The 72,089-nt window shown below is 45.3% G+C and overlaps 1 protein-coding gene across 1 annotated transcript; it reads left to right on the top strand.

The window, feature by feature from the left end:
- Positions 1 to 13,086: 13,086 nt before the first annotated feature.
- On the top strand, positions 13,087 to 70,562 carry IntS1 (integrator complex subunit 1). The gene is made up of 8 exons (XM_080272780.1): positions 13,087 to 13,283; positions 18,737 to 18,918; positions 36,987 to 40,256; positions 46,591 to 46,761; positions 49,951 to 50,073; positions 64,989 to 65,090; positions 67,023 to 67,142; positions 67,777 to 70,562. Exons 1-8 carry the CDS (start codon positions 13,136 to 13,138, stop codon positions 69,949 to 69,951), a joined length of 6,291 nt encoding a protein of 2,096 aa, XP_080128906.1. The 5' UTR covers positions 13,087 to 13,135; the 3' UTR covers positions 69,952 to 70,562.
- Positions 70,563 to 72,089: the final 1,527 nt, after the last annotated feature.

The raw sequence follows: 72,089 nt of genomic DNA, 5'->3' as shown, positions 1-72,089 counted from the left end.
TTGATCAAATCTAAATAATAAAGTCAAGCTGTGTATATGTTTGTTTGTGCATTTGTTTGTTTCTTACACAAGAATGGTAATAGATTCCCTAATTCTTTTTGCATTAGGTCAGGGTAAGTCCAGAGAGTGTCAGAAAAATCGGTCTCTCTACAGCCAGATGCCATCTGACTTTGAGTTGTTTTATGGGGAGGGGCACTAACCCTTAGCCAACCTCCTTGTGGACATGTACAGTAGGGAACACGTATGGGTTAGTTATATGGTCACCACCCAGCATTGTTACTGGTTTCCTGGCTTACATGAAACCATTAGCCTTGTCACTCAATATAAAGACACCTGAGAAGGAAAGAAGAGTAATAAAATTAAATACCCACCTGGCGGAGCAATCCCGACACCACCACCCTAGGAGGAGGACATAGGGAGGTGACTCCCACCCCAAGAGGAGGCAACGGGGAGATGCATAGGCGTCCTGCACCACAACGACTCATCTCCCCCATGACCCTATGCCCCTCTTCCATGCAGCTGGACCCCCAAGAAGTGCACTGACTAGGTGCATTGCCCTCTGACGGGGAGAGCGCTCACCAGAATAGGGGTGGGACTTGCCTTTTGACAGTCCCAAGTAGGCCCTTGGTAGCGGTGTCCACCGGACCTGCCTCCACAAGAGGAAGAGCAACCACCAGAGCTCACAGACCTACTTTATCCCAGGGGAGCAGTGCCACAGTAATATCCACCGGATCTACTGTAGGAGGAGTGTTCACCGGATGTCCTCCTTCTGCCACCCACCTTCGGGAGCAGGCGTCTCGGACCGTCAGCCAGACGACCTTCATCTGCAGTCCCCAAGAGGGCGGCGAGCCTGTGGTAGTGTCCACCGGATCTGCCACTGGGGGAGAGACCACTGGTCATCCCCCAGTTGCACTTTTCCCCCGACGGCAGGAGGGTGGCAGAGTCCACTGGACCTGCTGCAGAAGCCAGAAAGCCCGCCGGGCTTTCTCCTTCTACTGTCCCCGGGAGGAATGGTCCCCTGGCAGTGTCCCCCGGACCAGTCAGCCCAAGGGAGTGTCCACCGTATCTCCTTCAAACACCACCCCGGGAGGGAGCCTGGGTAGCATCCCCTGGACCTACCAGGTGGAAGGAATGTCCTCCGGATCTCTTTCCTCTGCCCCGGAGTGGGGATTCAACAGGGACCGTCACGCCTGCCAGGCTGAGGGACAGGCCACTGGCCATCCCTCCTCCACTATCCCGGATGCTTCCTATGAGGGCTACGTCTCTTGCTTAGTCCACCCCTCCAGAGGCCAAGCAAGACGCCCCTCTTGCTCCCCCTTCTCTACAAAGGGTGGAGACTGCTCCCCAACAAGGTCCCCACCAGAGAGTACCTGGGACAGGCCCACCACAAGCCTAGGCGTCCTGTCCCTGCAGCCCAGCCCCCAACGCCCCCAGCAGCTAACAGACTCCCCCAGGGCGAGCGGCCACAGCCAATCCCTGACGGCCTCTTCCTCCCAGCAAGACTGCAGTCCCCGGACATCAAGGGGCGCCCTGCAGCCGACCCCGGGCCTGAACCAGCCAGGACCCATCCCCAGGACTCCCACTATGGCCAAAGGCAGGCACTGTGCCGAGCACCTCTTAGCCCTGTTCGGCCCCAGTCCATAAGGCCATCACACTCCCAGGGCCCCCACCAAGAAAGGGCCATCCACCACGCCGCCCTCTAGCTTGACCTGGACTCATGAGTACACCGCACGAGACCAGTATCGGGAACAAATCCCTGACGGCCCTCCTCCCACACTGGGCCATCACTTGTGTCTATCTGTGCCGTAGCCTTGGGCGTGCCCCTAATGCCCACCGGCAACCCAACCAACACTGTGCAATACTCCCATACCATTCCCAGTGCTACAGACCCTGTGTGAACCCCTCCCCCCCCCTCATCCAGAGCGTCGTGCCCCTGTGTATCGTTACTCATATTTGCCCCCCGTGTAGCATTCTCTGTTCCCCCTTGTACTGCCCCCGCTTGTGATCCATGTGTACTGCCCAAAACCCCTACAAAACCCTACATTCTGTATGTAACATCCATGCCCCTGTGTAATATCTGTGGCCCCTACATGTTATACCGCAACCCCCATGTCATACGAGTGGTGATTTATAGTGTCTTAGTCCTGTGGAATATCCGTCCCCTTGGTATATATACATCTGTGTAAAGACTGGTGTGGTATACCTTGTTTATAGTATAACTCAGAGTTGTGTAACATGCCATATCTGGGTTGCGGATCGTGCTGTTCCCCTGTGCAATATATATCTTGTCTGAATTATGTTAGGTGCTGTAATGTGTGTGCTATATAGGTAGGTAGTTTTGTGTGCTATACTGTGTTTGTGCTATATATATGTATAGCACTGTGTCATATGCCATACTTGTACCTCATACAGAGCTGTCCATGCACTAGTGTGTAAGTTCTGCTGTACTTTGTTTATAAGGTAATATACATGTGGAACTGGTTAGCCCGTGTTTGAGCCCTATCCCTTGTTTGTATGCTCTAGCTCAGTCCAGAATAAAAGAACCCAAGGCCCATGCCTGTATCTGAGCCCAAGGACTTGGGCGCAGAATACGCTGCATAACATAACAAGTGACAGGAAAGATGGGAGAAACAGGGAGAGGAGAGCAGACAAACAAAAATTTTGGCGATTGGTTGCGACATGAAACTGCCAGAAATCGCGACACATAAAAATACAGTGTCTGTCTGACACTCATTCTTTTCTTTCTTGAGAGCAGTAATTGCATCAGGTCAGGGTAAGGGTAAACATATGCTTCGTTGTGATGAAATACCAAATCGAGGGTCATTTACCGAATCGGCACTTTTAACAGGAAAATGTTATACACTAATTTTTTCACCATCCAGGTTCATACACAACTAACTACAGGGATACCCCACTATACGATACCCCAGATTAGCAATAGGGGAAGAAATACCACCCTACCCCACCTATCGTAGGCCTCCCCCTAGTTTTGCGATGGGTCCTGCGAGGTATCATCCGGGGGTGATCGGCCTATACGATACCCCAGATTAGCAACAGGGGTAGAAATACCACCCTACCCCGCCTATCATAGGCCTACCCCTAGTTTTGCAATGGGTCCTGCAAGGTTTTGTCCGGGGGTGATCGGCTAAAAGTTTGAATCGCCACACCCTGAGCCATCGCATCAGTCTCCTGCTACCATCATCCCACCTCGCCAGGCTTCCCTCCCCCCTCTGACCCTCCCCTGGAGATGGGGTTTGAGGGCTTTGAGGAGGATGAGGGAGTGCTAGGGAGCATCACATGTACCCTAGCCTCAGGGGGGAACAGCAATGATAACGACCAGTACTGGACACGGACTATTAAAATGTAGGTGATGAGAGCTGTTCGATATTTTCTGACCAATTTTTTATGATTTTCAGACTTTTATTTGTTGGTTTTGGTGAGTTCTTAACAGGTTTTAGGGTTAGGTTAGCTTCTTTTAAAGCTGTTAGGCCATTTAGATTGGGTATAAACTTGTTTTTGGACTCATTTGAGTGGGTTTAGGACTTGGTTGGGGAGGAATCCCAAGGCTCAAAAAAGCATCCCCATTCTCTACATGTTAAATCTACCCTGCTATATGATACCCCACCTAGTGATGAGTTTTTTATTAATGCATCCCATCATAAAATCGGGGTAGCCCTGTATGTGAAATGCAGAAAAAAAAAAAATGCTTAATTTAACCCACCATGTGCAGGCCAAATTTGGACCCTCATGGAGCCATGGTGCTGGCCAATTTTTGACCTTTTTTTTTTTTTTTTTTGCTAGATAGGCTAGGAACAATGAGAAAACATGGAAAACAACCATAAACGAACTCACAGAAGCCTCAAAGGTCGATTCGTTCTCAGGCGTCGGCTAAAATGTTCAGCCTGCCCGTGACACCCCCAGTGAGTTGAGGTAGGAGGCTGGTGTTTTCTTCTTGGGTAACTATCCCAAATGACCCAGGGACATTCTTGGGAGGTACAGTAGATGCTGTGGGAACTGTCCCCATGCATTATGATGTGCGCGGGTGCATTACGACAAGTGAGTGAGTGGCATTTATCAAGTAAATGTTCATAATTTTTGAGTTAGTATTTTACACATGTAAAAAAGTGTTTGCATAATCTTCATCAGCATCATCATCAGCTGGCAAATCACTTTCACCATCAATGGGGACCATCAGGAGATCATCAATTTCAAGTTGGGAAAAACCTTGGTGCAACATGCTAACGCACCCACAGTCAAAGTATGATTGAGGAGACGGCTACTGGCACAGCCAGGGGAAGGCGTGGGTGAGTCATAGCATCGGTACCAGCCACTGAGCTCAGTAATGTGGAAAGGCTTTCTCAAGGGTAGCACTGTGTAGTTTTTGTGCCTGCTGCCAGGGGCAAAGGGTGGCACTGATGATGATTATGCTTACACCCAACACCCGCACCTTTTGAAATCAGCCAATGTATTTGGGAAATATAGTGCAATGGTCCACTGCGCAGCTAAAATATATATATAGTGCCATAGCCCACTGCTCAGTTTATGTAAGCAACAGCCAAACAGAAACAGCAAGCTAAGAACAGTGTTCCAATTGCATTACCATGGTGGAGGTGGCGAGTGCTGGTGTTTCAATGTAGCAGCCAAAGTTACACGCTTGCTGAGAGATTGCCTCTCCATACTATAGACCTCAGAGGTACCAGCCCTACAAAGGTGCAGGACTATCCCTACCAAAAATCTCCTGCCAAATTTGAATTTTCAAATTTTTGCAGTTTCTTCAATTGCAGGCCGTAATATTACGGCTGCGGCAATTTGTGCACACAAATGGGCAGGCCATGATATTACAGCTGTGGTACACAGTAGGTTAACTATTAATAATAAAAATGCGTGGCTTGAAAAACAGTGCCCCCGAAGAATACCATAGTATCCCCGACGACAGGGCAAGCCAAGAACAGCGTAGTGTGCCCACAGATATGCCAACACCCCCACATGGACCCCATGGGGTGGCCATCACCACTCCGGGCAACAGCGACACATGTCAGCCCGGGCCGTGCGCCCCTGCGACATGCAGCCACCACGCCGCTGCCACCGTAGGAGAAGGACACTACCTTCGCGTAGTGGAATTGCTGAGCTAGCTAGGGGTGGAGTTAGAAACCATACTCCAGACGGCGCCCCTCTGGTAGAGACGATCTATGGTCGCTCCCAAAGTGTTCCGGTAGAGACGATCTATGGTCGCTCCCAAGGTGTTCCGGTAGAGACGATCTATGGTCCCTCCCAAGGTGTTCAGGTAGAGACGATCTATGGTCGCTCCCAAGGTGTTCCGGTAGAGACGATCTATGGTCGCTCCCAAGGTGTTCAGGTAGAGACGATCAATGGTCGCTCCCAAGGTGTTCAGGTAGAGACGATCAATGGTCGCTCCCAAGGTGTTCCGGTAGAGACGATCTATGGTCGCTCCCAAGGTGTTCCGGTAGAGACGATCTATGGTCACTCCCAAGGTGTTCCGGTAGAGACAATCTATGGTCGCTCCCAAGGTGCTCCGGTAGAGACGATCTATGGTCGCTCCCGTCCTCATGAGACGATCTATGGTCGCTCCGAGAGTGTCGTGGTAGAGACGACCTATTGTCGCTCCCTCCCTCATGAGACAATCTACGGTCTCTCTGAGGGTGTGCAGAGTAGAGAGACGTCCCCACAGCAGGGGACTGGAGCCCAGGCTTCCTGTCCCAGAGTGACCCAGACAGGCCTCCCAGCCTCCCCTGGTCTCTGTTCCCTACACCTGGCTCTAGAGCAGACGCACCTGACGGACCCCAGTGGAAGTCGCTGCCGCAGCCCTCCCATGTTGGTGCCCCTAGATGCTGGAGACTGCAGCCCACAGTCTCTCTCGGTTCTCTCCAGGACACCCGGGCATAATCTCTCTACGCCCCCACGACGCCGGGACCTATCACAGAGGTTCCTGGAGCTATTCGGCCCCAGTCCCGAGGGCCACACTCCGGAGCCAAGTCCGGAAGCCACGGGGAGTCCAGGACACGAGAGGACGCCCTTGCGAGTTATCCCGTGCCCTCTCGGCACGCCTCGCATTGACGGTACCCCTAGCCCAGCAGGATCACCGATGACATGTTCCTGCCTATCCCCCTGATGAATACGTGTGATATTGATTGTAACATGGATGATTTAAGTTAAGTGTGATTTCCCTTAATGTAAATATTGTGCAGTGATTTCATATAGTGAATATCGGGGTAAACCAGATCACAGCGAGAAGTTAAAGGACGAGAGTGTGGAACAAGATCCGATTGACTATACGTGTGAGTGACATCTCTGTTATACAATTAATAAGCCTGTGCCTGTAAAGACATACCCCCATTACTGTGAAGGAATATTGTGAACGGAAGTATTCATAGCATTCTCTCCTTCCCCCACGCTACCAATAAATCTTGTTTACCACCCGCTCTCACTCCCATATCTCAAGTAAGTGTAAATCAAGGATAAAATCAATCACCAAAGTATTTAGGCTAGCGGAAACCATACAAACTTCACGGCTAAGATCTGCCGCCTTACAGTATTACCATAACTTTCCCCTAGCCGTCACAAGTCACTCCCCGCACCTCCCCTATCTCCTCCTACCTCCCGCGCCCCCGCGCGCGCGCCTCTATTTACTGCACTTCTGATAGATAAGGATTGTTTGTGTTGTCATTAGTATCAGAGAAGCAAGTATCCTGCGAGATACTCATATCCTAGATAAGGTTTTATATTGCTACATATTGTGCTGTAATATCTGCTGATTTGTCCTGTGTCTGACTGTGGTAATATATGTGTAAAGGTTGTTGCCTAGAGTTTTTGTGTCCTGCCTCTCTTTATTGCACTAGATCCGGTCTCGAAAGAGGACCCCGCTCCACGTTAGGTGAAATAGGAACGAGAAGTCGAGCAATAAATCTGGATTCGGAGCAAACACGTTGGCATTTCCCTTTTAGATGGCCATCACACCTTGACTGACTTCTATTTTGCATAAATATTGATTTACAGTCCAAATAATCTTATCTGCATGTTGAATCAATATTTATACGAACTAGAAGTCTGTCAAGGCAAGTTGTCATGCTACAGAGCTTTGCTCTTGCTAGGAATCCTGATTTTTTAAAATTAAGAGAAACACAAAATTTGACCGAATTTCAGATAATTATGTAATGAGGTGTATAAAACCCAGCTTTGCTTAGAGGCAAAGCAGGGGATCCTCTCTTTGGCTCTGTGGTAACATGGTATGACGCACGAGGCTCTGAGATCAAATCTCAACCAGAACAGAGTGATTAATTTGTTAAGTTTCAGTTGGTTATTACATTGGTGGCAGCAGTGGGATGTGAGGTGAGGCTCTGAGGGCAATGATGTTGGTTAGCTGAGTACCTGGCAGCTGTGGTCCGCAGCACCCCCATTGGTGGCCTCCAGCGCTACCCTACAGTACCACGTGTGTTCAAAACTGACCAAATTAATCACCAAAGGGAGAAAAGAGTGATGTAATGGGGTGTATAAAAGCCCACGTTGCTTAGAAGCAAAGCGGGTGATACTCTCTTTGGCTCAGTGGTAATGTGCGTGCCTGTGAAGCGTGAGGGCCTGAAATCGAATCTCGGCCAGAACAGTGGGAGTAATTTGTTAAGTTTCAGTTCGATTATTACAATCAGATGTGCATGAACCTGTATGGTGATAAAACTAATAATGTTTTCCTTCTAAAAATGCCAGTTTGGTAAATTCAATATTTCGTCGTACCCCAGCAGTAGAAGCACCTTACCAAATCAGCTCTTCTTCCTGACGGTCTGTTATATCTTTCTCGTCATTTCTAGTGTGGTAAATAAGTCTATCTATCTACCATCTACTGCCAGACGCCATAATCCCGTAAGGGGTGGCCATTTGACTTGTGAGTTAGTTGTTTTACGAGGAGGGACACTAACCCTCCACCAACCCACTTGCTGACACGTAGGGAGCACGTACGGTTTGGTTATATGGTTACCACCCAGCGTTGTAAATGGTTTCTTGGCTTACAGGAAACTATTAGGCTTGTCACTCAATGTAAAGCCACCTGTAAAGGAAAGAAAAGCAATAAGAATTGACAGGAAAGATGGGAGAAATAGGAAGAGAGGAGGACAGGCACAAAAAAAGAATGATACAGGCTACGGAAGAAGTAGGCAGCACTACATCAAGTGAGTGGATGATGGTCGCCACCACCTACAATAAGTACTTCTTGTTAAATCTGTTTCCCCATTGTGATAAGCAATGTTCCGCCATGAGAACTGGCCTCGGAATCACCAAAGGTCGTAAGCTTTTGTTGCCTCCCTTAGGACCTTACCAGCCGTCCTGCGCTTCCTTTTGACATTATGCTGAGATGCACAAACTGTGTTGGCCACCATCTTTGTGGTGTGGAATTTCCTTAAGGGACCTCTCCATGCCTATCCTTGTCTTTAACTGAGAGAACAGTATTGCTAGTTACAAACTTCCCTACACCAGCCAAGAAAGGACCATCAGGTCCATTGCTGTTTGCTTTCCTTTGTGCACTTGTTATGATAGGCGTTTTAGGTCGGCTTCCTGTCCTAATAACGCCTAAGATATAGACCGGAGCTTAGACAAAGTTTGAGAGGAACAGGGCATAAAAACACAGAGCAACAACCTTACACATATATTACCAAATTCTAGATACAGGAAGCTAGACTTTGTCCAAAGGCAAGAAACTGGAATGGACAGGTGTTTATAAGTTATAGGGATCCCCCAGGATACCGACAGACAGACAGACACTGCACTTAAGGGAGGATGTGACTACACTTTGTTCTAAGGCTGCTGGTTCCTTATAGTGTTTCTATAACTGTCCCGCCTTATGCACTGGTTGTGTCCCATCTTACTTTTCACTGTAGTTTGGCTGCTTTAACAGTCTCTGTACTTTATACTCGTGCAGTCACTTTCACTTTCACTAAACTTGACACTCGTGGAGTCACTTTCACTTTCACTCGCGTCCAGGGAGAGATCACAGTCACTATAGGGATATGGGGCAGGGGAGCCGGCCAACCAAGGGGGGGGGGGAGCAGCTCACAGGTGGTGGCCCGGTGTTGGCTGCATCCCTTCAGGTGTGCTCTCAGTGAGGGGCCATGAGACTATCCGTGGTGGCATTAAAATGCATGGCTTGAAAAACAGTGCCCCCGGAGAATACCATAGCACCCCCGATGACAGGGCAGGCCAAGAACAACGTAGTGTGCCCACAGAGACGCCGACACCCCCACACGGACCCAATGGGGTGGCCGCCACCAGCCACCACCACTCCGGGCAACAGCGACACATGTCAGCCTGGGCCGTGCGCCCCTGTGACATGCAGCCACCACGCCGCCGCCACCGTAGGAGAAGGACACTACCTTCGCATAGTGGAATTGCTGAGCCAGCTAGGGGTGGAGTTAGAAACCATACTCTAGACGGCGCCCCTCTGGTAGAGACGATCTATGGTCGCTCCCAAGGTGTTCCGGTAGACGATCAATGGTCGCTCCCAAGGTGTTCAGGTAGAGATGATCAATGGTCGCTCCCAAGGTGTTCAGGTAGAGACGATCAATGGTCGCTCCCAAGGTGTTCAGGTAGAGACGATCAATGGTCGCTCCCATGGTGTTCAGGTAGAGACGATCAATGGTAGCTCCCAAGGTGTTCAGGTAGAGACAATCTATGGTTACTCCCAAGGTGTTCCGGTAGAGACGATCTATGGTCGCTCCCAAGGTGTTCCAGTAGAGACGTTCTATGGTCGCTCCCAAGGTGCTCCGGTAGAGACGATCTATGGTCGCTCCCAAAGTGTTCCGGTAGAGACGATCTATGGTCGCTCCCAAGGTGCTCCGGTAGAGACGATCTATGGTCGCTCCCATCCTCGTGAGACAATCTACGGTCGCTCCGAGGGCGTGTAGAGTGGAGAGACGTCCCCACAGCAGGAGACTGGAGCCCAGGCTTCCTGTCCCAGAGTGACCCAGACAGGCCTCCCAGCCTCCCCTGGTCTCTGTTCCCTACGCCTGGCTCTAGAGCAGACGCACCTGACGGACCCCAGTGGAAGTCGCTGCCGCAGCTCTCCCCTGTCGGCGCCCCTAGACACTAGAGACCGCAGCCCACAGTCTCTCTCAGGTCTCCCCAGGACACCCGGGCGTGATCTCTCTACGCCCCCACGACGCCAGGACCTATCACAGAGGTTCCTGGAGCTATTCGGCCCCAGTCCCGAGGGCCAGACGCCGGAGCCAAGTCCGGAAGCCACGGGAAGTCCAGGACGCGAGAGGACGCCCTTACGAGCTATCCCGTGCCCTCTCGGCACGCCTCGCATTGACGGTGCCCCTAGCCCAGCATGATCACCGATGACATGTTCCTGCCTATCCCCCTGATGAATACGTGTGATATTGTAACATGAATGATTTAGGTTAAGTGTGATTTCCCCTAATGTAAGTATTGTGCAGTGATTTCATATAGTGAATATCGGGGTAAATCAGATCACAGTGAGAAGTTAAAGGACGAGATTGTGGAACAAGATCTGATTGACTATACGTGTGAGTGACATCTCTGTTATATAATTAATAAGCCTGTGCCTATAAAGACATACCCCCATTACTGTGAAGGAATATTGTGGAAGGAAGTATTAATAGTATTCTCGCCTTTCCCCACGCTGCGGAACAAGATCTGATTGACTATACGTGTGAGTGACATCTCTGTTATACAATTAATAAGCCTGTGCCTATAAAGACATACCCCCATTACTGTGAAGGAATATTGTGAAAGGAAGTATTCATAGTATTCTCTCCTTCCCCCACGCTACCCATAAATCTTGTGTACCACTTGCTCTCACTCCCATATCTCAAGTAAGTGTAAATCAAGGATAAAATCAATTACCAAAGTATTTTGGCTAGTAGAAACCATATAAACTTCACGGCTAATATCTGCCGCCTTCCAGTATTACCATAACTTTCCCCTAGCCGTCACAAGTCACTCCCCGCACCTCCCCTATCTCCTCCTATAATGAGTCTCAACCCCCTCCCCGCGCCTCCGCGCGCGCGCCTATATTTACTGCACTCCTGATACACTAGGATTGTTTGTGTTGTCATTAGTATCAGAGAAGCAAGTATCCTGCGAGATACACATATCCTAGATAAGGTTTTATATTGCTACATATTGTGCTGTAATATCTGCTGATTTGTCCTGTGTCTGACTGTGGTAATATACGTGTAAAGGTTGTTGCCTAGAGTTTTTGTGTCCTGCCTCTCTTTATTGCACTAGATCCGGTCTCGAAAGAGGACCCCGCTCCACGTTAGGTGAAATAGGAACGAGAAGTCGAGCCTAATTTCACCTAGCATTACAGGCATCATCCTCCGGGATGGGCTGTGGTCAGGCGTGTTGAAGGGCCCCACACTGAAGGGGCTTAGTATGGGGGCCTGGTCCTTGGGACTGGGACCAAGGATCCTTTGAAGGCACTCCTGCAGGCGCCCGGTGCAGGAAGGCTGTCACTCCTCCTCCGGATTGGAGAGGTCATGCCCCGGCGTGCTAGGGGAGGTGTGGAGGCCCCGTCGACTGCAGTCTCACTCCCGGTGCTTCGTCATCGGGGTGGGGCTGCAGCGTTGTGGGCGGCAGGAGTCTGACAGGCATGGGTCTCCCTCTGGTGCTGGCTGGATGGCGTGTAACCCCAGGGTCTAGATGGGTCCTCTCCACCAGTCCTGGATGAAGAGGTGCTCCTCCTGGAGGCTGCCTCGAGCAGGGGAGCCAAGAGCAGGACTTGCTCTGCCACCAGAGGGGCAGCTTGAGCAGGGGTCTCCCTCGGGTAGTGAAGTCGAAGCGGGAAAAGGGCTTTTAAGGTGCCCTACCCTGGCGCGGCTACCAGCTGTTGCCAAGGTCCCTTGGGCAACGGGAGGAGGGCGGCTACAGGCCATCCCTTTCCTGTTGGTGTGGCAGCTGGCTGTCACTGGGGCCTGACTCCCTGACAGGACCACAGACGAAGTGAGGCTGCCGACCATCACCTGCCTGTGGGCGCGGCTCCTGGCCATCGCCGAAATCCCGTATGAGGGGTGACGTGTAGGTGAAGAGCTGCTACAGGCCATCCCTTGCCTACTGGTGCAGCTGCAGGTGTGGCTACTGGTCGTCATTGGTGCACGGCTACTGACCGTTGCAGGGGCACGGCTACAGGCCTTTAACTTAAGTGTGCGTCTACTGGCTGTCACTGGTGCACGGCTACAGGCTGCTGGAGGGGCATGGCTACAGGCCGTTGCCTTAAGTGTGCGGCTACCGGCCGTCACTGGGATGCTGCTTGGAGCTAGGTCCCTAGCTCCACCCCGATCCTGACGCAGGCTGAGTCGGTGAAAGGGTAATGCATCCGGACTGGGGTGTTCGCGCCGGGTGCATTCCGGGAATAGGGGTGCGCGCCTCTATAAGCCCTACGCCCATATCGCACGTCACCTCCTGTGGGTGTCGCGAAGCCTTCTGTTTTCATTTCACTTGATATAGGCTTTTTCCACTTGTTCTGCCTCGACTCTCTTACCCCATCTATCAACGTGGGATGCAATTGCGTTTCGCAGCTTTAATATAGACAAGTAAACACAAAAAAGTCTTGCATTGATCAACAAAAAAAGATTGCCTCAGCTTCATCAAAGGCCGACACCAAATATTCTACAGTAAATATAAAAATTCGTTGACACTTTCACCTTCCTTGACTCTAAACCCTTCCACCAAGTTTAGTTCAAATAATCAAGTTACCATATTTTGTTCAGATACACAGACTGAATTTGCACTGTGAACTCGACCTATGCCTGAATTTCTAATCAAGCTTGTATCCGGAGAGAGAGGGAGGGTGGGGGGGTACGGTGGGAGGAGCCGAGGAGGAAGGATGGGGAAAGATAGAGTGAGGGATTATTTTTTAAGAGGGTGTAATAGGTTGTAGTTACGGGAATGGCCGTATCATTTATAATTCATATCCAGTGCCGGTGGTGGACATGTATTGCTGTTTGAAGTAATGTTGTTATCATACTTTAAAGACGGAGCGACCAGTGGATGCCGCCTGTGTTTTGTTTCTTGTTTACAGACAGTTGCGGTAGTGTTGATGCCTGGTGGTGACTAGTTATTGGTAAATCCGTTATGATATAATGATGCTGTAATCCCGAGGTTTTACATAATGGATCGCAAAGGTCCTCGTGCCAAACCCAAGAATGTGCCAGTCCCAGGAAACCTCATCACCTTGGGCAACAAGCCGGGCCGCGGGGATGCACAAGGGGATAAGACTTCAGGCCACGGGTCTGCTTTCGCTCCAGGGAAAGCCTCTGGTAAGAGACGTTGGTTTGTTACAGACGGCACCAAACAACTAGAGCTCCAGTTGGCTCAGTAAAACTAATCTAGGTAATATACGCTGTAGTTTAATGTGTTATTACCACAGGTAAAGGTGTATGATTCAGACTTGCTGATGGTTTGGATTCTTAGTCACTTAATTTGAAACTTACCCTTTGCTAGTTACTGTGATAACATACAGCATAGAACCTGACCTTTCTTTATTTTGTAGTATACCTTTTTCATTGAATTTCTCTTACTCGAGAGGCCTTGAGTTGCAGATGTTCAGAAAAGTACATGGTAAGTTACCATTAATTTATGTGAATTGCGGTTCTGTTATTGTTTCATCCTCTAGAGGAGTTCATTATTTTTCAGTTTGCCAATGGATAGTTCTCAGAGTGACAAGAACTTTGATTACCAACATTTACCACTGTAACTCAGTAGTCTATTCTATCTATCTATCTATAGCCCTACGCCCTAATCCTGCAAAGGGTGGCCACAGACAAAACGCCTCAGTAGTACGGTACATAAATAATGGCAATAGATTTTTTTTTTCTGATATTTCGGTCGGAAGCTGGTCTTGTCGTGGTCAGATCTGATGAATTATGAGTGCATGCGTGTATTAGTTTTCATTGCGCTTTACCCGCCTTGATCGGCAGCCAGTAAGCAACCCAGTGTCAAGGGTGGTTATTTTGAATGAATCATGGACTATGGCCAATGAAAAAATGAAATGAAATGAAGTTCCCCCGAGCTAAGCCCTGTATTGGACTATATAGCCCCGCTAGGGTTACAGGAGGGAGCTACCCCTCCCGGCACGGCAGCCCGGGCGAGGCTCGAACTTGCAATCCCCCGATCACAAGTCCAGCACTCTACCACTGTGCTACCGCGCCCATGAGCAACCTCCTTAAAATTTCCTTTGTTTTAGGCCAATCATTTCAAACCTAATTTCCCTAAATAGGAAAGGGAGGCCCTTGAAATGAATAGTTTAACTATGGCGACCATCCAGTGCAGCTGTCTGAGTTGTGACTATGTTTTTTTTTTTATTTCATTGTAAATTTTTTTGAGAATGACCATGCTTTTATTAAATTCCTGGATGAAGCGTCCAGGAATGAAGATGGAATACTTTCGTCAGTATTTCTCAAGATATTTATTCCTAAAGGAGCATATGACTGCTACACTTCTCCACTTCATCGTCGCTGCAGCACGTCTCGACAAGCCAACAGCCAGTGACTTATGGTTAATTCAATTAATACAGCATGGCCTTATACAAGGTTAGGTTAGATTAATGAAAAAAAAAAAAAATGACAAAGTTACTTCAGTTAATACAGCACTGCCTTTAAGGTTAGGTTTGATTGGGTAGGTTAGGTTAGGTTAATGAAAAACATTTTAACCCTATTTTAGTTATTTCTCCACAGTTTTTATTGCCAATTATATTGCAAAATGCCCATTTCGGTGGGATTGAGTGGGGAAGGAGGAGGGCCAAAACTGGAAAATGGGTAATTTACAGTAAAACCGACAATCAAAATCCTACAGAAAACATTAAAATCAGTAGGTTTCTGAAAAAATAAAATTAAAGGGGAGTTGGGGGCATAAACAATAATTTTACCTGAAATGCTTTTAGTGACTTTCACCTCCACGTGTAATATTATGGTAAAACAAGATGGCTTACACAAGAATTCAAGCTGTTGTCTTATAAACGCATGTTCTGAAAGAAAATAATTTTAGTACATCCACTCGATGTAGTGCTGCTTACTTCTTCCTTCACAATTATCATTCTTTTCTGTGTTGACCTTCCTCTCTTCCTATTTGCCCCATCTTTCCTTTCACGTTTTATTAGTCTTCTTTCATTTTCAGGTGGTTTTACATTGAGTGACAAGCCATATGGTTTCCTGTAAGCCAGGAAACCATTACAGTGTTGGGAGGTAACCATATAACCAACCCACACGTGTTCCCTACATGTCAACAAGTGAGTTGGCGGAGGATTAGTGCACCTCCCCATAAAACAACTAAACGTCAAACGACCACCCCTTACAGGATTATGATATCTTGCAGTAGATAGATAGACTACTGTACTGGTATCCTAGATACATCATAGGTGATTGTCATTTGATTTTCAAGCAAAAAATATTGAAAACAAGCAAAATATACCCATTTTGTGATGTATAAAAAAGTACTCCATAAGGAGACATAAGACTGTCTCTTAAAAATTATTATTATTTTTTTTTACTTTGATTCTGTGGCTTTGTTAAGTAGAGAAGTGCACTTTCAAGTATGAAGAGGATTCATGAATAAACAAGGAAAATATAATTACATAAGGGATAGATTAGGTTAGGATAAGCTTGGTCATATTAACATAAAGTAGGTTAGGTTAGGATTTATGAGATTGGGTTGCTATTAATAGTAAGCTGGTCTTTTGTTTCTCAAGAGCGCCAGTTCTTCCATAGGGAATTCACTTGTGTTCGACACACAAATACCGTACATTATTTTTACATTTACAAGAAAATTGACATCTCTCTAATACAACACAAACATCATCAGTAAAAAAATACTGTATGAAAGTGGCAATAATTAAACCCTATAATTATCTGCCCTAGTACTTCTCTGTCCATCTCCAGGTCATTGCATTTTGAAAAAAGAAAGGCTTTCAGCTGTCTCTGAAAGGATTCAGCAGAAGAGAGTTGTCTCATGGGCAGTGGCAATCTGTTATATGATCTAGGGGCTCTACTGTATACACAAGAGAATGATCAGAGAAAGATGACTGGTAAATGGCTCCAGGGTTATCAAAACGAAAGGAATCATCTTTGCTACGTAACATCACACCTTGGTGTGCCGATGGGAGTTTTAACAGTTCATCAAGACATATTGGTTCACCAAACTTAACCCCTTGGCTACTGCCGACAATTTTGGCACAGCCCCCTTTGAGAGGCATTTTTACACCCAAAAATGAAAATGTTTTTCCAGTGTTTTTGGTGTCATAAGTTTATGAAAGAAATGAAGTGCACCTTGCATGAAGCACACGAACAGTTGTGCTTAGACTTCGGTCGTCTGGTTTGTGTGTTCAGACCGTCTGTGGGATTCAGAGTGCCAGCCACTGTAAAAGAAAAATAAAGTCAGTTATCATAATAGAATAACTGTTTTCTCATGTGTTGAATACTATAGCGAATTTTGCTTTCAACACTGTTAGCCTAAATAATGTCACAGGTCATTATCAACTTGATTAGCTAATTTACAGTTAATAAAGATGGAGAACTGGCTTCTGAACACCTATTTAACTAATTGAATTGTAACGTTGTGAATGTGATTATAAAAAATAAAAGATGAGAAACGCTTCATAAATACTATATAAAAACAAAGGTCAGAAAGATTTAATAATTATGTAGATTAGTTTTGCTGTTTGCTGATGATACAGTACTGTTGAGTGAAGATGAATGGGAGTTGCAAGGTTTGGTGAATGAATTTGGGACAGTGTGTAGGAGGAGGAATCTGAAAGTTAATGTAAACAAAAGAAAAGTTATGGTGTTTGAGAGGAATGAAGTCACGGAGTGTGCAGTGAGATTGGATGGTGAGGATATGGAGAATGTGAGTGCATTCAAGTACTTGGGTAGTGTGATGAGTAAGGATGGAACTTTGGGGGATGAAGTGCGTGAAAGGGTACAGCAGGGAAGGAAGGTTGTTGGTACACTGAAAGCAGTGATGAGAAATAGGGAGGTGAGTATGGAAGTTAAGAAGTCACTGGATGATAGTATTGTGATCCCTACCCTGACGTATGGAAGCGAGGCATGGACCTTGCAAGAGGGGAACAAGTCAAGAGTGAGAGCAGTGGAAATGAGTTACTTGAGAGGAGCATGTGGAGTGACGTGGAGGGACAGGTTGACGAATGAAGAAGTGAAGGAACGCTGTGGAGTGGATGTGGATGTGGTTGAGAAGATTAAGAGAAATACACTGAGGTGGTTTGGACATGTGAAGAGAATGGAGAATGAAAGACTGACTAAGAGGGTGTATGTAGGTGAGGTGGAGGGAGGGAGAGGGAGAGGTAGACCAAGGATGAGGTGGAGGGATGGAGTTGAGAGGTATATGAGGGAGAGGGGGGTGAGTTGGGGGGAGGGTAGTCAAATGGTGGGTGACAGAGCGACTTGGAGGCGTTTTGTCTGCGGCCACCCTTTGCGAGATTAGGGCGTCGGGCTATAGATAGATAGATAGATAGATAGTTTTGTTAAATTACAAAAAAATTATATGCTGGCATCCACAGGCTGGTCACCTGGAGCAAATGGCAACTGAAGTCAGTGCTACCAACCGATCGTTCAACACAAAGCAGACCGCTCCAAAACTATAGTCTTTCAGTAGATATTTTCACCAAATTTCACGACATGACTTTTGTCTTTGACTGTACACACTACAGTAAAACCTCAATATAACAGACTTCAGTAGCCTGGAATTTGCTTTTGTCGGAATCGAGGAGCTACCGGACTAAATTCCTATATATCGGAAAAAGTCGGAAAAGCCAGAAGCCGTCCGGACTGCCTGACCACTTCAACAATGTTCACCACAATAAGATAAATAAAAGACATATTTATCAGTTTACAGTACTATTATATATACTGTATATATATTAAACCATTTGATTAATGTAGTGAAATTATAACACAGTACAGTACAGCAAGGATAGTCAGAACAGTTTAAAAATCAATCATGCGATCCGGACTAGTGTCTGCTATGTCGGAACAAGTCCAGGTTACGGATGTCGCTTTTATCGGAATTTCGCACTTTTCGGAATGGCTTGGGCCCCAATTAGTCCGTTATAGTGAGGTCTTATTGTATATCCATCCATCCGTCATCCAATTCTACATTGCCCCAGGAGGAGCGTAGGCAAGGCAAGCTGGTCCTGACATTTAAGATCGGAGTGACCAGCTTCACTCATCCCTGAGTGGCATGATGATGTGAGCAGTAAACCCCAACCATCCCTTGGATATATACGTTCACTGGCTCAATCTGATTGGAGCGCTGTAATTACCATCTAAACTACCAGGCACTATAATTTGGTTATATGGTTACCACCCATGTAGTAAATGGTTTCCTGGTGTACAGGAAACCATTTGGCTTGTCACTCAGTGTAGAGTCACCCATAGGGAGAAGGAAGAGGAAAGAATGAAGGAAAGGCAGAAGAGGGAATATAAACTGACCTGTAGGCAGAAGGTTGAGGAAAGAATGAAGTAAAGAAAGAGAAGAGGAAGGAAGTAAATAAAGAAGGAGAGGAAAGAGCAGACACCCGAGAGCAGCACTTCATCGAGTGAGTGGATGGTGAATGCCCTGCTTGTAAATATTTCATTTTCTTCCTGCCTGAAGAAGATCTAAGGTGTGCCAGAACTGATGTATCTTCATGGTAAATGCCATTTCAACAAGTGGATTTTACTTATTCATTCTGTATATATATATATATTGCTATTTATTTTAGTTACAGGATCATCTGGCGAGCGTGGAAGAGATGGCGGTGGTGGGTCATCAGGGATGCTGGGGAAGAAAGCAAAGGGTGGCTTTGGTGGTGGTGGGGGTGGAGTGCGTGCTGGAGGAGGCAAGCAGAGTGCCGGGGACATGGTCAACTTACTAAGTGAGGAGTGGGAGCATATTGGAGTTGAGGTGAGATGATACACCCACCAGTCTGTCCTTGCGGTTGGGTACTTGATCCAGAATATCAAAATATATTTTTAATAATCTCAAGCTAAGAATTTCTTACTTCAGGAACTGGCTATGTACAGCACACACTCATTGTATGCACAGCACACTTTCATTTTATGTACAGCACATTCTCATTTTACAATGAGGATATATTTGATAAAATCTATCACGCAAGTATTTCTTGTATATCAAGTTGATTATAACATGGGTTCATTTGAGATACATTTTTGGCCATATTCACCTAAAGTGGAAGTTATATATTTCACTTCACTGCACATCACTTACTGCTTACCCCCAAAAATGTCTTTAAAATTAGCTCCAACTCACCTAAACTGGTAGGTGTTTCACATCACTGCACTTCACTCTGCTGCATGAAGTCCAACACTACATTATTGTTCCATAACAAACACTAACACATCTGATACTGACTGAGTTTAAAGGCCATCTTGGAACAAATAAATGACTGTATGCTTCCGTATAAGTGAAACTAGTGATCATACAGGTATACCCTGGTTTAACGATGCAGTTGGTTAAGTAAAAACCCATCGTTAGGTGGGGTATCATATCTCAGGGTAGATTTGACATGTAATGTATGGGGATACTTTTTTGAGCCTTGGGTTTCCCCTCTAACCAAGTCCTAAACCCACCCAGATGAGTCCAAAAACAAGTTTAAGACCAATCTAAATGGCCTAACAGCTGTAAAAGAAGCTAACCTAAGCCTAACACCTGTACTGTAAATAACTCACTAAAACCAACAAATAGAATCTGAAAATCGTCTGGAAAATTCAAGCTTAGTAAACTGCACCCCAAAATGACAATGTTCACCCCACCTATGGCTAAAACACATTAATATAAATCTAAAAACAGTTTATAAATCAACCTAAACACACAATTTTAGTTTAAAATAACATCAAAATCGGTTTTTAAAATTCAAAACCCATTGTTAAACTGGGGTTTTGCCATAGTTAGGCAGGGTATGGTGGTATTTCAACCCCCATTGCTAAGGTGGGGTATCGCATCTAGGGGTATTGTATATCGAGATATACCTGTACATCAGCCAGTGAAGCTTCATATGGAATCATGATGATCATGTTAGCAATTCATCGTATACCTGTTCATTGTAAAACAAGGGTCTGCTGTAAAGTGTTATGGTGCTATACATAAGGCCATTGTATCATTAATTTTTTATGAATATAGTTCTTTTGATCTAATCAGAAATATAGTGCTTCTGCTTGTTGTTGCATATTACATTTTTGTGGGGGAAAAAAAAAAAAAAAAGTACACAAACAACAGGCCTGTGGTATAAGTGAGAGAGAGAGGAAAAAAAAAAGGCATACCAAAAAAATGGTGCACCGCAGAAGAAACTTGTCATATTATTGTATATGTAGACAGCCACAATCCGAATACCTGTAAATGGTTCACCCTGGGCCCAGATTCATCAATGCTGCAAAATTGGTAAAAGGCGTGGCAACTCCACTTTTGCCAAGTTACTTTGGTGGGTGGCCATCATACACTCTTTCAATGTAGGGCTACTCCAGGGTGATTGAGTGACAAGCCAAATGATTTCCTGTAAGCCTGGAAGTCATTTAATATGCTGAGTGGTAACCATATAGGCCTACCCAACTCATGCTTGTTCCCTACATGTCAGCAAGTGGGTTGGAAGAAGGTTAATGCTCCTCCCCAGAAAACAAAATAACTAAAAAGACAAACAAAATGCCAAGGACCCAGACAAACCTACAGGTGACGACCAAGGACCGCACAGAGGACATGGTGAAGACGGCAGCGCGAAATGTAAGGGGTGTGAATGATGAGGTGAAAGAGAGAGAGATTGGCCAGGTGCCTGAGGATGCAAAAGTCAGCATGTGTTGATTAACTGAGACTAAATGAAGAGGTGAGAGATCGAGCATGTGGATTGGGTATATGTACAGGAATAGGTGAAAATAAGAGGGCAAAGATTAGTGTCTGTATTGTTGTGTGAAAAAGATGGCAGAAGAATATAAGAGTTTATGAATCAGTTGGGTCACAAATTGTGTGGGTAAGATTTAAAGCAGGAATACAAGTTTGGATGATTGTGTGTGTATATGCACTGACAGAAAACTGCAAGCAGAGTGAAAGAAGAGTTCTGGGCAAATGTGGAAGCGTGCATGGAAAAGTTTGAGAGGAGTGAGAGAGTGTTTCTGGTGGGAAATTTAAATGGAAAAGTAGGGAATGCGAAGGTAGATGGAGTAGTTGGTGAGTGAGGCATGCATGAAGAAGTGGATGAGAATGGTAGTGCTCAAGTGGACATTTGTTTGGGGCAGGGATTGGTGAATGCCAATACCCTCTTTAGGCACAAAATGGTCTACAGGTATACATGGTTGGTGATGATAAGGGTGGGTAGTGAGCTGGATGAATGGAAGGCAGTGATTGGTTCTGTATGTGTGGATGAGAGAATGAGCATATACAGTATGTGCTGGATGCGAGATCATACAGAGATTGAGGATGTGGACTGTCTGACCACCACTTGGTGGTGGTGAGAGTCAGGGTACAAATGCATTGGATGAATAGAAGGAGAGAAGGGCAAGAGGACTCAGTCTATATAATGAGAGTAGAAAGATTGTAGGAGGATGGAATAAAAAGGCGGAATATAAGAGAGTAGTGGAGGGATGATTGGGTAGATAATTATGATTTGGAAAAGATGGGGGAGGTGCAGCGTGGATGCAGGGTATCCTCAGAAGAAATCTGTGCAGCATGTAAGGTGGTGTGTGGGGTGAAGAGAAGACAGAAGTGGATGCAAGGAACAGCATGGTGGAATGAAGAGGTGAGACAAGCTGTGGTGCAAAGGAAGAAACCATATAGTGAGTGGGTGGGAAGCAGAAGCATGGAGGAATTTGAGAGACAGACTAGAGAGTTATACATAGAGAAGTGGAGGGAGATGAAAAGATTAATAAGAGGGAGCAAGAAGAGGGTGGATGAGAAGTTTGAAAGGAATTTGAGTGTAAAGTGGAGGAAATGTAAGAAAATGTTCTGGAAAGAGGTTTACACTGGATAGGCAACCCAGGGTAACAGTTTCCCACTACCTGTTTCACTGGATGGTGAAAATCTCAGCCTCCCTCTACCTTCACCCACCCTTAGATCCTCTTTGTGGGTGAGGGTATCTTTATTTCTACTCCCAGCTCCTAGGTGCATTTTTTGTGCCTGTGGGAATTGTATACCCCAGGATACCTTTTACCAGGATAGTCAGCATAGGGTATCTGTCTTGTATGATGGAACACATCCTGTCCGTTTCTCCATTCTCTGAAATCTACATTCTGGGAGATTTCAGTGTTTACCACCACTGTTGGCTCTCTTCTTCTTTCACTGATCCATCTGGTGAACAAGCCTACATCTTTTCTTATCCTTAATGACCTAGTGCAGCATGTACAGCACCCTACCTGTATCCTTGACCGCTTTGGAGAGAATTCCAATGTACTTGACCTCTTCCTTACAACTAATTCTTCTGCTTATGCTGTTAATCTTTCCTCTCCATTGGGCTCATCCGATCACAGCCTTATCACCTTAACCTGTCCTATTGCTCCAGTATGGCCCGTGGACCCCCCAAATAAACGTCAGTTGTGGCACTTTGGAGCTGCTGATTGGGAGGCCCTTAGCCAGTACTTCTTTGATTTTCCCTGAGATGATTATTGCTTCCATGACTGGAAACCCTCTGAGTTTGCCTTGTGCATTACAGAGGTTATTCTCAGGCCTGGAAGCATACATTCCTTCCTTTTCCTTTGACTAATGCAGAAAAAGCCTTGGTTTAATCTCGCTTGTTCTAATGCTGTCCACAACGAGGAGAGGGCCTATAATAGGTACCGGAGCTAACCCACCGCTGAATCACATCTTTTGTATGTTTCTGCTCGGAATCATGCTAAGTCTTTTCTTCGCTCTTCTAAAAAATAATTTCATCCATACCAAATGCTCTCAACTCTTCAACTCAAATTCTTCCTGCTCCTTCAGGCATCTTGCCAGAAGCCTTTCTAACAACTTTATCTCATCATCTTTCCCTCCTCTTTTCTACTGTGATGGCTCTGTAGCTATTTCCTCTGCTGATAAAGCAGATCTTTTCGCTCAGACTTTCTCCCCCAGTTCCGCCTTAGAAGATTCCAGTGCTGTTCCTCCATCGCATCCTCCCTCTGATTCCTCATGGCTGACTTTAAAATGTCTTCAACTGATGTATTTTCTGCCATCACTGGCCTCAATACTAACAAGGCATATGGGCCTGATGGGGTCCCTCCTGTTGTCGTCAAGAACTGTGCTTCTGTGCTTACACCCTCCCTAGGTAAACTCTTTCGCCGTTGTCTTTCAACTTGTACCTTTCCTTCTTGCTGGAAGTTTGATCTCATTCAATCAGTCCCAAAGAAGGATGACCATTCCCAACCCTCTAACTATCACCCAGTTGCTTTAACATCCTGTGTCTCAAAAGTTTTTGAGTCTGTTCTTAACAGAAAAATTTTAAAGCATCTCCCATCACAACCTTCTTTGTAATCGTCAGTATGGGTTCCGTCAGGGATGCTCCAATGGCGATTTTCTCATCTACCTTTCAGACTTCTGGTCATCCTTCTTTTGGGACTTTGGCAAAAGCTTTGCCATTGCACTTGACATCTCAAAGGCTTTCATTCAAGTCCAGCATAAATCTTTGATTTCCAAACTGCCCTGTTATGGTTTCTATCCTTCTATCTGTTCCTTCATCTAAAGCTTCCTCTCTGGTTGTTCTATAGCTGCTGTTGTAGACGGCCACTGTTCTTTCCCTAGATATGTCAACAGTGGTGTTCCTCAGGGCTCTGTCCTATCACCAACTCTCTTCCTTTTATTCATCACTGTACATGTAACCCAGTCTACTCATACGCTGATGATTCCACCCTTCACCTTTCCATTTGATTCCCGCAATGTCCATCTCAGCAGTTACTTCAACAAACAAGGGACGAGACCATGGCACACCGAATGTCTGACTTGGCTCATATCTCTGACTGGGGTAAAAGTAACCTTGTTGTTTTTAATGCATCAAAGACTCAGTTCTTACACCTATCAACCTTACAAAATCTTCCACAGGAATACCTACTAATGTTTAGTAATATCCAGCTCAATCCTGCATCATCCTTAAATATACTTGGGGTTTCATTCTCTCTGGATTTATCTTAGAAAGATCATATTACCTCTCTTGTAAAATCTGCATCCAAGAGATTAGGTGTGCTAAGCTGACTCCTACCTTCTTTTCCTCTGTTCAGTTGTTGACTTTATACACTGGTTTTATTCTCCTCTGTGTGGAGTACAATCATTATGTGTGGGGACGCTTCCCTCATACAACTTTTCTCAATAGGGTGGAGTCAAAGGCTTTTTGTCTCATTAACTCTCCTCCTCATACTGGCTCCCTTCAACCTCTGTCTCTTTGCCGCACTGTCATGCGGCAAAGAGACTGAAAGTAATGTGACTGTAAGTGGCTGGGGAATGGCCAGGAGAGGAGGGAGATGAGAAGGAAGGAAGAGTTCAGTAGGATGGTCGTAGTGGAAGAAATGAAAATCAAAACGGGGAAAGCCCCAGGGATTAATGAAGTGAGTGATGAAATGCTGAAGCATGGGGGAGACATGGTAGTAGGATGGTTATGGAAGATGTGCAGGTTGGCCTGGGAGGAAGGTGGAATCCCGGAGGATTGGAAGTTAGGTTTAATTATTCCCCAGCACAAAGAAAGAGGTGAGAAAGAAGTGTGTGGTAATTATAGGGGCATTTGTCTTCGTAGTGTAATGATATGATAGGATGGTTGTTGACAGTTAGGAAAGTAGCAGAGGAATTAGTTGAAGAAGAACAGGGAGGTTTCAGGATGGGAAGAGGTTGTGTAGATTAGATATTCATTCTAAGGTGTTTTGTGGAAAAGTTTCTAGAGAAAGGAAAGAAGACGTATGATGCTGTCAAGGATCTGGAGAAAGCATATGACAGTGGATAGACATGGACTGTGAAAAATATTAAAAACATATGGAGTAAATAGGAAGTTGCTGAATTCCATGAAGATAATGTATGAGGGTTCTAGGGCTGCAATACATGTGGATGGTGAACTGAATGATTTTTTTCTATCTGAATGTTTGATTGAAACAGGGATGTTTCATGTTCTTGTGGTTGTTGAATTTGTATGTGGATGGAGTTATAAAAGAGATACAAGGTAGGACAGTGGATGTTGGTTGGAGTGGCCCTAATGAGGAGAGCAGTATTTAGTAACTTGCTGTACTGTTGTTGTGATATTGTATTGCTAAGTGAAGACATAGGGGAATTGCAAGGCTTGGGTAATGAGTTTAGGAGAACATTTAAAAAATGGAATCTAATGGTGAATGCATAGAAGAGTAAAATTGTGGTCTTCAAGAGTAATGAAATGCACTGTGAGGCTGGATAGTGAGGAAATGGAAAATGTGAATGCATTTAAGTACAGTACTTGGATAGTGTGATAAGTAAGGATGGAAGGTTGGAGGATGAAGTGCTAGTTCACTGAAAGCAGTAATAAGAACTTTTGAAATGAGCATGGAAGTAAAAAAAAGTTGCTGCATGACAGTATTTTGATCCCCACTTTAATGTATGGAAGCAAAGCTTGGCCCTTGTTGGAAGGAGACAAGTCAAGAGTAGAAATGAGTTATTTGAGAGGAGCATGTGGAGTTACATGGAGAGACAGACTGACAAACGAGGAAGTGAAGGAACATTGTGGTAAGAATGTGGATGTGTTAGAAAGTGTTAGGAGAAATATATTGAGGTGGTTTGGCCATATGGAGAGGATGGAGAGTGAGAGACTAATGAGGAGAGTGTATGTGAGTTAGGTGGATGGGAGGAAGAGGAAGGGGGAGACCAAGGATGAGATGGAAGGTTGGAGTGGAGAGGTATATGAGAGAGTGAAGTGTAAGTTGTGGGGAGGCCAGTTAAATGGCAGTGGACAGGGCGACATGGACACAATTTGTTTGTGGCCACCCCTTATGGGATTAAGATGTCTGGGTGTAGATAGATAGGTAGATAGAACTCCACTTTACCGTACCATAATATTTTCGTTGGCAGTAAGCTAATGGGATGATGACATTGATGAATCTGGATCACCATGTTTACCAACCCTTGTGGCAGTAAGTACACTTGTGGACACTATGTATGAGGCTTCAAAAACTGGCTCATTTCTTTTTGGGAGGCTACAGTTGGGGGGGGGGGGTAGAGGTTGAGAATATGTGGAAGGCAGTGATTGAAAGGTTAAGGGTAACGGACAATGGGAGAAACAAGGAAATTACCATAAGAGGTTCATTTTTTCATATGATGATTACTGTATGAGAGCATGATTTTGAAGAATATCCTTAACCATTGCTGTACAAAAACAGAAAGTATATAGAGAAAAATAAATAACATTCGGCATTTGGGGGGAACAGGGGCTTCCCATACCTTTTTATAGTCACGTGACATAAGTAATAAGAGTACTGCTGCATGAAGAGGTTATTAGATTCATTTTAGCCAGTTTACTCATAGTTAAATGGTATGCCTTCAGAGACTGTATATGTTATCTCCTAGTGAAGAGTCTGTGATTCAGTTACATGAACATGCTGCAATACTATAATGACATTGTATAGCAAGTCAGACAGATGATTTTACTGTGTTACAGTAGTTCATTTATATTTCAGAGTTGTATCTGAGATTCATTCTTGAGTCACCCTGTAAAAATTGTTCATTTATAACTGAAATGCGTGGCTTTGACCGATACGATTCTCTGGAATATTCCGGAGAATACCGCAGTATCCCCGACATCGAGGCGGACCAGGAGCAGTGGAGTCTGCCCTCAAGAATGCCGACACCCCCACTCGGACCCCCCAGAGTAGCCGCCGCCAGCCACCACCACTCCGGGCAACAGCGGCGTACGTCAGCCCGGGCCGTGCGCCCTTGTGACACTCAACCACCACGCCGCCGCCACCGTAGGCGAAAGACACTACCTTCGTGTGGCGGAATCACCGAGTTAGCTAGGGGTGGAGTCAGAAACTATACTCCAGTCAGCGCCCCTAAGGTAGAGACGATCTATGGTCGCTCTAATAGTGTCAAGGTAGAGACGATCAGCGGTCGCTCCCATCAAAACCAGGTAGAGACGATCAATGGTCGCTCCCATAAAAAAAAGATAGAGACGATCTATGGTCGCTCACATAAAAATCAGGAAGAGACGATCAATGGTCACTCCCTGAAAGCTCAGGTAGAGACGATCAACGGTCGCTTCCTCAGCACACCGGTAGAGACGATCAATGGTCGCTCCCATTAAAAAAAGATAGAGACGATCTATGGTCGCTCACATAAAAATCAGGAAGAGACGATCAATGGTCGCTCCCTGAAAGCTCAGGTAGAGACGATCAACGGTCGCTCCCTCAGCACTCCGGTAGAGATGATCAATGGTCGCTTCCATAAAAACAAGGTAGAGACGATCTATGGTCGCTCCCATAAAAATCAGGTAGAGACGATCAATGGTCGCTCCCTGAAAGCTCAGGTAGAGACGATCCACGGTCGCTCCCTCAGCACCCCGGTGGAGACGATCGATGGTCGCTCCCAGGGTATAGTAAGGAGGAAAGACCTCCCTGTTTCCCCCGGCCTCTGTTCCCTGCGCGAGGCCCTTGAGAAGACCCACCTGTCGGGCCCCCGTGACAGCAGCTGCCGCAGTCCTCCCCTGTCGGCGCCCCTGCTCATAGGAGACCGCAGTCCGTCGCCTCTTCCGGCCCGCCCCAGGACACCCGGGCGAGACCTCACCACGCCCCCGCGACGCAGGGACCTGACCCAGAGGTTCCTAGCCCTCTTCGGCCCCAGTCCGGAGCCCAGTCCGGAAACCCCTGGACGTGAGAGGACGCCCTAGCGAGTCGCCCCGTGCCCTCCCGGCTCGCCCTACCCTGACGACGCCCTCAGTCCGACCGGATCATCACTGAGGTAACCGTGTTTCTCTCCACGAGAGATACGAGTGATCCTGTAATAATCGTGAAGTAGGTTAAGTGTGACTCCTGTCCTCTTAGAATAAGACTAGTGCAGTAATTTCATGTAATTTCCATTGGGGTAAACCAGGACATAATGCTCCATTAACGGGTGAGAATGTGGGTAGAGACCTCAAGTGAAGATACGTGCGAGTGTCATCCCGAAGTTTTCTAAGGACTTCTCTCTAGAGCCCAAAGAAAGACTAACACATTATTGGAGTGCTATTGGCTAAGCTCTGAGTAATATAGTGGAATAGAATTTACGAGGGTTCCGACTTTGTTACGCGTTGGGAAGTGCGAGTCTACATAACCTACCGGGGAGATGGGTAATATATAAGCTGTGCCGACGGAAACCTAGTGTCACCAAAACAACGAGGACAGCGAGTAATAACTATATTCCCCTGTTCCGCACGCTATCCCTAAAAAAAACTCTCTCCACTCCTCACCCCCGCTCTTAAAATCCAAATAAGAACCAGAGTTAATTGTCAAAGAATTCTTGCCAACAGAAAACACCTAAACTCCCATGTTAATATCGGGCCTCATTAAATATTACCATAACTTCCCCCTCGCCGTCCTAAGTCACTCTCCGTGTCTCCCTACTTCCCCCCCCCCTCCTGGTAGATCACAAACCCCCCCCCTCTCTCCCCTCACGCGCTCCGCGCGCACGGGTATTTACTGTACTCCTAATACTAAGATTTGTTGTATTGTCATTAATATCTAGGAAGCTAGTATCCTGCGAGATACACAATATTTTAGATAAGGTTTTGTATTGCTCTATATTGTGATGTAATGTCTGCTGAAATGTCTTGTGCCTAACTGAAATAATACACGTGTATGGTGTTGCCGAAAGTTTTTATGTCCTGCCTCTCTTCATTGCACTAGCTCCGGTCTCGAAAGAGGACCCCGCTCTGTGTTGAGTTGATTTGGGACGAGAAGTCGAGCCAAATTCTACTCAGCATTACACTGGTGGCCAGCGGTGGTTCTAGATCTGAGCGTAGAAGAGAGGTAAATAGGAAATATTTGGAAAAATGGCAACTAAACCGCACGTCCAGTTATCCAAGTTTGACCCTGACCAGTATGACATACATACATATCTTGCAATAGTTAAACCCTTATTGGATATTGGCTTCGATAATGACCAACAACAATTGCAGTCACACTTCCACTACGGGGTAAAGCCACAGCTAACATTGCGCCAAAAATTGTCCCAGAACTCACCTGGCAGAACTTCACCAAGTTCGCAGTCCAAGCCATCACCCCATCATTAGGGAAAGTGGTGGCTCTATCCAAATTGGATAGCTTTACTTATGACAGGGATTTAGATAATACCCTGTTGCAGGCAAGAAGCCTGATTACTGCTGCCTACCCGGAATCAGACGAAGAAACCCGGGACCAGCACACCTTCAATACTCTGCTCCGAGTACTCCCAAGTGTTGTGAAGCAACACTTTACTATCCACGATCCGACAGGAGACATGGATAGGGATATACAGCTGATACGGTGCCTCCTGACCGCCTGCCCTCCTCCACAACAAGTCAATGTTGTCAAGAAATTCCCCATCCGGCCCCCGGCTCCCCCAGCCGCACCACGTCCGCCCCTGCCCCACACCAGCCCGACCCCGACGCCTAGCCCACCCAGGGCGTACCCCTCTCGTCGGCGCCCCACCCCGCGAGACAACCCAAACTTAATTCTCATCAACCCGTGGGAATTCACAGCCTGCAACTCCCGTTGCCCCCTTCATGACGTACGGGACCAGCTGAAAGCTGCTCGCCGCAAAAGCACAACCCCGGGTTCGCGTAAGGTCTCCGCCCTAGAAGGCGAAGCCCCAGGGGACGAGCTGGCGCCAGCAGACGATCCCCCACCAGGAGACTTAGAGCAGGAACAGGAACACGAGAGCCCTAACCAGCTGGATTTTTAGGCCCACCCCCGCACCAACCCACGGTGGCGGGGGCCATCACCCCTAAGTATCGCCCCCCAGTGTACCACAAAATGAAAATCAATGGCGTGAAGGCCAGACTACTAGTCGATACGGGAGCAGCCAGATCCTGTCTTTACAGCCATTATTTCTCCCGCTACAAATCACGGTTTGGCCGCTCCGCCCCACTACCACCCACCTTATAGATGCGGGGGATGGCCCCCTGCCCATCCGTGGGGAAACTCGGGCCCTACGGGTCGACACCCACCAACCAGTATCTACCCAGCACCCCTTCATCATTTTTGATTCCTCCTGCCGGAGCTATGACGGCTATTTAGGGCTGGACTTACTTCAAAAACTCGGAGCCACTATCGACCGTCGCAACCGACAACTCCAGTTCCACCCCCTACCCCGCTCCGCCCCAGCCGTTTGTACCTGCACGCCGCAGCCCCGGCCGGTGGACCCCCCCCCCCCCCCCCCGCACTCTTTCTTTTCCCCTTCTTCGCCTCCCCCCTCCCCCGCGCCACCCCACCCCACTCTTGCCCCCTCCTTCCCTGCCACCATTTCCGCCGCTGTTACCATCCCCTCACACCACGAGGCCTGGGTGCCCCTGAACAGGCCCTCGGGCCCATCCGTTTTGTTCTCCCCCCTCCTCCCTGCCGGACCCCTCTCCGTCTGCCTCATTTCCCCTACCTTTCTCCCCCCCCACCGCGCTGCCATTCGCATCGCCAATCTCGCACCATCCCCTCTCACCCTTCCCAAAGGGCTTATCGTCGGAGAGATGGAAGAAGCCGAGCCCTGCGTCCCGTCCCCCCCCAATGCCCCGCCCCCCTCCCCCCCATCCCTGACCATCTCTCCGACCAACAGTCAGACGCCTTACGCCGCCTCCTCCTGGAGTTCCAGGATTTGTTTGCGGCAGGGCCCGCAGATATAGGACACACTACGTACCTGTCTCACGAGATCCATACGACAGGCCCTCCGATACGACAGCCTTCCCGACGGAAGAACCCCCCGACAGAGAGAAGAGGAAGACCGCCAAGTGCGCGAAATGGAAGAGGCGGGTGTTATTTCCCCCTCCACCAGCCCGTGGTCCTTCCCCTGTCGTTCTAGTGAAAAAAAAGACGGCACGATGCGGTTTTGCATCGATTACCGCCGCGTGAACGACGTCACAATTAAGGATGCTACTCCCCTTACCCGCATCGACGATTCCCTAGACTCCCTATACGAGGCGTCTTGGTTTTCTACCCTTGACCTCCAGTCTGGATATTGGCAGGTCCCAGTCCACCCGGATCATCGAGGCAAAACGGCCTTCTCTACCAGTAATGGCCGCCATTATGAGTTTAATGTCCTGCCATTCGGCCTCTGCAATGCCCCTGCCACGTTTTCCAGGCTGATGGAATCTGTTTTAAGCGGCCTCACTTGGGAGATCTGTTTGGCCTATCTTGATGATGTCATCGTTTTTAGCCAAACCTGGGCCGATCATTTGCAGCGCCTCCGCTGAGTTTTTACCCGAATTCGCCAGGCAGGCCTCAAGTTACATCCAGCCAAATGTGTCCTGGCCGCAAAAACCGTCGCGTTTCTAGGCCATACCATTTCCCAAGCAGGAATTTCCCCAGACCCTGATAAGCTGCGCGCCATAGCAGACATACCACCTCCGCAAGATGTTCACGGCATTCGTGCCTTTTTGGGGCTCGCATCCTACTACCGCCGCTTCGTGAAGGGGTTTGCACAGATTGCTAAACCTCTTCACGATCTGACGTGGAAAGGAGAACCTTTCCTCTGGACAGAGGACCGACGAACCGCTTTTCAACAGCTGAAAGACAAACTTATCTCGGGCCCCCATCGTGGCCTTTCCCGACTATGCCCTCCCTTTTCGCCTCTACACGGACGTCTCCCTGGACGCCATTGGCGCTGTTCTAGCCCAGGTACAGGCCGGTCGGGAACACATTATTGCTTGTGCCAGCCGCACACTGAACCCGGCAGAGAAAAATTATGCCGCCACCAAGCGAGAATGCCTCGGCATAATCTGGTCCCTCCAATATTTTAGAGCTTACCTTTCTGGGACCCAAGTCACTATAATAACCGACCACCAATCACTCCAGTGGCTGCGACAATCGGACTCCCAGAACGCCCAAACCGTCCGATGGCGTGACACCCTAGAGGAATTTCAATACGAAATCTCTTACAGACCCGGGAAGCTCCACACCAACGCAGATGCCCTCTCCCGCCTTCCCATCCGCGCCATCCAACCAGATCAGGACCTGCTAGAACTCTGGCACCACAAAGAACGCCCCCCCTGGATTCCAGCCTACCTGTTTCCCAAATTGTGCCGACAGGGCGACCACCTTTTAACCCCGTCTGGACACATCCTCTTGGCCCCCGATGCGGCACGTGACACCCTGCGCCAGTTACACGCCCACAACGGCATCCATTTGGGCACCAAAAAATTGCTACAGGTGTTTAATGACGTCTACTGGGCCCCAAACCCCTCCACCCTCGCCAAGGAAATTATTCAAGCTTGCCGCGCCTGCGCGCTCGGGAAAGACATTACCCGGACCGCCGGGCCTTCTGGCCATATCACCGCCCACAAACCTTGGCAGCTCCTAGCAGTCGACGTGGTAGGACCTCTCCCTCCTAAATCGGGATATAAGTATGTGATCACTTTTCTTGACACGTACTCCAAGTTCGTAATAGCCTGCCCCGCTAAAGAACATCACGCCGTCGCGGTCGCCGATGCCTTACTCCGACACGTTTTTCCCTACTTTGGCATTCCCCAGGCCATCCATTCCGACAATGCCCCCGAATTCTCCGGGAACGTCTGGGAAGAGCTGGCCAGGATTTTTGGATACGAAATCTCCCACTCCTCACCATATTGGCCCCAAGGGAACGCGGTGTGTGAACGCAGCCATCGTACCTTGGCAAATCAGCTACGGACCAGAATCGAGGCTACAAAAGACAACGATTGGCCAGCACACGTCAAAATCGTCCAGTGGGGCATGAATTCCTGCCCCCGAGAGGACGGGGTTCCCCCCCACGAGAGGATCTTTGGCGAAACCCCCCTCCTACTACCTTTATGCCATCACTTGCAGCCGCCCACCTCCGCCCCTGCGACAGACCCGCTACACTTGCTAAAAAGGCGGGTATACCACCTACAGCGAAACTTAGATCTTGGACCCGACACAGCCGCCAACCCCTACAAGCAGGGTGACACCGTAGTCATCGCCCAACTCCCCACCCCCCACAAACTTGCCCCCCGTTTCACGGGCCCCCACACCATCACCAAGATCCCCAACCCTTACCAGGTGGTCGTGGACTACCACGGCACTCCCCGTACCCTCCGAAACCGACACGTGCGCCCTTTCCGCACGCCCATCCCCGCCGCCACGACCCCGCCCCCCCAACCCCCCACGGCTCCCGCTCCACCCTCTACAACCACATTTGAGTGTTACATTTCCTCCTCTCCTTCCCCCTCTCCCCCCCCTACCACCTCCACCTCTCCTGCCCCAGGCACCTCACCTGACGTCTCCCCCGACACCCCCCCCTCCCCCTCGCCCCACCCACCCGTGGCCTGCCCCTCAGCCCTCACTCCCCCATCTCCGGCCCCTGCCGCCATGCCCGTCCCCCAGCCCATCACCACCCCTTCCGCCCACACCACCACCACCACCCCTTCCGCCCACACCACCACCCCTTCACCACAACCCTCTTCCACTCCCCTCCCCCTGCCCACCACCCGGACGCCCACTCCACCAATACCACGTCCTACCACACCCACGGCACGAAAGACAACACGCCCACACCTAACGCCCCCCTCCCCCCCCACCCCTGCCCGCACCACCGCCACCCCTTCATCAACACCCCCTTCTTCCCCCCCTCCCCTGCCCACCACCCGTACGCCCACTCCACCAATACCACGTGCTACCACGCCCGCGGCACGAAAGACAACCCGCCCACACCCAACGCCCCCCTCCCCCCCCACCCCTACCCTCACCACCACCACTACCCGCTCGGGCCGCCTCTCACGCCCACCCGCCCGATATTCCCACACCCCTACACCCCCCACCTCCCCGCGACTTCACACTGTCCAGCTACATCGGGCCCAAATCCCTCCTACCTGTACTCCCCAGAGACTCAACGCCGCATTACTACCGCACAAAACCCGGCCTTCGCCCACTCTGTCCGGCATTCCACCTCCAACCACACCGACAACCACACCAAGCAACATGAGGATTAAGCGAGCTGTATGGGCCCCTTCCTTTGCCAAGAACCACCGGCTCCGCGGACCCCACCACCTGTTAAATATCCTCAAGCACACCACCACCCCCTCCGCCCTCTTCCTCACCTATGACCAAACACAAGAGGAAAATTCTTATACTGCCGCCTGGCAGCACACACTCCGACACCTCCAGCCCGTCTACACCACCTCCAACACTCTAGCGTTCCACCTCCAGCCACAGGGACGTGACTTTTTTCAAGAACACGGTGGTGAAATGCGTGGCTTTGGCCGATACGATTCTCCGGAATATTCCGGAGAATACCGCAGTATCCCCGACATCGAGGCGGACCAGGAGCAGTGGAGTCTGCCCTCAAGAATGCCGACACCCCCACTCGGACCGCCCGGGGTAGCCGCCGCCAGCCACCACCACTCCGGGCAACAGCGGCATACGTCAGCCCGGGCGGTGCGCCCTTGTGACACTCAACCACCACGCCGCCGCCGCCGTAGGCGAAAGACACTACCTTCGTGTGGCGGAATCACCGAGTTAGCTAGGGGTGGAGTCAGAAACTATACTCCAGTCAGCGCCCCTAAGGTAGAGACGATCTATGGTCGCTCTAATAGTGTCAAGGTAGAGACGATCAACGGTCGCTCCCATCAAAACCAGGTAGAGACGATCAATGGTCGCTCCCATAAAAAAAAGATAGAGACGATCTATGGTCGCTCACATAAAAATCAGGAAGAGACGATCAATGGTCGCTCCCTGAAAGCTCAGGTAGAGACGATCAACGGTCGCTTCCTCAGCACACCGGTAGAGACGATCAATGGTCGCTCCCATAAAAAAAAGATAGAGACGATCTATGGTCGCTCACATAAAAATCAGGAAGAGACGATCAATGGTCGCTCCCTGAAAGCTCAGGTAGAGACGATCAACGGTCGCTCCCTCAGCACTCCGGTAGAGATGATCAATGGTCGCTCCCATAAAAACAAGGTAGAGACGATCTATGGTCGCTCCCATAAAAATCAGGTAGAGACGATCAATGGTCGCTCCCTGAAAGCTCAGGTAGAGACGATCCACGGTCGCTCCCTCAGCACCCCGGTGGAGACGATCGATGGTCGCTCCCAGGGTATAGTAAGGAGGAAAGACCTCCTTGTTTCCCCCGGCCTCTGTTCCCTGCGCGAGGCCCTTGAGAAGACCCACCTGTCGGGCCCCCGTGACAGCCGCTGCCGCAGTCCTCCCCTGTCGGCGCCCCTGCTCATAGGAGACCGCAGTCCGTCGCCTCTTCCGGCCCGCCCCAGGACACCCGAGCGAGACCTCACCACGCCCCTGCGACGCCGGGACCTGACCCAGAGGTTCCTAGCCCTCTTCGGCCCCAGTCCGGAGCCCAGTCCGGAAACCCCTGGACGTGAGAGGACGCCCTAGCGAGTCGCCCCGTGCCCTCCCGGCTCGCCCTACCCTGACGACGCCCTCAGTCCGACCGGATCATCACTGAGGTAACCGTGTTTCTCTCCACGAGAGATACGAGTAATCCTGTAATGATCGTGAAGTAGGTTAAGTGTGACTCCTGTCCTCTTAGAATAAGACTAGTGCAGTAATTTCATGTAATTTCCATTGGGGTAAACCAGGACATAATGCTCCATTAACGGGTGAGAATGTGGGTAGAGACCTCAAGTGAAGATACGTGCGAGTGTCATCCCGAAGTTTTCTAAGGACTTCTCTCTAGAGCCCAAAGAAAGACTAACACATTATTGGAGTGCTATTGGCTAAGCTCTGAGTAATATAGTGGAATAGAATTTACGAGGGTTCCGACTTTGTTACGCGTTGGGAAGTGCGAGTCTACATAACCTACCGGGGAGATGTGTAATATATAAGCTGTGCCGACGGAAACCTAGTGTCACCAAAACAACGAGGACAGCGAGTAATAACTATATTCCCCTGTTCCGCACGCTATCCCTAAAAAAAACTCTCTCCACTCCTCACCCCCGCTCTTAAAATCCAAATAAGAACCACAGTTAATTGTCAAAGAATTCTTGCCAACAGAAAACACCTAAACTCCCTTGTTAATATCGGACCTCATTAAATATTACCATAACTTCCCCCTCACCGTCCTAAGTCACTCTCCGTGTCTCCCTACTTCCCCCCCCCTCCTGGTAGATCACAAACCCCCCCCCCTCTCTCCCCTCACGCGCTCCGCACGCACGGGTATTTACTGTACTCCTAATACTAAGATTTGTTGTATTGTCATTAATATCTAGGAAGCTAGTATCCTGCGAGATACACAATATTTTAGATAAGGTTTTGTATTGCTCTATATTGTGATGTAATGTCTGCTGAAATGTCTTGTGCCTAACTGAAATAATACACGTGTATGGTGTTGCCAAAAGTTTTTATGTCCTGCCTCTCTTCATTGCACTAGCTCCGGTCTCGAAAGAGGACCCCGCTCCGTGTTGAGTTGATTTGGGACGAGAAGTTGAGCCAAATTCTACTCAGCATTACAATAACCTTAATAATGAATCCAGTGAGTCAGTCATGTAATGTACACTTAGCTATGTACACTCCATATCCTTAATTTTGTTAGCCCTAGAAAGTCCACTGTTGATAAGTGATACAACACCACAAACTGCCAACACACACACACACACACACACACACACACACACACACACACACACACACACACACACACACACACACACACACACCCTCTGACCACTGCCTCTCCCATATCATTGCCTTCTATTCCCTCCCCTCTCCCTAACTGAACCTGTCCAGAAAAAATGGGTCACCTCATGCAGTCTCAGTCCATCCCCATATCATCACTTCCACAAGTGCACATTAATGAATCTGGCCCTAGAGAGGAAACATTTCTTTGGACTGTAGCTGTAAATTTAAGATTTTTTTATGAATTTTTTGATATATTTTATTTTTTTACAGGTTGATCCAAATGAACTCATTCCTTTGCTGGATTCTGCAGAGGATTATGGTGACAGTGCTGAGATGTACTTATGTGGTGCTGTGAAGACACTTCGCTCACAGAGAACGAAGCCAGACACTCTGTTGTGTTTCTCCCTCATGTACTTGGCAAAAGTTAAGCCCCACCTCTTCAGTCGCTCAGATATGGTGGTAGAGGCATTTTGCTCCTTGTTGAAGAGGGATCACTCCATGACCTACAAATCAAAAGGGAATGCTGCGGTGTCAATATTAGCAGCTAATATTTTGCTTGCTGCTTTTCAGGATGAAAAATCTTGGCCAGATATATTTGTACGTGTATATATTGAAGATTCTCTGGGAGAACGTATATGGGTTGATCATGAGGACTGTAAAGGATTTGTAGATAACATTGCCACAGCATTCAGGACAAAATTACCTCCAAAGAACTTGCTTTATCCTGATCTTGGAATGGGAACCCGCCAGGATTGTCCCTCTCCACCTGTATCTGGAGGCTCTGGGGGTGCTGATTCAGGTGATGGTGAGTCTGAGATGTCTCTGGAGTGCAAAGAAAGTCTTGATGTTAGTGTGACAAACAGGTATGCTCATGTCATGGCTGAGGTGGAGGAGATGGTAATGGAGGCAGTACAACATCAACTGGTAGCTCGTCATCCCAGTCCAGATGCTGTTGCACGCAATTTTATCAGATTTCTTTCCTCTGTTTGTGGCATAATGGAAGTGCGTCGACAAGTTGCACCAAGGCTGGAAATGTGGTTGCAGAGTCCAAAACTTCAAAGACCAGCAACAGAACTTCTGATGTCTTTATGCCTAAACTGCAACACACATTCCCAGGCAGATGTTGAATGCATAAGTTACATTATAAGACTCCGTTTGAAGCACAAGCCTCTTATCAACCAGTACATGTCTTGCCTGAAGGAGCTTCTTGCTGCTCATCCTGACAATATTCCCTCTGTTATGAAGCATACACTTTACAATGAGCTGTCACAGGCTAGAAATCCCAGCAACATGTCAATTCTGTCAGTGATATTTCAGTTTGCTCCAGAACATGCTGCAATTATATTGGCTGAAGAATTTCAGGAACTCCTTTGCAACAGAGAAGATTTTTTGCGAGCCCTGCGAGCACTTTTGCGAGAGATTGTAAGAGCTCTTCGTCATGATATGCAGTTCCAGAAGTTTTGCCAAGGACTTATGAAAGATCGGAAGGACCCAGCATTTCGAGATAACTTTGAATTCAAGGAGAGAATGTTTCATAGTATTGGTGATCTTATTGTGCTGACTGTGTTTGTAGCTATATCACCCCAGGTGCGTGAGAGTGCAGCCCAGATGTACCGTGGAGAACCCAGGGACCCTGAGTCTGTGCGTAGATACCAGGATATGGTGGCATGTATACAGAAGGACGCTGTACACTGGCTATACAAGGTGGTTCCCAAGTGCTACAACCCAAGTAAAGAAGAGTTCACTCGTTGTCTTCACAAAATACTGATGTTTGAACAGGCTGAAGTCTACTACATTAAGGATAATTGGCCAACGGAGAATGATCGAGCACTGTATTTCAGACTCACTTCAGAAATTCCTGTGAAACAAGAAACACTCACACGCCTACTTATGATTGCTGTCATGAAAGACCAGTGGATTAAGTCCCAAGACTTGATTGAGTTAGTTGACAAACTGATAAAGAGAGCCACAGCTCTTCACTGTGATGATTTAGAAGTTCTGCATGTAGATGACACAAAGGTTTTAGAGTTAATATTCAACCTGTGCCCTTACATTCCTCCTGAGAACTCACCATTGCCACAAGGATACAGGTCACCCAAGACTGCGATTGCCAATTTGTATTGGAAATCATGGATAATGTTGCTGCTAATAACTGCTCATAATCCTACTGTGTTTGGGCTGTTAGCATGGGAGTCATATCCCACTCTGCGTACACTCATGGAGATGTGTATTACTAACTCATTTGTATTTCCACCTCCTACTTTAGCATCTGGTGAAAAGGGTGAGGAAATGGCTGCACAAGAACTTCATCTTTGTGCTCTGGAACGACAACAGATATTGGATTTTGAATCTCATCTAGCACAGAAAACTATCACTGAACAAAATAGCCTTCTCCTTAGTCAGCTAATAACAATGGACCCAACAGGTCCTGCTAGGAAGCCACCAGTCATTGTACTGGAGCAACTGAAGGCTCTTAACACATCTCACAAAATTGGACACCTCTTGTGCCGCAGTCGCAACCCAGATTTCTTGGTGGATATCATTCAGCGTCAAGGTGCCTCTCAGAGCATGCCTTGGTTGGCAGAGCTAGTTCAGAGTAGTGAAGGGGCATTTTCTGTGTTGCCGGTGCAGTGTTTATGTGAATTTCTCCTGAGTGAGGCAGGAACAGGAGGCAGTGGAGGAGATGGGGCCACTAGACATCACCAGCTTTTACAGCACTTGAGATCACTCCTACGTGCACCAAGGCAAGAGGATGGTGTTAGTGTAGAAATTTTGGAATATTTTCTGAGGCGTCTGAGCTCCCAACAGGCAGTGGCAAGGGCACAAGCAGTGCGTGGTCTTCAGCTAGTGGTGGCTCCTCTCAGTGACCCAATGGAGTTGGATAGTGATTCTCATGTACCTCATGCTTGGCTGCTACAGCATTTACCTAACCTGCCAGGATTTGAACTAGTGCAAGGGGTAGCAAGCCAGGCTCTACGTGCTGCCTGTCAGATCGAAACTGACCCTCATGCTGTTAGTGCATATATTCGTTTCCTGGCCATACACACCAGGGATGACCCTCTTCAGGACCAGGCAGAGCTGGTGCAGGACATGGCACAGCTGATAGTGGAGAGGTGTACCATGATTTCTGCCATACTACCGTTGCCTGAGCGTCCAAGCCAGCCTTTCACCCATGCCCACAGCACACTTAAGGCTCTTTTAGTCATCTTCATTAACTATATGCGGCGAGTAAGGCTGCCACCACGTGAGTCCTTCACTTGGTCTGAGAGCCAGGATCAGGTTCGGGTGCAGTGGGCCTCAGGGGATCAAGCAGTTATGCACATACTAGTTGTTCATGCTATGGTCATTCTCCTCACTCATGGCCCTGACAACAGCCCAGACCTCTTCCATGAGCTTCTTACTACTTGGTTCCCAGAGGTAGAGGATATGCCACAAGCATTCCTGGTGGATACATCAGAGGAAGCTCTCCTACTTCCTGACTGGCTCAAGCTAAAGATGATCCGCTCAACTGTTCCCCAGCTTGTTGATGCAGCTCTTACAGTAAGGATGAATACATTTTTCTGTTAGTGTTATTGATGTTATTGCCATGGAACTTTGTACTAAAGTTAAGCTCTTCATTGGATTTCCTCTAGTAATTACTGTACAGTACTGCATCTCCACAGATTCATACAGACTTGTGATTTTGGTCATGATCACTTTTTTATGGGAATTGTATAGGCAAACCTTCTTATATGATTAGGATGCATTACTGGAAAACCAATTGGATAACTGTCGATTGTAAATTGATCTGGTCAACCATATAGTGCAAATACAGTACTGTAAAGTTTTCAACTCACAAACTGTATTCGGTTTCAGCGAGTCTGACGCACTGATTTTGCCGGCTGAGGACAGGTGGAATTGGTAACACTTGTGTGATGCTCTTGGGCTGTGATCAGTCAATTCCTATCGTGTTTGAATGTGCTCTAAATTGAATGTGTATTCCAACCAAAACTCATTTATTAGTAAGATACCAGATTACATATTTAAAAATTAATGCGGTGATATCTTTAATGACAGATATGTGCCTTTTGAATTAATAGAGATAAACCTGAATGACATTGATAAAACTAAGTAAAGTCGCGACTGGATGCATACGGACAACAGTCGGTGACTGATTTATTTAAATTGTCATTTCATTATGTTTGAGTTGTTCACAGTGCATGCAGTTTTATTATAGCAGCATAGTTCAGTTATTATTTTCTCATGGGGTTTGCTTTTATCTCATTTTCCATTTTTCCACCATTAACAAAAATTTGGTTCATTCTACACTAATGTAATCAATTACTTTCCCAGCTCTTCTCGGTCGAGGAGACAGAGATGTATCTTGCTTGAGGAGAGGGTGCACGGTGACCAGGGGTAGAGTGTCTGTCTGTCTGTCTCTTATGATACTTTTGAAAATGTTCAGGAAAATCAAACACCAAACTTATTAACTCTTTCAGGTCTCAAATAGGTCCCAAGGTCATGTTTGAGACACTTCTTTTTTTTTTTTTTTTTTTTTTTTTTTTTTAAAGTCAGAGTTTGCAAGTAAAGAAAAAAAATATATTCATGCACAAGGAAGTAATACACATCTGGCTATAAAACATTAGAGCTCTACTCACTATACAAGTTCTGCAAAAATGGTGGGAATTTGCATAGCAAGTGGTGTGTGGTAGCATGGTGAGTAGTGCCGTCTCGGTGGGTAGGTGATATCTTGGTGTGTAGGTGACATGATTGCAATGTTTGTTTCCATGTTATCCATAAAACACAGTGCACTAATATATTTACATTATATCTCATGTGATTTGTGAATGATTCTTGAGATGTTTTCTTTACAAACAACAAACTAAACAGTTACAAGATCCTTATAAAACTATCACTTACCTACTAGTTCTTCTAATTTATTTTACTTTGCTCGTATTTTGCTTAGTACTGTCCAAGGCTGTGTGGGTGAGGACATTGGGGTAAGCCCACGTGCTTGCCTTTTGTATGTACGTACCGGTATGTTTATTTTATTGTTGCAAACTATATCATTCAGTGTACTTACAGGCAGCAGTTGGGGCAGTGATCAAATATTTACCAACCCATCCATCCATCCATCATCCAATCCTACATTGCCCCATGAGGAGCGTAGGAGCCCGGGGCTAGGCAGTTGGTCTCGACATTTAAGATGAGAGTGACCAGTCTCACTCATCCCTGAGTGGCATTACATGAGCAATCAACCTCAACCAACCCTTGGATATAAACCTTCACCGGCTCAATCTGACTGGAGCGCAATAATTACCCACTAAACCACCAGGTGCCAAAATTTGGTTATATGGTTACCACCCAGCATAGTAAATGGTTTCCTGGTGTACAGGTGGCTTGTCACTCAGTGTAGAGTCACCCACAGGCAGAAGGAAAAGGAAAGAATGAAGGAAAGAAAGACAGAAGAGGGAGTGTAAAGTCACCCGTAGGCAGAAGGACAAGGAAAGAATGAAGGAAAGAAAGACAGAAGAGGATGGAAGGAAAGAAGGATGGAAGAGAGGAAAGGGCAGATACCCAAGAGCAGCACGATTATTATTTCTCAAAATTGACAATGTTATAAGTATAACCAAGAAATGTGAGAAACTCATGAAATATAAAGCAGAAAAAAGGAGACACTAACAATCTTTTGTTAATGAAAAAGGCAACACTCGCTGCATGTGTATGTCCACCTGGTAACAAATAAATTCATGGTACGTGTATAAAAGGCTACAGAAACAACCTTAGAAACCTAAAATTATAAATCTGTATTTATTTTCCCTCAATCAGACACTCTGAAACCAAGGAAATGAATAAATATTGAGACATATAATGTGGAAAACTCTTGCTTGCCTGTGACGCGGCAGCTATGTGTGCAGGTGGGAGGCAAGGGGTGGGCGATTGGAGGGAGAGTGGAGGGTGGGGGGTAGAGGGGTGGGGAATCGGTGGGAGGTAGGAGGGTGGAGGAAGTAGGGGGTGGGGGATAGCAGGTAGAGTGGAGGGTGGCAGGGTGGGTGGTAGAGGGTTGAGGGATCGGTGGGAGGTAAGGGGGTGGAGGAAGGAGGATATGAAAGGGAGGAGGGAGGTGAGAGAGAGAGAGAGAGGGGCCAACTGGGGGGGGGTGCTATGTATCCTCCAGAGCAGTAAAAATATATTGCAAACAATATTCTTTTGCTAAATGAACTGTGTGATACCAAAATAGTAAAAAATATTGCCAGATCAACAGTATAATAAAACCAATACGTGCAACCCAACCCTCCACCGTGATCAACTCTTCCCAGACTGTCTAAACTAAAATATTGTGATCTGCACTTGTCTGGTAGAGGCAGAGGTGTATGGGGAGCGGCTCGTATTGTTATTTCATTCACAAGCCTCACGCAACAGTTTTCATTCATGCCTCAATATGCTGCCATGGGAGTGGCTAGGAGACCCCTACCGAGAAAGCCACTATAGTGGCCAGGAGACCTGAAAGGGTTAATGTAAGAAATAATTTTACTGAGTCTGACTATGAATACAAACATAAATGCAGAATTTTAAAGCTACTGTTACCTATAAAGGTAATGAAAATGTGTATGCACAGTACTGTATATTGAGAATAGCATGTATTGGCCTCGGTGAGGTGTGTGTGTGTGTGTGTGTGTGTGTGTGTGTGTGTGTGTGTGTGTGTGCACTTACACAAATCATAATTATTAGAAGATAAGCTAAGCGTATCAAGGGTAAGAATGTATATTAGTAGGCGAGGTAATTAAGGGCATGGTGTAGACTATAGACTGTGACACTGTGTAGTAGTGGTAGGAAAAACATTCCAGCCATCACAGGACCTCGGGACCACCTTACTATGAACGTCTGAATTCCCGCCACAGTCGCTAACTATGTTCGTATGCGTCCAGTTGTGACTTTACACGTTCAGGTTTATCTCTGATCATTCAAAAGGCTCGTCCATCCATCCATCCATCCATCCATCCATCTATCCATTCATCATCCAGTCCTCCATTGCCTCATGAAGAGTGTAGGAGCCGGGGCTAGGCAAGTTGGTCCCGACATTTAAGATGAGATCCATCCATCTATCCATTCATCATCCAGTCCTCCATTGCCTCATGAAGAGTGTAGGAGCCGGGGCTAGGCAAGTTGGTCCCGACATTTAAGATGAGAGTGACCAGCCTTGCTCATCCCTGAGTGGCATTACGTGGGCAATAAACCCCAACCACCCCTTGGATATAAACCTTCACCAGTTCAATCCGATCGGAGCGTCGTAATTACCCACTAAACCACCAGGCGCCAAAATTTGGTTATACAGGTACCACCCAACTTAGCAAATGGTTTCCTGGTGTACAGGAAACCATTAGGCTTGTCACTTAGTGTAGAGTCACCCACAGGCAGAAGGAAGAGGAAAGAATGAAGGAAACAAAGACAGAAGAGGGAGTGTAAAGTCACCTGGAGGCAGAAGGACGAGGAAAGAATGAAGAAAAGAAAAACAGAAGAGGATGAAAAGAAAGAAGGATGGAGGAGAGGAAAGGGCAGATACCTGAGAGCAGCACTACATTGAGTGAGTGGATGGTGAGCCCCCACCTACCACATACAGTAACCTCTCAAATAACGCGATGGTTAGGTTCCTGAAGAGGTCACTTTAGTTAAGAACGCATTATTTAAACATAATTTTCCCATAAGAAACAATGGTAATATTGGGGGTTATGTTCCTGGACTCTGGGAAAGTCTACCCATTTGGGGAGTTATGCTACTCTAAACTTAAAAGCAACAATATTAATTTGAAAGAAAATCCACATTAAAAAAACAAGAAGAGTATATTTGGGGAGAAATAAACAACATTTGAGCCCTAGTTGTGCCGAAACGGTTTACTTCTCCCCAAATACTGTACATACTGTTTTCGTTTTTACGTGAATCTGCTGTCCTTCCCCTTCCTCTGACTCCCATGCTACTGGTGATGAATATAAGGCCCTTAAATTTTCTGTCTTCTTCATAAAGAACTGCTCTATCTTGGTCTGAGTGGTTTTCTTCTTTCTTTTCTGCAGCATCAAGTTGTAACAATTTAGATCTGCCATCACTTTCCTGGCCAAATTGTATCCGAAAATGAGCCAAATTGCTCAGAATGGGGCCAAACTTCATTATCGAATATTATAGTTCTAATAAAACCAGTTTAAGCAACAGGCAAATAAAAAACTGTATTTATGCATAAACTACCACACATTGTCTATCAGCTCGGGACTGTCCAAGGCGTGTGCGGCTAATTTGAAACCATCACGTATGTGTAAAGTCGTGTTAAATCGAGAAACCCTTGTTAGTTAAACATATCTCCTTAAATATTTGCTCGTTAAAACGAAAACGCGTTTTTTAAACTCGCGTTAGTTGAGAGGTTACTGTTTTTATCATTAAAGATATACCGGGTAATTGCTTTAAGTTGTATCAGTATAATCTGGTATTATAATAAATAAATGAGTTTTAGTTGGAATACAAAGTCAATTTGGTGCACGTTCAAACATGACGGGAATTGACCAATCACCTCCCTAGAGCATCGGACAGTGTTACCAATTCCACCTGTCTTCGGCTGGCAGAATCAGTGCGTCAGATTCGCTGAAACCAACTATAGTACTATACAGTACTTATTTCACTTCACTGCACTTCACATTCTGCTTTACCCCGCACTAATGTTTGATGACTTGCTGACACACCTGAGAGTGACCAAATTCAAAGGGGATCATAGCAAGTGTAAAAACAAAAATGGCAACCACACAGAAAAAATGATGCTAAAATACTTTCTTACAGCATAGTAATGATTGCATACATGAAATTGGCAGCCTTATTAAAAAGGAATACTGTATATATATATATATATATATATATATATATATATATATATATATATATATATATATATAAATAAAATCATAGCTTTAATTATCATCATCAACAACCCATCCTTAAAGTCCATCTAAAATATGGGTCATTTAGGATCTAGAAACAAAGTAAAAGAGAAGACAAGTGTTGTAGAACTGTTAAATAGCATGCTCATTGTTTGGGGTCACAAAGGCATTCTCATGTCATTTACATCATTTTATTTAGATGTGCATCACATACAGTGTGGGTAGATCATTGTTGAACTGACAAGTTAAAAATAAAAGATGTAACTCCAGTTACGTGTGTTTTGGTACACAAATAATATATCTATTTTGATCCCTTGGCAGTTCATGAGCTTCATTTTCCATACCTTGCTTTCTCAGACATCCATCTTTTTCTTTTCCTACCATGCTTTCTCTCACATTCAGATTCATTCACATACTGTATACCCTTTTCACCACCCTGCTGGTATCCATTCTTTCTGTGATCATACTCTGTAGATCAGTGATTTTTAGCCAGGGGTAAATTTATTCCCCAAGGGGTAAAAAATCCCATAGCTAGGAGTAAATAGATCAGTCCCCAAATGAAGTAATACTGTACATGTATTTCTGAAATATTTTCTAAATAAGTAAACAGGCTGAGACAGTGCAACAGCAATGTGTATGCTTATAGTGGTACTGATGTTTTTGTTTTGTGCTGACTGATATGAGCGAACCGTATTTTGTCTTCCTTTATCAAAGTTAGTTTTTTTTTACAGAACCTTGATTTTAAAGGTATTTTCTATCTTCATATATTGTTCCTGTATGCCTTTTATTGTATGGCAGTTGAGGGTGGGGCTAAAAGGCTGGTTACATAAGAAGAACGGTTGAGAATCAACTGTTGTAGATATATACTGATGTTAATGTTGTGGAGGTCCTGATGTACTAAGCTATGTTATACTGTACTGTAAAATTAGTGATGATTGAACTTATAGTTACCTGTTCCCGATGTTTTATTATTGCAGGACCTGGAACCATCACAACTGGTGCTGTTCATCCAGTCATTCGGAATCCCAGTAGCCAGCATGACCAAGCTGCTGTGTGCCCTTGATGTAGCTGTCACCTCCAATGCTGAGGCTGTTGCTGCTGCTGTCCTGGACAAAAGTCATAAGACATACATGGCTCAGCTCGTCCAGGTCTTTTGTTGTTTCAGTGAAGCCTACATACTTTCAATAATAATGAAACTTAAGTCTTTGCAAGTATGAGGTCTTTCCAGAAAGAGACTAAACATTTTAAATCGCACACCAACTAGTTGGCTTAGTGTGATCACGATGTCATCCTCAGGACTAGTGCCTACTCCTCCATTCATATCGCCCAGTACTATCACTTTATAGCTCCTGGGCATTTCTCCCACTGCATCATCCAGCTCATCCCCAAACCTGTTTTTCTCTCTCTCACTCCTGTCATCCCCAAACTTGTCATTCTCTCTCTCACTCCTGTTATCACATGATGTGTACACAACAATCACAGCCACTTTCACCTTCCCAAACCTGAACTTGACGTACATGCATCTTGAGCTGACACATTTGCAATTTCCCATTCCACTCTGCCACACCTCATTCATCAACAAAGCAACTCCTTCCTTGTATCTTCCTCACTCATTCATGCCCGATCTTAAACATTTCACACTCTCCCACTCCTCCATTTCACACTCATTCAACTTTGTTTCACACAATGCCACCACTACCTATCTCACACTCTTGAACACATTCACCACTTCTACCCTCTTGTTATCCTCATTCATATCTCCCACATTCCACATGGCCATACGAATCTGCCCATTTGGTTGGGGCCCTGGGCAGGTATTGGGCCCTCCGAGGCTCTCTGAAACAATTGCCATGATTTAGTGATTTTAGATAGGGGAATCTGGGGGACACTTAACCTGGCCAGAAACCCCGGTTATATGGTTTCCACCCAGTGTAGTAAATGGTCTCCTGGGTACGTGAAACCATTTGACTTGCCACTCAGTGTAGTGACCATATTGCATCCCTACATTGAATTGATTGGATGATGGGCACCCCCATCCTCTTAGAAGATATACATACTTACACATACATGAAACTCGTTTATCCGTTATAATTCAACCAAGCCCTGTGCCGCATAGCTTGAAACACCGAGTATTGCATATCTGGCTCAACATTCAGCTTTGAGCCGTAGATTGTGATTCTGTCTGTCTCGACCCTGTATCCTAAAAACTTTACCATGAGTAAAAGGTGAAAACTAAGCATATAAAAACAATTCAGTAATGATACAGTACAGTAATACAGTAATGTATATATTGTATGTACTCACCAAGCGTTGGCATCGATGGGGAGAAACAGCAGCGGGGGGTTCGCATGTGTAAACAGTACAGTACACAGTACAGCACAGGGGTAGTTTTAACAGTGATAATAGAGCACTAGGATATGAGCACTGACAGGCCACTAGCTTTGTAATACAATACAGTACAGTAGCTTGAACATTGGACTCCACAGAGTTAGTCAAAGCACTAGGGTTTTGCAACCACATGGTCAGAAGAGCGGGAGCACACAGGCACGTCTTGCCTCTACAACATCCACGGGTGACAATGAGAGCATGGCGTTATTCTTGGTGCGCCGGATGAGCCACGCCCCTGATGGATTCTGATTGGCTGGTGTGTAGCAGGTGTTTTCATTGGCTCCCAAGTTTCAGGATATCCCGTGGTGCCTATTGGCTACCGCTTACAAGCCAGTTGAGACCCCTCAGTGCCAGTGTTGCATTGGACTGCCAGTTAAGTCCTGATTCAGTTCTGGATGTTGCATAAAATTGCCAGATATTGCATTAATAGAGCCAAGGTAGCAGCATCGGATATTACTTTGGGCTGGATATTGCACCAACGGATAATTGAGAGTTCACTGTACATGTACCGTATGTTTTATTTTATAGTGTTTATCCTATGCTGAGTACCAAGCACTGACTTGGTACTCTGTACTTTTTTCAACCCCATACCATGTACCTGTACCTGTGCCTGTACCTTTACCATGGATACCAGCACTGGTATTGACAGTACTTTTTGATCACCAGGTGCTGCTGCTGCTACTGCTGCTATGTGAATCATTACCAAAATATTGTAAAATATTGGAATTCTGTATTCCTAAATGAGTTTTGTTATTTCTCATGCCTTCAAATGAATTCCACTCTGATTGTGTGGGAACTTGCCTTTTCCTTTCAGGAGGCATTGGCAGTGGAGATGAGGAGCTCACAGAGTACTCTGTAAAATCCATGAAGACAAATGTAGAGCTACTTACTTTAGAAACACCATCAGCAAATGTGTATGTTAACAGTAAACATGTTGAAGCATGCTTGCCCAAGGGTGTGGACAGTGTCAGGCATGTGTTGTGATAGATGCTGAAATTGGTGTGAACTAATTTGTAAAAGCATATAACAAGACGATAAGTGCAGTAGGCAGTTTGATGCACGTTAGGCAGTGCCTTTAAGTATGTAACTAGACTGCAAGAAAAAAGACAGGGCAAGCTGTTGTGTACTCCAGTTTTGGAAAAATGAAATTTTTGTAAAAACTGAACTTTACTGTACCATAACCATCATCATCATCATAATCATCAGTTATTATCTCTGATGCCTTGCCCCTTGCCGGGAATCCTTGAACAGGGGATGGCCACGACAGTGTCTAGGCTACCGTACATTATCGTAACATATATCTCACTCTGTGAGGCACTCCCCTTCCTTCTCTGTGACCAGTATAGTGTACTGGACACTCTTGCATACCACACAATGTCTGCCTTTACCAACATTACCATCAGTCTTGCTGTCACAAACTTTGGTGTGCCATCTACTGTATGTGCATTATTTGTATTATGTCCATTCCATCTAAGCTTATTCCATTTTATCCACTCCATAATTCCGCTTCTCACTCTTACTGCTCTCTCGCTCAGTCCATAACGCTTATAAAGTTCAGTATTATGCCATCTTCCATCCCCACTGTACTATATTGTGATTAACCAGTACTCTATCTTAATAGCTTCTATGGATGCATTCAGGAATTTTACATTGGCAAACACCAGATAATTCTGTTGAGCTAAGGGAAATTCTAGCAGTCAGAAATTTAAAAGGCTATGGAACATTTAAGGGTTATGTTTTGATTATTGTCAAATTAGTGAAATATGGCACTCTTAATCCTTCTGTAACAGGAGAAAAATCTAAATACTGTATAACGGTATGATGGTAGTCCGAATATAATGCAAGCAAGTCATCATTCTGTTAAAAGAGTTAAAGGGTTGGTGAATAGTTGCATTATTAATTGATGTGATTTGAATATGCAGTACATTAATGACTACTTTTCTCAACAGGTGCAACACCAACGTGGAGCAAAGGGTGGTCATGCCTTTGCTGCCACTCTTGGTGAACGTAATGACATGGATGTGTCTGGGGACCGACCACCTTTACCTACATCACTTATCACTCCACTGAAGGTAACCAACATTGGAATATACAGCATACTTATTTCTTTGTTCCTTGCCAACATACTGATTGGGAGTACCATTTTGATGCAGTATCTCAGAGTCATTGTTCAATATAGCACATTGTCATTTTAAGCAATCTTTTTAACATTTCCTTTTGCTTTTAAATCAGCATTTGCACAGTGGTAGTATGGTAACCAGTGAGGTATGTCTGGGGTTTGCTGTTGCACAGAAATCATCTGGTTTGCCCATATCTATAAGAGTTAGGGTAACCCATCCCTACCTTCATGTGATGCATATCATTAGTATACTTAGTGTCTGTGCAAGTGGAGCCAGTGGGGAGGGTGTTGCATAATATTTAGCATTTTTTCTTTCCTTTGTTTTTTTTTTTTCTTTCTTGTCAGTATCCTCTCTTTGTGTTGTATGTTAATCTTAGTATTTGTGCTGCCTGGGATCACCCAGGCAACTCATAGGGGTAGACATGGCAGACACCACTTGTTGACAGAAAGTCTGTTGCAAAGTCAGTCAAGGCAATCAGCTATTGGTATTGCTGTAATGAGCATCATATCACATGTGTAGGCCTTGAGGACGATGTTTACAGTTTTATTTCAGAAAGGTAGCCTGGAATCCAGTGGTACTGTGGTAGCTGTGATGTGAGTACTGCTGGAGCAGGTATGAAGGCTGAAATCATGTACAGGGTTGAGGAGCATCTGAGAGGTGCTGTTGACAGTTGTATGGAGGTTGTACATTTTAGTCTGAAAGCTGTGGAAGATAAGATCAACGCTATTGAGTTAACTCCCCATTAACCCTTGATATCATTTGTTGACATCTTGAAACAAGAATTGAAGGAGCTGCAGACAAAGTGGAATGATCCCATCAACAGTCTGTGTCATGCCAGAACAGAACATAGCCAACAAGTACAGGTGTTGAAGCCAAAGGATGGCACTGAGAATGATAACGGTAGGTTCAGCAGCTACTGGATATGTGGAGAGGGCACTGAAGTCTGTTCCATTTTAGAACTATAAGGGAACAAGATCAGGGACCCTTATTGTTAAGCTACCTGCAGAAAGAGCTATGACAGATGCTAGTGCAGCAGTGATATAATGTTTTGGTTGTGATGCTATTTGAGGAGTGTAGGAGCCCAGGGCAAGGCAAGTTGGTCCTGAGATTTAAGATGATAGTGACCAGCCTCATTCATCCTTGAATGGCATTTCGTGAGCAATAAACCCCCAATCAACTCTTGGATTTAAACCTGCATCGGCTCAATCCGATTGGAGCACCTTAATTACCCACTAAACCACCAGGCGCCGTAATTTGGTTATATGGTTACCACCCAGCATAGTAAGTGGTTTCTTGGTCGGAATCCATTTGGCTTGTCACTCAGTGTAGGGTCACCCATAGGCAGAAGGATGTGGAAAGAATGAAGGAAAGAAAGACAGACGAGGGAATGTAAAGTTACCCCTAGGCAGAAGGAAGAAGAAAGAATGAAGGAAAGAAAGACAGAAGAGGAAGGAAGGAAGAGAGGAAAGGGCAGACATCCAAGGCAGCACTACATTGAGTGAGTGGATGGTGAGTGCCCCCACCTACAATGGTGCTAAAAGTATCTGTAATCTAACCCAAAGAAATTGCTGCTAAAGATGGCCATGATAGGCTATTCTCTCTCCCTAGACGACCCTGATCTCATTCCAAGCATTTTTGATAAAAATAGCAAAATTAAGATGCTCATGGAAAATGGTTTTACTGTTAACCTTCTTTTTACAAGAACTAAGAATGATAGAAAAAGTGCCATCTTAGAGATGTTTACTGAAGTGTGCTTCACTGTAGAACAGGGCATTTATATCTGTGTAGGTCATATAAGATGTTATGCCTTCGACATATTTTGGGTTATGCTGCAAAATCCACGAGAAAGCTCATGAAATTCTGCATCTATACATATGCTTAACTCTTGGAAGGTGCTGGCAAAATTTTGCACTATGAAGAAGATCCCAGCTGATGGCTCTTCTTCATAAATGGATAATCATTAGGATACAGACTTTCCCATGCCAAATGAACCCACTCACAGCAGTAGGCGCACTTCAGTGCTTGTGCACTTTTTGCCACACTTACTGCAGTGAGGGCTCTGATGTTGTTTGCTCGTGGTTGGCCAAAAAAGAAAAGAACAAAACAAACAAAACAACAACAACAAAAAGTAAATACAATACTACCCGGGATAAACCTGGGTAGCACCACCCGTTTGTGTCACCCTAATTTATGGAAAAACAAGAAAACCGAAAAAACACAAAGAACAGAAATTAAAAAACAGGGTGTGTGTGAGGTCACCCTGAGCATGTGGGGTACGACTTGACTACCCTTCTAGGAAAGGTAACCCAAACCAAGTTGCCACAAAAGTGCTGAAATGGTATTTTACAACTTTTCCCAATTTGAGCTTTGTAGAAGTAGCAGATACATCACTTAGGCAAGACCTCATTGGCTACGATACATGCCACTGTGCATAGCAGTGGAATATTGACCATCATCTAATGTTTTGTGAAGTTGATCAGCATTTAAACATCATTCTTCTGATCTTTCTCCAACACTTGAAAAAATACAGTAATGAGCTTGGGTCTGTCTTTGACCATCATTTTCCTGACGTCGTTTTAAGACATAGTGCAGAGAAGGATTGTGGAAAGTTTTGCGCATGTACGGTGTAGATGGTAAGCTGCTAGGTGCCGTCAAGAGTTTTTATGATGGTAGTGAAACATGTGAAAAGGTTAATGGACATCTAAGTGAATGGTTCACGATTGGTGTGGGCGAGTCACAAGGTTGTGTGATGTCCCCATGGTTGTTCAAAATATATATGGATGGGGTGATGAGAGAAGTAAAAACACGAGTAATGGAGAGGGGGATGGCATTGGTAATGAATGGTGATGTATGGAATATCTCAAACTTGTTGTATGCTGATGGTGCAGTACTACTTGCAAATACCGGACTAGAACTTGGTAGGCTAATGCAGAGTTTTGCTGATGTCTGTGAGCAACGTGCCTTGAGAGCAGATGTAGAAAAGAGTAAAGTGATGGTTATGGAGAGAGAAGGTGACGCCCAGTGTGATGTTACAATGAATGGAGAGAGACTGGAATGGGTGAGAGAGTTCAAACACTGGGGTTCAGTGATAGAAAAGAGAGGAAAATATGCAAAGGAAGTGGAAAGTAGAATGACACAAGGAAGAAAGGTAGCTGGTGCAATGAGGGCCTTGATAAGAAACAGAGGCATGAGTGTTGCAGCTGCACGAGGCTTACATGAAGGAGTGTTATTGCCAACTTTAACATATGGATGTGAGACTATGGTGTGGCATGAAAATGAAAAGTCAAGAATAAGAGCATTGTGGTAGGTGGGGGTGCTCACCATCCACTCACTTGATTTAGTGCTGCCCTTAGGTGTCTGCCCTTTCCTCTCCTCCATCCTTCTTTCCATCCATCCTCTTCTGTCTTTCTTTCCTTCATTCTTTCTTTGTCTATCTGCCTACGGGGGACTTTACACTCCCTCTTCTGTCCTTCTTTCCTTCATTCTTTCCTCTTTGTTCTGCCAGTGGGTGACTCTACTCTGAGTGACAAGCCAAATGGTTTCCTGTGCACCAGGAAACCATTTACTATGCTGGGTGGTAACCATATAACCAAATTATGGCACCCGATGGTTTAGTGGGTAATTATGGCATTCCAGTCGGATTGAGCCGGTGAAGGTTTACATCCAAGGGATGGTTGGGGTTTATTGCTCACGTAATGCCACTCATGGATGAGTGAGGCTGATCACTCTCATCTTAAATGTCAGGACCAACTTGCCTAGCCCCAGGTTCCTACTTTCCTCATGGGGCAACATAGGATTGGATGATGTGATGGATGGATGAAGAGTAAGAGCAGTGGAGATGGGACTGCTGAGGAATGTATGTGGAGTACAGAGAGTGAATAGGATATGAAATAATGAGATTCATGAAAGATGTGGAGTGAGGAAGTCCGTGGACACCAGAATTGAAGAGAGTGTACTGAGATGGTATGGTCATGTGGAGAGAATGGAAAACAGTAGAGTGGTGAAAAAGGTATATCTGAGCGAATTTGAAGGAGGAGGAGGCGAGGTAGGCCAAGGAGAAGTTGGAGAGATATGGTGGATGAGTGTGTGAGGAAGAGAGGTTTGGAAGTTGGTGAGACCAGGGAACTAACAAGAGGTCGAACTGGCTGGATGAATGTTGTGAGGAGAAGTGCATGATCAGGGATTTGGCACTCCTTTTTAACGTGGCAGCATCTGGATTGACTCTGTCGGATACATTATGTGAAGCTACAGAACGTGGTGAATGTTTTTGGCGTATCCGATGGAGCCAGGAGTCAGGGGGCTTGAATAATGAGTGAATGGAAGCGTGGCCCATTGGATTGGGCAAATTTGGGCTGTCTGGACATTGCTACTCCTCACCTTGCCCTAGGGTGGGAAACGTAGTCCGGATGATGATGATGATGATGAGTAAAGACAATCATTGTACGCAGTGAACTCTCTGTGGTATGGTCCATCAATCACTTTGTTGCATAAACTACATTGGATAGCACAGTGTGAATGGCATTTGCATCGGACTGAACAGAATTTTTTGTATTATGTGTTGGCAAGAAGTCCTGTTGTCGATTCCGTAAAAAACCAAAAAGCAAAGGATTAGGAAGATAAGTTATTTGTGTGGTAGTGATAAAAAATACCTGGCATTAGTTATAAGTAACCTGATTGGTCAGAAGAACATAACTGATAAGCCAACTTCCATATCTGATGCTCAACTGGCTTCTGATCATGTTTCATTCTTCACAACTAAGATATCTCACATAAGAAATGAATTAGGCAGTGCTTCTCTCAGTAATTCTCATTTGAATTCCAATCACAGTGCACAAGAGGCCATATGCTTTGATCACCGCATCCATTGGATGTATGCAAAGTTAAATGTTATATAAGAGTTCTTAATGAAACATAACCCACTTGATGCATTCAGTGTGTCACAGCTGCCAGATGTGTATGAACATACATCAGAATTTATTTGTAAAATGGTAAACAGATGCCTGCTAGAGGTTAGCTTTTTGCAGTCTGACAAATGTGCCTTGCTCTGATCTTACCTAAGAAGCCTGATCTTGATGTTGAGAGCATGTTTAAGCTATCATCCTGTCACTAACTTGTCACTTTTGTCCAAGATTATTGAGTGGACAACAGTTTGGTCTCACTATACGACTGTTTGCTGTGTGATAAATTGCTAGAATGGCAGTTAACAAGTTATGCCCTTTTTTGGACTAATGTAAAAAAATTAGTCATGATTTTGCTAGAATGGTACTTTTGATGGCCGCCTCCGAGAATCTTGTGTGGACACGGTGACACATGAAAGCTGACAGTCAGCTGCCTGAGCCAAGATGGCTGCCCAGTGTTTACATGCGTTAAACACTCATTTCGAGTCTATGCAGGCAGCAGCCTTCGTGCCAACCCTTTGAGTCTTGCTCGCCCACTTGCTCACATGTCTCAAGCCAGTGATGTCTCCCTCGGGCTGTCCAAGTTACCTAACCTTCTCACATGTGTAAGACACTTGCAGTGCTATTGCTAACACTCTGTAACAGTGTAAGTATGCTATGAATGGTACTGTGTGTGATAGTAAGTGGAGAGAGAGCTTTGAGGTTATGAAATAAGTGAAACTCTGAAATTTGAAAATCATGTCTGGTGATACTCTCAGTGGAAAGTGTGGTGCTACTGATGCTGCTAAGGGCAAGGCATGGCCTTTCCCTTAACATAAAATTAAACATTATTAAGCACCATATGGAGGGGCAGGGACCAAGCAAGGTCGTGGATGCCCTAAATCTTCCCCAGTCCATGGTGTCAGTGGTCATAAAGAAATCAGATTGTGTAATTATGATGTCACAGAACATGCCTTCCCCTACTGCAGAATGTCTAACTAGAGCAAGAGAATTTATCATGGAGGAAATGGAGTGGAGTAATGACCTGAACTGAGCAAAAGTAGCCTCTTCACCATTCCTTCATCAGCAGTAAGGCTCTCGATATGTGGAAAGACCATATCCCCTAGAGTCTGCGAATCTCTAGGCCCGACTGTCACCCCAGCCGCAAAAAGGCATCGTTTTTTCAGCTTTAACCAAAGCAAAATTTTCTCTTACCGACTTGAGGAGTAATGCCAATCTCAGTCCCATAGGCCTAATGGTTACTGCACAATCAACCATCAAATATTATATTAGTTACCAATCACATCTGAACGAAACTAGGAATATTTTGGCATATACCTATTTTTCACCACATAACGTTACAAAAATCACCGGAATGAATATGAAACATGTGCCTAGGCATGAAACATGGTGTATGAGTGTGCATAAAAAAAGTGGAAAAAATTACCTTTGCATGCAAGATAAAAATATATCGTTAGCGCTGCTACTGTGAGTGAGGCAATATGCAGGACGCAGGTGGGGAAGGCAGCAGGTGTGTCTGGGTTGCCTGCTGAAATGTTGAAGGCCTCAGTAGATATAGATGTGAGGTTAGTCACTGACCTTATAGATATGATTGTATATGAGTGTGTTTTCCCAGATGATTGGCTGAAGATTGTAATTCTAAATGTGTACCAGGGGAAGGGTGATGCCATAGAAAAAGGAAATTATAGAGGTATAAAAGCTTTTAAATCAGATAATGAAGGTAATGGAGGGAGTTATAGAAGGTATGATTAGAGAAAGAATGAATATTGATGAGATGCAGTTTGGGTTTATGCCAGGCAGGGGGACCACTGATGCCATGTTCATTGTTTGACAGCTTCAGGAAAAACATAGAGGAAAGAAATGGGAACTGTCAGAGTCCCTAGAGAGGTGGTGAAGTGGGCATTGAGAAAGCTTGGGATCGAGGAGTGGCTGGTTAGGGTGGTTATGGCCATGTATGTGGGTGCTCGCACCCAGGGAAGAGTGAATGAAAATTTGAGTGATGAGTTTTTCGTGAATGTTGGTGTGCATCAGAGGTCAGTTTTGAGACCCTTCTTTTTTATCATGGTTCATGAAACCCTCTTACGTGACTTCAGCAGTGGACTCTCATGGGAGATGTTGTATGCTGATGATTTGGTGTTGATTGCAGAGAATGAAAGGGAGGCAGAGGAAAGATTTAGGAAGTGGAGAGATGGTATGGGACATAAGGGTTTATGAGTAAGTGCAGATAAAACAAAAATGATGATATCTAGGGTTGGTGGTGGTACTGTCAACAAAGAGGGAGAGTGGCCATGCGCAATTTGCTACAAGGGCTTGGGAAGCAATTCCATCTTGTGCAGTATTTGTGATAAGTAAGTGCAGAAGAGATGTAGTGATATTAGAGGTAGACTGCAAGATAATGCTGGTTTTATGTGTGAGGTGTTTTGAGGAGAGCAGGTGGAGATTGTCAGGTGTGAAAGAATTGAACTTGCTGGTGAATATCTTGAGTGTGTGAAAGAGTTATGTTATTTAGGAGACATGTTATGTGCTGGAGGTGGGGCTGGAGCTAGCTCTTGGCTAGGGTGAGAAGTGGTTGGAAGAAGTTCGGGGAGCTGTTGCCTCTCCTGATGTTGAGAGGGCTCTCCCTACATGCTAAGGGATCTTTGTATACAGCATGTGTTAGGAGTGTAATGCTGTATGGTAGTGAGACCTGCACAGTAAAGGAAGAGGATATTCACAGGCTCAAACGTACAGAAATGACAATGATTAGGTGGATGTGCAGTGTGTCCCTGAATGCAATGCCTGGGGGGGGGGTTAGGTTTACAGTGGAAGAGTTGAGAGGTAGGATGGGACTGGAGTGTATTGTTGTTGTGATGAGGAGAGGTAGATTGAGGTGCTTTGGGAATGTGGAGTAGATGGAGGATGATAATTGGGTGCAGAAAGTGAGAAGCATTAATATTGGGGGTGGGGTTGTAAGACGTAGACCGAAAAAGACCTGGGACAAGGTCATTAAGTGTGACTTCAGGGTTAAAGGACTGAACAGGGAGGCTGCCATAGCTCGAGTAGCATGGAGAGCCGCCATTAGGTGACCAAAGCTGATGCATTCAAGCATGTTGTAGCCGTCAAAAACGAAACAAAATGAAAAACGAAGCGAAATGATTCACCGCATAAGTAAATAATTCAATAAGACAAATATTTATACATATTTTGAAATGTATAAATGAAGAAAAAAAAATTGTGATAATATAAATAAATGAAGTAACAGAAAAAAGAAAAATCTACGTCCATCTCCAGAGCCAGAATAAATATGAGTATATCATACAAAGAAACTAATATTCTTTGGCTAATAACATTACATAAATAACAGGCCAAGGGTAATAGCTTGTAAGTCAATGACCCAGTGGCGTGGTGTTTGGCTTGCCTGGTTTGGGTGGAAGGTGACAATCAGACAAGGAACCAATGGGGCAGAGGGAGGTGGCATGGATGTGGAGGGGCCCGGGGAGGTGAAAGTGGGGTGGGGGGCCTCACTAGGAAGGGAATATACCTGCTACACACCCCTGCAATGGTACAGAGGGAGTGTGAGGGAGATTTGTGTGGGAGGAGACACTGAGAGGAGGATCCAATGGGGCAGAGGGAGGTAGAGAGATGGCCAAGGGGTGTGTGGCTTCCCACCACATCTGGAGGGACTATTCATGCCAGACTCCACCAGATATTGTTGTTCACATTTGCTAGCCTCCATTTATGTCATCAAAGAGGCATGGCAACCTCTCCCCAGTTTTTTGTAGCTTCTACTGAATCGATGTGGATTGGACTGAACGTACCTTGTCTAAAACACATCAATCAATGATGAACAGACTTTAAGGGTTAAAGAAAAGGAAGGCATAGAGGCCAAGGAGTTACTTCATGGCCAGCACAGGTTGATTTGAGTGTTTCAAGACCAGTACAGGCCGTAATTACGTGATCATACATGGTGAGGCTGCAGGCACAGACCATGTGGCAGCTGAGGCCTTCCCTGCACAGCTGAAGGCTGTTACAGAAGAGGGGGGGATGCTGTACTCTCCTGATATGTGGACCAGCTTGGGACAGACTGCAAGTGGGTGGCAGAGGTTTTTTGGGGGCATTTTAGGTTTCATGGTTGATGTCACCCTCCCTAACCCCATTGAACCTACAGGTATGTTATATTGACCTTGCTACATGGGAGGTTTTTGCTTGACGCAACCCAATCGTATAGCGAGACTGAACTGTATACTAAATCAGCTCATACCATTACTGGAATGAAACAGAGTTGCTCATCCTGTTCACTAGACATAGGAAACACCACTTAATCAGAACTGCACCAAAGAAGATTCATGACAACTTGGTTCTGAACACCCACAATGGGATGTCTTCTCTGTTGGTTCTGTTGGCTCTGGCTGTAGCTTGGAACTGCACCAATGAATATTCATGACGACTTGGTTCTGGACACCTGCAGTGGGATGTTTTCTCTCTTGGTTCTGTTGGATCTGGCTGTGGCTCATTACATACCAGTAGTAGGTCATGAACAACTGCACTGCTAAATGACCTGCATTTTTATGGAGTTCTTGACAGTTCTGTTTTACTCTTTAACACATTCCCATCATGTTGAGCCACTGGTGTACCATTTGATATATTCTTTCCTAGCGTGCTGGTACACTGATGGTGCAATAATGAGTTAAAATTTGTTTTCATTTTTTATGTATTTCTATCTACCTATCCATTGCCAGACGCCTTAATCCTATAAGGGGTGGCCACAAACAGATTGCCTCCATGTCGCCCCGTCCCTCGTCATTTCACTGCCCTGCTCGCAGCCCACACACCCCTCTCTCATATACCTCTCCACTCCATCCCTCATTCACATCCTTGGCCTCCCCCACCCTCTCCCCCCCTCCACCTCACTCACATACACTCTCCTCATCAGAGTCTTGCCCTCCATCTTCTCCACTTGGCCAAACCACTTTGTTGTTTTTCTCCTAATGTTTCCAATCACATCCACATCCACACCACAATGCTCCTTCACTTCCTGGTTTGTCAGTCTGTCTTTCCATGTAACTCCACAAGCTCCTCTCAAGTAACTCATTTCCACTGCTCTCACTCTTGACTTGTGTCCCACCAACAAGGTCCAAGCTTCACTTCCATACATTAGAGTTGGTATCACAATGCTGTCATGCAGTAACTTTTTCACATCCATGTGACTTCCGTTTCATATCACTGCTTTCAAAGAACCAGCAACCTTTCTTCCTTGTTGTACCCTTTCAACCACGTCACCTTCTAAACTTCCATCCTTACTCATCACACTACCCAAGTACAGTGGAATCTCAAATTTCGACAGTTTAGAATTCGATGAATCATATTTCGATGCATTTTGGAGTGGTTTGCTTTCCTTACTTTTTGATGCAAAGTCATGTATTTCGATGCTGTCAGGGCCAGACTCAAACCAAAACAAGCAAAGATAAGATTTTTGATGCAAACCAAAATGCTAGAAGTGAAGGAAAATTATAAGAAAAAGTATGAGCCTAACCTAATATCGTATGTGACATGTGTCAGGAAGAGAATGAAAATCAACATCATTTATTCATACAGTACATGAAACATACGATGATATGGTTCAGAGACAATTCACTGTCAACTCAATTCGCCCGTCAGATAATTCCCCGTCAAAACATGGACGATTTCCCGTCAGGACAATTCGCACCTAGAACGATTCCTTGTCATTTTATAAATATACTTATTATTAATTAATCAGTACTTTAATAACTTGAAGATATAACGAGAGAAATTAGAAGAAGAGAATCAATAGTAGAAATATTAAAACAAAATGAATTACAGGTGTTAGCAGATACTGTACAATAGGCAGAATACTGAAACAAAGAGAAGTATGGTAATTATGAATATAAGGAGCAACATAGAAATGAACGACAGAGACTCAGAAGAAAAATAGTCAATACAGGAAAGGGCAGAAGTATACCAAGTATACAGTTGCTGACAGTATGGCAATACAATGCAGAACTACAGTTACTTAACCACAGTTATAGTTCATAAAGTTTACAGGGGGTGTGGGCAAAAAATCATGATTTTAGGTAGTTAGGTTTGGAGGCCTCGGACCCAAACTAATTTTTCCCATAAGAAGTTCAGTTTAAATTTCGTTGTTTTCAATTTCAATGCAGTTTTTTGGTATATATCCCCATCTAAATTTGAGAATCCACTGTACTTAAATGCACTCACATTTTCCATTTCCTCCTCGTCCAACCTCACTGTACATTCAGTGACTTCATTTCTCTCGAAGACCATAACTTTACTCTTCCCTACATTCACCTTTCGATTCCGTTTCTTACACACTCTCCCAAACTCATTCACCAAGCCTTGCAGTGTCCCCTCGTTTTCACTTAACAGTACAGTATCATCTGGAAACGACAATACAGGAAATTTCCAAATCCTGCCCTCTTTCATTAGGGCCACTTCAACATCCACTGCTCTGCCTTGTATCTGTTTTATAACCCCATCCATATACAGATTGAACAACCATGGAGACATGACACATCCCTGTTTCATTTCAACATTCAGATAGAAAAAATTCACTCTGTTCACTATCTGCATGCACTGCAGCCCTAGCCCCCTCATACATACTCTTTACAGCACTGAACAACTTCCCATTTACTCCATATATTCATAGTATTTTCCACATTCCATGTCTGTCCACTCTGTCATATGCTTTCTCTAAATCCATCAAGGCTTCATGCATCTTCTTTCCCTTCTCTAGAAACTTTTCCACTAAAGACTTCAGTCTATCTATCTCTCTGTTGCCAGATGCCTTAATCCTGTAACAGGAGTGGCCGCAAACAAATCGCCTCCATGTCACCCTGTCCCCCGCCATTTCACTGCTCTGCTCCTAGGCCACACCCCCCTCTTTCATATACCCCTCCACTCCTTCCCTCCATCTCATCCTTGGCCTCCCCCTGACACTCTCCCATTCCACCTCATTCACATACACTCTCCTCATCAGTCTTTCGCTCTCCATCCTCTCCACATGGAAAACCACCTCAGTGTGTTTCTCCTAACGCTTTCTGTCTCATCCACATTCACACCACAATGCTCCCTCACTTCCTTATTTGTCAGTCTGTCACACCGTGTGACTCTACATGCTTCTCTCAAATAACTCACTTCCACTGCTCTCACCCTTGATATGTGTCCCCCCAACAAGGTCCAAGCTTCACTTCCATATGTCAGAGTTGGTATCACAGTACTGTCATTCAGTGATTTTTTCACTTCCATACTCACCTCCCTGTTTCTTATCACTGCTTTCAAAGAACCAGCAACTTTTCTTTCTTGTTGTACCCTTTCAAGCACTTCATCCTCTAAACTTCCATCCTTACTCATCACACTACCCAAGTACTTAATTGCACTCACATTTTCCATTTCTTCCTCATCCATCCTCACTGTACAGACCATAAAAATTTTTTTGGCACCCTTACGGCACAGTACATTATGCCACACCACACGTGGCATTCTGAATCAGCTCCTGAATTTCAGTGCGTGGTTGGTATCCCAGGCCCTGTGTTGCTGGTGTGTGTGTATTCATCTGCTAATGATGAAATCCAGTGGAAGAGGGAGAGAGGTGCAGAGGTACCAACCACACCACGTATTCACGCCATCTGTAACAGTAATCGTTGCAGAGGGTGTCAGAACAAGGGGTGCCAAAAATTTTTTGAGAGGGTGTACATTCAGTAACTTCATTTCTCTCGAAGACCATAACTTCACTCTTCTCTATATTCACCTTTAGATTCCATTTCTTACACACTCTCCCAAACTCATTCACCAAACCCTGCAGCTCCTTTTCGTCTTCACTTAACCACACAGTATCATATGTAAACAACAGTATAGGGATTTTCCACACACTGCCCTCTCTTATTAGGATCGCTCCAACATCCACTGTCCTACCTTGTACCTCTTTTATAACCCCTTCTCTATACAGATTGAACACCCATTGAGATGAAACATCCGTTTCAATCCAACCTTCATATAGAAAAATTCACTCAGTTCACTATCCACGTGCACTGCAGCCTTATCACTCTCATACGTACTCTTCATAACATTCAGCAACTAACCATTTACTCCATATATTCTTAACACTTTCCACATTCCTTGTGTATCCACCCTGTCATCTGCTTTCTCCAAATTCATGAAGGCTGCATACATCTTCTTTCTCTACTCCAGAATTTTTCAGCTAAAGACCTGAGAATGAACATCTGATCTACACAATCTCTTCCCTTCCTAAAACCTCCCTGTTCTTCTCCAACTAATTCCTGTTTTATTTCCGTATCTCTGTCATATACTTTTCTTATTACACAGTAAGAAGACAAATGCCCCTATGATTACCACACACTTGTTTGTCCCCTTTTCCTTTGTACGAGGGAATGGTTATACAGTACCTGACTTCCAGTCCTCTGGGGCTTTACCTTCCTCCCAAGCCAATCTGCCATCATCCACATCCATTCTACAACTATCTCCCATGCTACAGCATTTCACCACACACCCCATCTATTCCTGGGGCTTTCCCCATTTTGGCTTTCTTCATTGCTTCCATAACTTCCATCCTTCTGATTTCTTCCTCTCTTCTCACATCCCTCCGTCTCCCATCCGTTCTGCAGCCACTTATATTCGCATTATTTTCATTCTCTGTGTTCAACAATTCCCTAAAGTTTTCTCTCTATCTGCTCAGTTTTTCTCTCTTCTCCACTTGTCATCTACCATTTTTATCTTTCATTCCCTGACTAACGTCTTCTTCATTTGTGCAACATTCACAGCCTTTCCTCTAACTTTCTTTTGAGCACCACCTCTCCTCCTCCAAACCTTACCTTCTCTTCATAACTGAGACATAGCAGTCTGAGGCAACTGATGGCAAACCCTTCTTTGTATCCTTATACTTTCCCTATACTCATTTCAAAGCCAAAGGTGGCTGTTGTGTATGTACACAGTGACTTATCTTGCTCTCGTGTTCCTGAACTTGATTCTTGTGAGTGATGAACAGGATGGCTTTAACTGTAGGGGATGTGAGGATCAGATATTTGTAGGACAATTAAAGTCAACAAAGCATAGGAGAAGGATTGTAAAACATGTATGATGTGTATGGATCTGGAAAAGTCTACGACAAGATGGAAATAGGAAGGGATATTGGAAGATGGTGTATGTATGTAATGATACAGATGGAGAAAAGTATTGGATGGTGAAAAAGTTGACAGTGGTAGAAAAGCGTGTGTAAGAATACTCGTATTATTATTTCATTATGTTTAATGCTCATTACTCTATCTGCATTAGTTTTTAGTGGCAGTACAAGTGTATTTTACTGTTTTATTGGGTTTTGAACTTAAGGCAGGTTGGTTTTGGACTTTCTGGTAAGGTTAGGTAAAGTCATACCCATTTGTGTCCTCAAACCTGCATCAACAACACAGCAGGCAACATGTTTGGATACCTGTATGCAGCAATATTTGGACAGATGTATGCCGGCTTGTTTCAGTTTAACTTACTGGCTGCAGAGGTGATGTGATAATTGTATTTATACGAGGCAGTAGAGACTTCATCATGATGTCGCCAACATGATCTGAACATGGTTGTTTCAAGCACGTTTCCAGTTTGTTCTTTATTGTGTTGTATACGTGTTGCCAGGACTTTTTCTGACACGTGTGGACATGCCCCAAGAGTAACTGAGTAACCGTGGCTGACCACTTACTGTATCCCCGTCAAGTCCTGGTTTCATCATTTCCCCATTTTTGATATTTTGTGTAGTGATTGATATTCACACATGCAGCCCAATATTAAATTGAAGAGTGCCAGTATATAAAGGAATTCCACTTCATAGAAACTTTGTTGATAAGTTTCCCACTTTTTTGTTCCTTTTTGTATTTTTTTTGTTTCCATACACTCATTTGAAACAGAGAAATTAGGTAGAATGACTGATGATTGATGATGCTTCATTTTCAGGTATCTCAGCCAGCTGTGGCCAAGCTGAGCAAGAGTGAGGTTCAATCCTTTGTGCTGCAGTGCTTCACCAATGACATGCTTCACCGGGAACACAAGAAGCAGGTAACATAGTATAGTATATGGCTGATGTCTCCCAGTTATTCTCATTAAATAAAACACCTATCAAACATGGCAGTACCACCACCAAGGTAGATGGAAAGTTGCTGATAGAAGAGCTGAGGCTCCCATTTCACCTGCCTTCAGGATCCAACTCATGGCCTTTTTTCTTTGCTGACATTTTTCATTCAGTAGTATAGAGAGTTTTCCAGCATCCATACTTAAATACTTGTATTTTCTTCTGATTAACCAAACTTTGTGGAAATTACAGTGTATGGAATTAAAAATTACAGGTACCTCTCAGATAACAGGACTGCACGTAAGGCAGCTACCCCCCCAAACACACTTTTTTTTTTTTTTTTTTTTTTTTTTTTTTTTTTTTTTACCTCCTCAATTAATGAATTTGTTTTAATGATACTTTAGAATTGTGGTAGGTGGGGGCACTCACCATCCATCCACTTTATGTAGTGCTGCTTTGGATGTCTGCCCTTTCCTCTCTTCCTTCCTTCCTCTTCTGTCTTTCCTTCCTTCATTCTTTCCTCTTCCTTATGCCCTTGGGTGACTTTACACTCCCTTTTCTGTCTTTCTTTCCTTCACTCTTTCCTCTTCATATGGGTGACTTAACACTGAGTGACAAGCCACATGGATTCCTGTACACCAGGAAACCATTTACCACGCTGGGTGGTAACCATATAACCAAATTATGGCGCTTGATGGTTTAGTGGGTAATTAAGGTGCTCCAGTCGGATTGAGCCGATGTAGGTTTATAACCATGGGGTGGTTGGGGTTTATTGCTCACATAATTCCACTCAGGGATGAGTGTGGCTGGTCACTCTCATCTTAAATGTCAGGACCAACTTGCCTAGCCACGGGCTTCTATGCTCCTCATGGGGCAGTATAGGATTAGATGATGGATGGATGGATGATACTTTAGAAAGAAAACAGTTGTCCAACATGGTTATGATGCACAGAAAGAAAGTGATGTCAGCCTCCATGCCGAAAATTGATCTTTCTACTTCAGGAATTTTCATAGAAATACTCACCATACATTAATAAAAATTTGTACAGAAGGAAATCTGTCCATCTGTTTATACAAGTGGGTCCAGTTATACAAGCAGCCACTACACAAGAAACTGATGATAGCTACCTTTTATGATTTAGACGGAATATGCTGGTAGCATTTTTTCTTTACAGTGAGGTTGGATGGTGAGGAAATGGAAAATGTGAGTACGTTTAAGTGCTTGGGGAGTGTGATGAGTAAGGATGGAAGTTTTGAGGATGAAGTGCTTGAAGGATGAAGTGCTTGTAGGGGTTGCTGGTTCCTTGAAAACAGTGATATGAAACAGGGAAGTGAGCATGGAAGAGAAAAAGTTACTACATGACAGTATTGTGATACCAACTCTAACGTACAGAAGTGAAACTTGGACATTGTTGGAAGGGTACAAGTCAAGAGTGAGAGCAGTGGAAATGAGTTATTTAAGAGGAGCCTGTGGAGTCACATGGAGAGACAGGCTGACAAATGAGGATATAAAGGAGCGTTGTGGTGTGGATGTGTATGTAATAGGAAGCGTTAAGAGGAATACACTGAGGTGGTTTGGCCATGTGGAGAGGATGGAGGGTGAAAGACTGACGAAGAGAGTGCATGTGAGTGAAGTGGAGGGGGGGACAGGGAGGGGGAGGCCGAGGGTGAGATGGAGGGTTGGGGTGGAGAGGTATATGAGAGAGAGGGGTGTGAGTTGGGAGCAGGACAGTGAAATGGTGGGGGACAGGACGACGTGGAGGCAATTTGTTTGTGGCCACCCTGTACGGGATTAAGGTGTCTGGCAATAGATAGATAGATAGATTTCTTCTTTAAATTATCCCCAAAAGATTGGGGATCCCTTACAGTTAATATCCTTTATTTATCTGTTTATTTTTATAAATATGCATTTTTTTCAGGTTCAAGATACCATGCGAGTGTTGCAACGCTACTTCACTCAAGAAATCAACCGACAGGATCCAGAAGCTCCCTACATAATGGAGTTTCTCAGCAGCATTTCTGCAATAATATTGAGTCAAGTATGTAATTACTGTCGCTGTTTTAGTATTTTGACGATTAATAGTTCTATTCAGGTGTGGGTAAGGAAAAATATAGGGCAGTGGTTGCAAAAATAGAAGGGTAAAATTTATCATCAGTCTGATCTGATTTCCCATTTACAATGGATGGATGGGATGCAAAATTAGGATAAGAAAATGCTAAGGCAGAACCTGTCAACAGAATACCTAGCAACATGGATCATACATGTAATTTTTCATTTATCATCATCGTCGTTGTCATTTATCACCATCATCATCATCAGTGCCTTGCTCCCTCCAAGGGACCCCTGATTCACATGGCACATTCATGTATGAGAGTTGGCAAAAGGACGTTGGCCCATAAAAGAGCACACTTAGAACCTTCTTCTGCTCCATGGCTTCACGTTCTCTTAGCATTGCATTCTGGCATTCTTCTGACATACATTTTATTCCACTGTCAGGTACATTTTCACCTATTCAGTACTTTATGATCAGCAAGCTGCTGCTTCCCCAATTTTTAACCTCTTCTTGGCATTATTAACTACTGTGCATGTTTACACCGATATGAGTCTTGTGATTTGCTTGCTTGTTTTTCTCCCTTGATCATAATGTAATGACATCAATCTCTTTGTTACAGGAACATACCCAGAGCTTCGTGAAGGGTCTCCATGACCATTACCACCACTCTGCTGCACTTTTCCGCCTTCTCAGAAACCTCCACAACAAAAAGAGGTGTGAAAAACTTTACACAAACACATGTCAGATGGTTGCTGTCATTTTGCGTTTCTCTGGAGAGAGGAAGTCACCACTGACAAATGTTCTTAATGCATTTAACACTGAAGACATAAAGTGCAAGGAAGTACAGAAGAAAGAGCCACAGGTAGAAATTGATGTATCATCTACAAAATCAGTTCTGCTTCACTTGTCAAATGCAAAACCTAGTAATTTGGAGAAGGAAATATGTCATGTTGTTGGGTGTGCCATGAAAAATGAGAAAATGGCACCTGTTATTGGTGCTATTTCTCAGCTTCTTTTGTCTGGCGTATCAGTGAAGTGTGATAGTGAAACTGAAGCTGGCTCCAATGCGCCCACAGCCTTGTTGCTGGACTGGCTGCAAGTATTGGATCCAGAGCTAGAAAAGGGGTCTGATCAGCTACAACATACTCTTCTGTTTAAAAAGAGAGGTGGTAATGATTGGAAGAAAGGAGGGTACAGTCAGGCTTATCTTTTGGCAGCTTTTACACACCAAGCAAGATGGGACACACTGGAACATTGTGTCCGCACCTTGCTGCGTGTCCACAATCCTACCCTTGACCCCGCAGCAGTTCTTGGCTTTGTGTGGGCAGTATTGCATGTGCCCAAGTTGTGGCAGGGCAGGGAGCGTCGCACTCCTCGCCACACGCCCCGGGATATATTGTTGTCCTTCACTCCAGCAGAAGTGGTTCATTTGTCACAGTATGTGACGGCCGAGTGTCAGGCTTCGTTGGAAAGTGGCCGTGGGTCATCATCACTTGAAACTCATTTGCCTCTACTGCTGCATTGTTTGGAGGACTCACCTCCTGCCCTGGATTCTGTGGCAGAACATCTTGCCAAGATGTCTAAGAGGCCTGGATCATGTGGTCAGGCAGCTGGACATCTGCTGTATCATCTGTATCTGAGAATGCCCCGTATCGTTTCCCACCTTCCCCCTGGTACCATCAACAGTGTGGTGGCAGCTGGAGCTTCTGGAGGCAGGGCCCAAGAGAGCAATGCAGATGTTGTACTTCATACTTTATTGACTATGTTGGCTGCACCTCAACCAGGAAGAGATTTCCGTCGTCGCATGTGTGATTTAGAGGCTGCGGTTCGGAAACAAGCTGCGTCACACCCATTGATTGTATTGCGTCACCTGCCTTTGCTAGCTGCCTCACTGAAGGGCACAAACCACCTTCAACTGACAGCCTTGAGAGCACGTAACTACCTTGAATTGTTTTCAATGGTTCTAGGTGTACTAGAACTACTTCAACCTCATTTGTTTGCCCCACAGCATCATGAAGCATTAACTCCAACTCTGGATAGTTTTATGGCCCTGTTTAAAGATCATGGAAAAGTTCATGATCTTGGTCATTTGTTGGTTAGATTTTCTCACCTTTTGATGGAATGGGTTGGTTGCCAAGGTGGGCCTGCTGGGGCATATCTATGCACCCATGCAAGTCTCTTGAGCAGTCTTCAGATGTACCACCCTGATATAGCTGCAGTCAGATCATTAGCTGCCATTGCTGCAGCCCGAGGCATGGACCAGCCTAAAGAATCATCTCAGCATGGAGATGTGGACCCAAGCCTTTCCTCAGGAGTGCCACAGGGACTGATGCCTCCACCATGGGTTATGGCACAGGTAGGAGAGTTGCAGGCCAGGCTAGAAAGTTCCAGACTTCCTGAGGAACAGTTGGACATTTTAAAGAAAGTTAGTGAACTGCCAGATAGGTGGGTAAATGCAGCCCTGCCATCTTTTACCCACTCATGTTGTGAGGGTGTGTTGAGTGTGTGTCGGGATGTGCGGGTAGTTTGCTGGGACTTGGTGGCCCGACTGTTGCACCAGCGTCCATCCCTAGGTGGCCGAGTAGGCCAGGCAGTCCTGGCTGCTCTGAAGAATGAGGACAATGCAGTTGTAGAAACGGCCTTGGAGCACTTGCCAGAGGTAATTTTATTGCTGCATGACCAAGCACCTGAGCTCCTTACCGCTGCCTTTGAGGCTACTCTTAGTGCCTCACCCAATGCCACTGCCTCACTTACTGAGGCATTCACACTACTGCATCTCCACACTGGGGCATAGTACCTTCAGCCTACAAAGCAGTCACCTACATTAAGTCATCATTATTTTATTGTTATTTTGATAATTTTGTCTCTAAAGACTTTGTGTTTACAAATACATGAAGTATAATTGTATCTTATATACGGTAGTGCTTCCATTTTTTTTTTTCTTTACTGGATTTTTTTTTCAAATATACATTATGTTAACAACATATAACAAGAATTTGTATTTTATACTGGATTACAGTACAGTATTGTAAGGCATTTTCTGTTCCCCTAAATATAATGTTGGTGTTGTAATTTACAGTTAATATTGCTTATGCCTACCACCTGATGATGTTGACTGAAAACATTACAACATTGCATCAGCCACATAGTTTTTCATATCCACCTCTTGCATATGTTTAGCTCCCATACGATGATCTGAACAGAAAATGTTGCCCTAAACTCACAGCTGTTGTAGGTCATTCTTAGCAACACAGGTTATCATATCTAAGACTGTTAGTTTAGGCTTGTTAATCCAATAGGTACATGAAGATGCTCCAACTGAATAAAATAGTCTTGTGTAGCCAAACCTCAAAAAGTATTTCATATGCATGGGGTTATAACAGAAGTATGATACAAACTAAGAAATGAGTTCTACTGTCCAGTAGTTCACTGTGAGAGTAAATTTAGTCATTTAAGAATTGGAGTATGGAAGTGGTATCTGTAAATCCTCACTGTCAGAGGTATCTTGCAGCCAAGTAGAACTGTCTAGGAGTTGCCAGATTAAGATACCCAAATACAATAACAGCAGTGGAAAAGTTAACTAGATAGCGTAATTCTTTTTTGACCTACATGGTTGTGTTATATGTTGCTGTATCTGCCTCCAGTTACTGCAGAGTTTGTTAGGGTGTGGCCACACTTGCCCAAAACATATGATTGGCAGGATGAAATGAAGCAGCATGTAAGAGCCATGTTAGAGTCTGAATGTTGGATGGAGCCCTTAGCCTTGTTTCTTCTTGTCAGTCACATGTTTGAAGTAAGTGTGCTGCACTCTTAGACTTAGCTGATAAGTTGACATGAACCATGAACAATTCTTCTTGGCTGTGACCTAATGACTACATTAAGAATAGGAATGGTCTCTTATTTTGTACAAACACATTTCCTCTAACCTCTTCAAGACAGAAATCCAAGCACTGTACTTATGCTTGCTATAACAAGACAGTTGTACTCAGCATAATAGTGGCCCCTTCCCTCCCTCCCTTTACAGAGAAACGTGATCCTTGATTGTCCAGGTGTTTCAGGATGCTTTGATCACATTAGAAGAAAGTTCATACCACCACTGGAATAAATGCTATTCAGGGATTTGACTGAGGCCTGGCCTCCAAAATTCACTCTGACATTGACCTCAAGGTCTTGTAATTTACCTGAGCCCAAAACCATGTCATGACTCCAGAGGATATTTTTGTTGCTGCTCAACACCAGTCTGTCTGACTGAACAGACCTGCCAACCACAGGTAAGCAACTGCTCCTGTAGGGTTGTCCCAGAGGTTCCCAACACTGTTGATGACATTTCTGCATTGTAGGACACTCCAATGGGTGGATGTCAGGAGGGGGGCTCATAGTATGGTGGTGTTATTTGAGGTGTTGTATTGCCCTGTGCGTGAAATGAAGTATGTAGGTATTTCATCACTGCTAGTGTCAGAATGTCTGGTGGTGGGACATTGCTGTAGCAGGTTTCATAATGTTTGTGTGGTGATTGTTTTATATGCCTAGATGTTTTGTGTCCCTGTCATGTAATGACCTGAGTGTTGTGTATTGGCACAGGTTGCTGCTACAGGACTAAGGCATCTGGTAGTAGATATAGATAGAATTGTACTCCTCAGCTACTTCAAGAATTTTTTATTTTGACGACTCTGATGTGTTTGAATTAAACATCAATTTTTAAGTCATTTAACGTTTCTTGCAATGTTTCTGCTATTTCTAAGGTCTGGACAATGTCATCTGCTAATCTTAAATGGTTTTTCACCTTCTGGGTTTACTACTTTGTTCTTCCAATCTAGCCTTCTGAAGATGCTTTCACGACATGCTGTAAATAATTTTGGTGAAATTGTATCTCCCTCGCACATACTGTTCTCAGTCATAATTTTTTCTGAGTCCTTATGTACCTTAACTGTA

Source organism: Coenobita brevimanus, chromosome 51 (assembly GCF_032717465.1).
Source record: "Coenobita brevimanus isolate Jiangsu-jjx chromosome 51, ASM3271746v2, whole genome shotgun sequence".
Classification (NCBI taxonomy): domain Eukaryota; kingdom Metazoa; phylum Arthropoda; class Malacostraca; order Decapoda; family Coenobitidae; genus Coenobita; species Coenobita brevimanus.
The sequence above is the reverse complement of the archived record's forward strand: the minus strand, read 5'-3'. Positions and strand labels throughout refer to the sequence as shown.

Bases quoted from the DNA above. Each gene is read 5' to 3' on its own strand.
- IntS1 (XM_080272780.1), top strand. From the start codon at position 13,136: ATGGATCGCAAAGGTCCTCGTGCCAAACCCAAGAATGTGCCAGTCCCA. The intron at 50,074-64,988 runs GTAACCAACATT...CTTCATTTTCAG, and splicing joins CACTTATCACTCCACTGAAG to GTATCTCAGCCAGCTGTGGC. The intron at 67,143-67,776 runs GTATGTAATTAC...TCTTTGTTACAG, and splicing joins CTGCAATAATATTGAGTCAA to GAACATACCCAGAGCTTCGT.